The sequence below is a fragment of the Cupressus sempervirens genome, chromosome 7, assembly GCF_028749045.1.
Source record: "Cupressus sempervirens isolate cs-2001-9-10 chromosome 7, ASM2874904v1, whole genome shotgun sequence".
Lineage (NCBI taxonomy): Eukaryota > Viridiplantae > Streptophyta > Pinopsida > Cupressales > Cupressaceae > Cupressus > Cupressus sempervirens.
In genome coordinates, this window is record NC_143124.1 from 284,056,843 (window position 1) to 284,128,931 (window position 72,089).

Consider the following 72,089-nt stretch of genomic DNA (forward strand, 5'->3'; position numbering starts at 1 on the left):
ACTTTGTGTGTGGATTTCCTAGATTAGATAACATTTTGTTTGGTGCTTAAAAAGAACCTTTTTCTTTTCTGCCTGGCATGTCTATGGTTTTAGATCCCTAGGAGTTGCATTGGACGTATCCTCTCCCCTCGCCATTCGTGGATCTTGGCTGTAAGAGAAATCTGTGTAACTTCTATAGGAGGCTTGCCTTGGACCAAGATACTCGATATTGGGTATGCTAGGGGATGACCTCAGAGCGGTAACGGGCCAAAGCCAGGTCAACATTCCAGTCACTATATAAAACTCAATTACAGTGAAAGCTGTGTCAGCGGTATTGCTGTGTGATAGCTCTCCTCCAATACCCTTGTGGTGCATCAAACCCTAATTCTCGGGGCTGGGAGACCTTCTGCGAAAGTTTATCATTAACTTGCCAAATGGAATGTCCTTACTAAAAACCATGTTTTAGTGGCCAAAATCCTTTCTATCCACTAGCTCAAGGGGTCACCCATGCCCGTAAAGACATCCTACATTCTCGTGGTCCTTAGTAGATGCAACAGTCCCTTGGGAAGTCATGCCCCTTGGGAAGCGGATCTTGGTAGCCCTAAGAAGTGAGTGCGCTGTAAGGGGGAGCCTATGGTGCCAAGATCCTAGGTTGTCCACTTTGGATAACCATGGCTAAACTTTGGTTCAAGTAGGAATTCAGTGGATACGGTCTTAAAAGCCTAGGTTGTGGTGTGTTTGTTAACTTTTACAACAACTATTCTTGTCTTAATGTGTCTTGCATGTGTGTAAAACATAATCAAGATAAAAGAAAAAATTTTAAATTTACACCTTGTATATCATTTGAACTTGTCTAAACATCACACATTGCCAAAACATTTCAACCTTTATCAAACTTTGCAAACTTTGGTTCAACACACTCGAACCTTGGAAAACATGGTGACTTGTGCTCTTAAATGTGCTTGGCAAAACGTAGATCTCACACTTGCATAGATTTCACTTGCATTCACCCTACTTTAGGCTTCATTCTTGCATCATATAGACTTCATATTGCACCTTTTAGTCCTCATTTAGTATCTATTACTTTTCTTATTGCATCCATTTAGGTTCAGTTTTATTTTCCTTAGTTTTTGCATTCCCATCTCAGAATCAACACTTTGCATTCACCGCCTTGCATCTTTGCATACCTATTCATCATCTTGACCACTTTATCCATCATTTCAAGTTTCCTAATCATCATTTTGAGCATCCAAACTGGCCCTAACACTGTCCTCTACCATTTACCTCTCTGTGACATCAATCCTAAAACCATAGCTTCCAGAATTGCCTCAATTTTAGCTCAGCTTACCAACTATGCCTAGAAACTACCAACTACACCCAACTGGGGCCCAACTACATCATTGACATAGTTTTCACTATTTGGGTGCACTTGGTGGTCCTGAGATCTAGTTTTGGGTTCCAGATAACATTTTGGGGCTTCAACAGTGTCCTTAGGTACCTGGTTAGCTCCCCTTGCACTAGCCTGCCCAGATCTACATCCTACAGCACCTAATCATCATCATCTTCAATTAAGACATCATTCTATACATCATAATCTTCATTTTTCATCTCCCAACCCATCCTAACATCAACCCCAGCATCCTGGCTTCTTGGCATGTCAGTTTGGTAACATACCCCTTAGAATCAGCAAACATTCTTCCTAGCTTACCAACTGTGCCTAGAAACAACCAACTGCACCCAAACTGGCTCCAAGTGTGTTAATGAAATAGTTGGTACTATTAGGGCACACTTGGAAATTTTAGGGTGCACTTGGGTACCTGCATGACCATTTTTGGCCTCTGAACTGCACTTTAGGACCCCAAAACTGCATCTAGGAGCCTCTAGACCTACCCATTCTGCACTTGACCCAAAATCATATTCTGCACCCAAAATCCCCTTTTGCATCATAGGAATTGTCCATATCAAATATCTATTCAGCATCACCATCATTTTGAGTCCTCAAAATGTCATTTTGAACCCCCAAAACCTTTGAATTTAGTCAAAAATCTAGACAAAGTATAAGTCTTAGAGTATCTCCTAGTGTTGACGGATAATGGATCTTGACTAGTCTTTTTACCTCTTTTCTTATCATTTTCTTTGGTCAAAATCTATCTATGTCTTGATATATTTGACCTTTTCATCTTTTATCAATTTGATCTTTTCGTCTTTTATTAGTTTTGTGTCAAGATCTAAAGTCCTTTATCACAAGGTTAAACTCTTAGGAAAAATACTTTCAAAAGGTTTTATCTAAGTTCAAAAATTTCCATATACCCTTGTCATAACATAATCATATCCCTAGCATCCCCAAATGTCATTTTGACTTACCCTAGTGGTAGATCCCCTTCATATTGCATTGATCAAAATCCTTGGCATCATTTTCATTACCAAACCCTATCAAATTGTCCATCAACCAAATTACCTTCTTGAGCATTTACCCTCATTTTGCATGTCCCAAATGTCATTACGAACCCCAGAACATCATCCTTTGCATAGTCTACCTTTCACACACCAACCTTTAGCATCCCTATAACTTCCAAAACATAACCCTAATTGTCATTTTGCATACCTTAGAGTCATTTTCATCCCCTCTAGTCAAACTTCAAAGCATCACATTGCATTTGCATTTGCATAACATCCCTAGGACATTTGCACTTTGCACATCAAAACCATAATTCATCTAGCATTTCTTCACATTGCATAACATTCCTAAACAATTAAAAATCCCAAAAACACTCATATCTTCCATATCCACCACTCTAAAATCACCCAAAACACTTAAAAACTCTATTGCATTTGCACTCTTAGGTATCATGCGTGCACTTACTAGGAGAAAATCAGCTTAGAGACCCAAGGAACTCTATCAACCTTTGTTTTTTGAGGCACAAGCACAACCAAAACCTCATCCAATACAAAGAAAGAGCAAGAAAATCCAACAAACCTTTGATAAAGACCAAATAGCAGACCCCTTGAATATGTATCTGCAAGATCCTCATAATTAAGCTATGGCACAACAAACCTTTAACAATGCACCTACCATGATATTTCCTCCAAACACTTCCCCCACACATGGGATGGTTCAACGGAGTCCTAACTTTGAACCTATATTCGTGCCAATGCCACCAAGAGGAGGAAGTGTACCAACCTCACCTGAAGATGAACAATCACATTCCTTTGAATTCAGCCAACCTAACACATCAAACATACAAGGTATTGTACACCTAAGTGATGAATCTGACACTAATTATGGAATCACTAATGAAGAAATGGCTAGGGCATGTCAAGACAAAAATTTTCACAAGAACTTCAAATGTTTGGCAGCCCAAGAAATTGTCAAATTTAACCCAAACTTGGAAGGTCCTAGGTCCAAAAATCAAACCAACACAACAATTGAAAACATCCAACCCATGATAAATTTGGACTTAGACAAGGGAAAACAACCTTTAGAGTTTTCAAACACAATAATGGCACCTATAAGGTCCCATCAAGAACCAATAGTTCAAATCCTCCAAAGTATATTTGAACACATCAATGTCAACCCCTTGTTTGATGAAATACCACCAATGCCTAAACACCCCAAAAGAAAATTAAAAATTGATTTTAGTCACATGATCCAACAACAAGATGCACCTAAAGGGACCCATGCTCTACGGATGCCAGACATACCTTCTTTGGAGGCAAATCAACAAAGTACACCTTTTCTTCTAACTTTACCCCGTGCTATGGCATCAAACACTATGGAGCCTCTCATAAATACAAGATGTAAAACATCAAGTGCAACCATCCCTATGGACACACAAAGGAAAAGTCTTATTGACATTAAGCCCATTCCTAATAGGGACACATCTCATAGTCAAGTCAATATGATGTCGCAAGCAGGAACATCTAAAACACAAAGGTACCAAAACAACAATACAAACATGACGTTCAATTCTCAAGGACTTAGTCAACCTCCATGACAACAACAACCTACAATGGTACAAGGACTCAACACTTCCAAGGCACAACCAAGTCTACATCCACTTGACATACATCCCACATATCAACAACAACATCAAACACAATGACAACAACCACAAGTGGGGCAAACATCCAACATTCCTAACACGCAATCCCATATGGATCCACTTGACTTACACACAATTTATCAACAACAATTTCAGAAGCAATTCCAACAACAACAAATGATGTTTGCTAAACAACAAGAGAAACTCAAGCAATAGTTGGAATACCAAAAATGCCTTGAGCAACAAATTGCATACTAGCAACATTTGTTACAACAACAACATGTGCCACAACAACCTCAACAGATACCTCTAGAACAACAAGCACACACATGGTCTCACATACAACCAACATAGGTATCCCAACAACAACCACCACACACGGCACAACAACAAAACATGGTACAACAATCACAGTCAATCCCACAACAAGTGCCATGTCAAATTCCACAACAAGTTCCCCAACAACAGTGACCTTTCTGTCTTCAAGGTGCCAACATAACTCCACCACCTAGCAACACTTCATTAGACTCATCAAACACAAAAATGTCAGAACCAAGTAGACATAGTTCTCGCCATAGCAAATGGTCTACTCACAAACACAAAAGACTTAAAGGAAAGACCATCATCCAAAACCCCAATGAAGAAGTATTACAAAAATTCAAACAACTTTCCAAACAAGTCAAGGCATTAGGAGTCCAAAAGAAACAGTCTCTATATACAAAAAGGGACCTACGTCCTAATCCATTTGATAAAAGTCTATATATGCCTCCATTCCCAAGACACTTTGAAGCTCCTAGGTTTGAAAAATACCAAAGAAAAGGCAACCCTATTGACCACATCAGAGAATTTTGTGCTTCATGTACTGAACTCAGTGATGAACCCACTTACCTTATGAGATTGTTCCCTCGTTCTCTAGGGGGGCCCGCACTTGAATGGTACTCCAAACTTCCTGGTAATATCAAATCTTGGTCAGAGCTAGCAGACAAGTTTATCTCCCACTTTGCCTTTAATATTACAAATGAGGTAACACTTTCTGATTTGTGCTCAACTAAACAAAAGATGGGAGAATCATTCATCGTATTCTTACTACGTTGGAGAAGCTTAGTTAGTCAATGCTCACTAGACATTCTTGGGGAACAACAAGTAAACTTGTGCATTGAAAACTTAGTCCTGGACTTAATGTATGAACTCAAAATGAAGAGTCCAAACACCATTTCTAAACTAATGAAAAAAGGGGCTAGTATTGAAGATGCTCTTATCCGTAAGGGAATCCTCAAGATAAACAAAGAAAACACAAACACCAACTCGTCTAATGACAAGGCAAATTTTTTCTCCAAAAACAAGAATGTGACTAATGATGGTATTGTGGATGCTCGCACGATTAGCACAACACAACCTCAATTGACTTTGAAAGGTGTAAACCCTAAAAATTCACAAACCTCTAATCAAACATTAGCTCCACAATAGAAAACTGAGACTCCCACGCAAGATAAACCTCAAAGACATCCTAGAACCAAAGACAAGAAATTCACACCATTGGGAATACCACTTGAGACTACATTACAACAGTTACTGAGTAATAACTTCCTGCAATTACCCCCAATAAAAGATGAACCATTGACTAAAGCTGATTGGTGGGATGACAAAAAGTATTTTGATTACCATCGCACCAAAGGACACAAAACTTCATCATGCTTCCAACTGAAACATGCAATACAAGACCTTATTGATGATGGTGTCATCACATTTGATCCATCACTGTTAGCATCCAACTCTAATCACACTATTTTCAAAGATCCTTTGGGTAATCATGACAAAGAGAAACCCTCAAGTTAAAACTCAAACTCGCAAGGTAGTGTGAATTACACACGTACCGGCTATGACTACACCATCAATTGCTTTAATGAGTCTAACGTTCACATATCCACATTCATATTAAAGGCTGAAAACCCTCATTGTGCTGTCACTACACGCCATAGCAAGATCACCCTACCTGGAGCCCCAGCTAGACCTATTGCTTCTACTAGACCTGTACCCCCATCTAGACCTACTACTCCTACTTCAGTTGATTATAGCCTTGTTGAAAAACTTGGCAAAACCCCTGCACAAATATCCATTTTGGACCTACTGTGTGCATCCCCCCAACACCAAAAGATCATGGAGAAAGCCCTTAAAGAGTCAGTAGTCCCAGATAACATTGATGTTGCCCAATTCCAAGCCATGGTTGGGAACCTATCCACATCACAACATATCACTTTTTCACCCCGAGATATTCCTAAGGACAAACCTAACCATAATGATCCCCTTTATCTCGAAGTCTTCATCCATAATGCCAAAGTCAGACATGTCTTAATAGATGGAGGAGCAGGACTGAACATTTATACTCTTAAGGTTGTCAACAATTTGGGTTATTCTGAAGATGATGTATATCCCTCTCGAAGAATTGTAATAAAAGCTTATGATGATGGTGAATGCTTCTCTAGGGGCATCATCACATTACCTGTCAGAATTGGTCCAGCTACTAAAGAAACATTGTTCCATGTCCTCAACATCGAAATGAATTGCAACATGATACTAGGACACCCTTGGCTTCATGCTATGAAAGCAGTCCCTTCTACATATCATCAATGTCTGAAGTTTTCCTATCACAACATAGAGGTTACCATCCTCGGTGATCCATATCCTTTTCAATTTTTTGCTAATCTAAGATATGCTACTACATTCCAAATCCCAACAAACAATGAAGCACAACCCACAAATCCCTCTAAGTATGTGGATGCTGATATACTGCTCAGTAAAGCCAAGGAAAAGATGAAGATTGAAGACAATGGGTGTGGAGAGTACTTTATGTCTCAAGTCTCTCACATTAGGGAGTCACCACTTTCTTCCATCAGTACAAAGAATGATACTTCTATCAATGAGAATACATCCATATGTATTGAGAAAGCAAAAGTAGAATGAGAACCCACTTTGATATCTCCTAGCAAGTATGGACTTGGGTTTACCATCATGCAAAAATAAGGCTATGATGGCTATAGTGGTATTGGATCTCAAAAACAAGGAATCATTGAACCTATCAGTACAGAAGGACAACCTCCTAGTTTGGGGCTTGGATTTAAACCATTACAAATAGGTCCTCCTAGTACCACAGTACCTACATGCAAGACTATGGATGTTTCAAATGATGAAAAGGCATCTGAGGATATCCCACTTGAAACCAACAATCCCCTAGCTTCTGAGCATAACCCCAATGACCTAGTTGAATCAGTTATCTATATATCTACCTTCAACCAAAGCCTATTCAACACTGATGATGACATCTCCTCAAGTTATCCTGAACCTTTGGATTGGGACTAGTGCAGACCACCAATTTTTGATCGATTCGACAATGATGACACTCTTATAATAGAATTTGAAGGCATTATGAATGAAGATCATAAAGAAGAAGTTTCTCCTAAAGAGAATACATTGGCATATTTTGGTGAGTCCACTCCACCTTCTAGTTACAAAGCAAAAAGAGAAAGAAATAGCAAGCATAGGTCTCTTGGTGAAAATCAAAAGGTGCCATTAGACTATAAAAAATCAAAAGCTAAGCAGCTCCCATTGATACAAAATGAAAAAGATGATGCCATGAATATCAATTATCCAGTGTTCAACATGCCACAAAGTCTTTTGGAGCTCTCTCAATCAACATTCATATGGAAGGTCATTGATCTCAACCCTCCCTTGTATCCATTTGTTTATCCCCCAATCCAGCCACCTACTTAGTCCTTTATCCAACAAGCCTTTGCATATGTCATCATCAGTGACATCCCACATGATACATCTATTGACCCAATTATCCTCAAATGCCTTGATTTGCAAGAGATAGACATTGTCTTACATATGGTACACGATGGTATATCTCGAGGCCTTTCTAGTGGTTTGATTTTAGCTATAGACTTGGAACAAATCCTCCATGATTATGGTCAGTCATGGATCCAGATCTCATCAGCTAGTAGCACCAACAATAGATATCTTCTCAGCATTTGGCAGTGACATTCTTGATTTCATCTAAAAGTCCTGAAAAATAGTAAAAAGTCATGAAAAAAGAAAAGAAAAAAGTGAAAAAAGTCATGAAAAAATGGATGCTTTGATGAAAACCTGGCAAACAGGCATCTTGGCACAAAAATTTGAGTCAAGAGAAAAATTTCGTCCAAAAGTGAAAACTTGGCAAACAGGCACTTTGGACAAGTACCATGGTGAAAACCTGGCAAACAGGTGCCATGTGTAATCATTGTCGCTCCTCCATCTATCAGGATTCCATCTGGTCTTTTCCTCCTCTATCATTCCTTGATCATATCCTTCATATTGCAAGACATCCTTGGTCCCTTATCATGGCTCACAAACTGGTTAATGTCCTTTTTTACCTCACCTAAGCATCACTAGTCTGCACACACACTCTGTCATTGGCCTTTGTACATAGTTTGCATCTTGTCTAGGGGCATATTACCTACATGGTGCATGAGTTTGAATTTGAACTGGGGGCATATCCCTAAGTGCTTTTTATCCATTGGACCTATCGTATAACGGATTGGAGCTAACACTTGTTTATGCTTATATGACCCTAAAAAAATCCCTAAAAATCATAAAATGTCCTGAGAAAATCTATAAAAATCGCATAATGTCCTGAAAAAATCCTAAACATTCAAATACGATCTTGAAAAAATCACTAAAAATCATAACATGTCTTGAAAAAAGCACTAAAAATCATAAAATGTCCTGAAATAAACCCTAAAAATCGTAAAATGACCTGAAGAAATTAGTCACAAAAAAAAATCAAAAGTCCTCAAAAACCCTAAAAATCACAAAACCTATCAAACATTTGCAATAAACCTTGTACATATTCACTATGGATAACCACCCCTTTTGCATAAACACTTGCACTTTGCAAACTAAAAATCAAAGCGCTACGTTTCAATGCCAATCACAATATCTGTACAACATGAACCAACAATCAATCCAACCAGTCACTATGAACTTATCAAATAAATCCACAACCAGACCTATCACATTATCTACATGTTGAACACTATCTACACACCTAAAAAATTAACAAGAATGTAATAATGGACAAGAATAGTTGTTGGCTCATGCTGTTTAGTGAGTGATTTATTTTTGCTTTATTTTTTCTTTGATCATGTCCCTATGCTACTCGATGATATAAATTGATCTATGAGAGTGGCTAGGATGGTTCATGATCATCTTTTTCCATTTTTGTCTATTACAATGTACCTTTGAGAGTCTAGGGCATGTACATATGCCTTAGGAAGGACAAGGTCATTCTCTGTTTGCATTGTGCTTGTTTACGCAAAAGGTTTGCATTTGTGCTTTGGCCCTTTATGCCATGATGCATTGCATTCCATTTTCCATATCAAAATAAAGCTCCATTTGACATATAGTGCACTTTCTAGAAGAAAAAGTCTTTCCATCATACTAACATCTCCTCATCTCATCTTTCTTCGTCATCTCATTCTCCATCACCATGATCATGTCTTCTAATTCACCAAATCATCTTCATCTTGCATTCATGCATTCTTGCATCATCCTACGCTGCCAATCACCTCTCTGTGGCTTTCCACCTGGTTCAACCTCAGTCTGACATTTGTCTCATCATCTTCGACCAAATATGACCATTTTTTATGATTTCCCTCATGTTATGACATCTTTCCATCATTTTGGGCATGCACACACAATTTTGGGTCATTCTGTCAGTTGCTATTGTTTTGTCTTCTTGTTGTCGATAACTTGACTTATCATATGCTTATCTTAGTCAATTTATCAAGGGGGCAGCCATATATATCATCCCTACTGGGGCATGTTGTGGCTTTCTCATTAGTTATTCTTTGATACAACACTCTAAATCACTTTGTATCAAAGAGGGGCAAAATGTAGATGCTAAAAAATGGTTCACATCTACAACCTCATCACTTCTTCATACTAAATTTTCCCATTTTCTCATTCTACTAACTTTGATCTTTTGGCCAGATTGACCATATTTTGTCATTTGTATCCCCTTTCGCATCAATTTCATATCAACTTAGAATCATATCAAATCAACTCAGAATCACCCCAAATCAACCTGAAATCACTCAAAATCATTCCTAATCAACCTGAAACATATCAAAAGTCCCAAATCAATCAACATTTATCCACTCCTAGGCATTTTTGTGGCTTTTAGTGTCTTGGAAACCTATCAACTTATCAATCTTATCAATTTGACTTTAGTATTGTCGTGGCTCTCAGTGCTAGATCAAGCTATCATTCATGTCATTCAATCTTTGACATTATTGAGGCTTTCAATGTCAAATCATGGAATCATCGACCATTTTAATAACATTGACAATGTTTGTTAATGTTATTATGATCAAACCTTATCAATCAATTTCAATCCTGTAGCATTTACAATATCGGTTAAATGTTACATATCAACCAATTCATGTCATGTGTCCTTGGCATTTTATCAACTTCAATCAATCAATCTGATCATGGCTTTGATCTATTGGTCATCATCTTATTCGATCTATATCATCATCACATTTTCATCAAAGGGTACAGTCACATTCATTCAATCAATTTGGCCAATCATCTGCTAATTTTCTCTATAGGATTAAATAACCCATAATTTAATTCTATTATTCTCACTAATTATTCTTCCTGATTATCATCCTCAATTAATTAATTGATTCATTATCTGCAAACCATGGAAATTTACAATTTCCTAAGTTCTATTTTCCATCATTAATTCCATTTTCTACTAATTCTTATTTTGTGGAATAAAAGGATTTTTAATTCAAATATTCCATAAAATATTTCATCATCATGACACTTGGATGTGACACCTCATGGATTCTCCTTTGACACTTGGCTGAGATTTGTCATAATCAAATATTATTACCTCTTACGTATGTCCCTATTTGGCTTATTCATCATAGATTCTTTGCTTTAAGTGGGTTGAGGAATCTTATGATGCGTCATAGATTCTCTTCCAAATTTGACTCTCGTGTGTCATAGAATCTTACTTTTGGCATATTCTGTCATATGTGTTATAGGAATCATTATTACCTCTTACACATGTCCCTGTTTGGCTTATTCGTCATAGATTCTTGGCTTTAAGTGGGTTGAGGTGTCTTGTGACGTGTCATAGATTCTCTTCCACATTTAGCCAATTTTGACTCTCATGTGTCATAGAATATCACAATTGGCATATTCTATCATATGCGTCATAGGAATCTCGTGCCACATCGCACATCTATGGGTGACAAATCCAATGCCCTCACTTTGAGTGAAAATTATAAAATGGACACTCTTTCTCTCATTTTGGGTCCTTGAGTCCTTGGATCTGGATGCTTAAGTTTTGAAAGTCCAAATGTTTGAATCTTTGAGTCTCTACTTCTTTGCATGTTGCATTCTCTCTCTCACATAAAATCACACTTCAAGTATTCTCATGGCTTTATCCATATCATAGGCTTTTGCTTCAATTTTGTGTGCACTATAGGCAACTTTGGAGCTACAATCATTTGGAGAAGAAAGAAGAACATGGGAGCTACAAACGAAAAAGGGGGTTTCTATTGCTTTCTTAATTAGTTTGGCTTTCATGGTAGACTAGTGGGTGCTAACGTATGATTATTGAGTTTTGTGATTTTCTCATAGTATGTTATGCATTTTAACCCATTTTTCTGGTCCTACAATAATATCCTTGTTAAAAATAAGTTTGGTTTCCTTGATTATTATAATTACCAATAGCTATGAAATAGGGAATATTTTAATATTGTTATTTCCTAATCTTAAAACTATCTCTGAGAGTAATTGTAATATCATCACCTTATAGGATTTAATAATAAATAATCATTATATAATAATTTAGTAATATTAAAAGTATAAAGAATATGTATGCAAATTTACATAAATACTAATATGAATAATAAATTTTTATATATTATAATAATATATATATCATCATACCATTATAGATACATTCCTCTTAATTAGATATGGTAATAAAAAATATTGAATATTAATATAAAAGTTTTAATGCGTCAATAATTAAGACTATAATATGTTATTAATTTAAAAAGTAAATAATAATTACATTGAGAAGATTACTGATAATATCATCTGATTGATTAATAATTAGTATTAATAAAGACTAACAATAACATTAATAATATTGTTATAATACTAATATTACTATATTTTGATATACCTTAAGAAATGGTAATCAATATATAAATATATGCTTAAAACACTATTAAAAATATAAGGTATTATATGTTCTTAAATTAAACATCACCGCTATGAAGAGTTGTGACATTTTCAAGGTGTCTTCTTCCATACAAAAAGGATAAATAAGATATGAATTTGTGCACTCAAATGAATTATAAAAGTAAATTAGTTATGTTTTTAGAAGGTGATATTGGATCTAGAAGGGTACATTATAGTAATTTACCTCATAATCACATAGCAGGCCATATCCTAAGGCTTTGGAAGTTCTAGACAAGAAAATATACTATGAACACATTCAAGAGCCTTGTCAGCTCTAAATAATTTCTTCAAACTCACTTCATCTACAACCCTCACCTGTTTTCTACATCTTTTTACTTCTACGAAAAGCCCAATGGCATTTCAAATGAATTCCTCACTTGATTTCAAATGAAATACCACTCATTATAGTTACTAATCAATCCTTCCAAGAATCAACCAACTACATAAAGACTATCTCATCATGAACCTCAATGCAATCCATAAAAGGGATCAAACCCCATTCTCACAGATACGTTCACACAATTGTATCCTTTTTGATAACTTCCTCAATTCTTGGTGGCTCAATGTGAGAATTGTTATTCTCCATGGTTTTGTCATCTCCAATTTTAATTACTCAATCTTCCAAAAAAAATGTCATGTCCTCAACTAAGAAACTATAAAACCAAGTGAAATGCACAAAGAACCAAGAAGAACACCTTTTCTCAAATTCTAACAAATCACACTGATATTAAGGACCTTAACAATATGGAAACACTTGGGTTTATCACAAGTAAAAATTGAATAAATAATATTCCCCACTCACCACCTCATCACCTATTTGTATTCATGTAATAAATAGTGTATAAAAGGCCATCAAAATATGGGAAGTCCCATCCCTTGGGATTGTAAAATATCACCTGATAACTTAGCTTGGGTTGCAGACCCACTCATACCATAAATGATTATAATTAATGTACTCATAGAAAAGATAACCTAGTTTTAAATCATCATAATAGCACCATCCACCTTGTAAGGAGCCAAATTAATCTTTTCACCCACAATCCACTTTTTTGAACTGGCCATCATTAAATTAAATGTTTCAAGTCCTTTTGCACAAGTGATAGAATTACCATTGGAAAATCATACTCAATTTTCCAAAACTGTTGGTTTGTGATCTCATGCATGTACACTATTTGATTGTTATCCACTTGGTTACCCTCATGGTATACATGCTAGATAGTGGAATCACTAAATTTATTTACTAACATCTGAGAATCTCTAATTATTTTTGTGGCATGTCATCTCATCTTTTGTTCTCCTTTAATTTCTTTTGTGACAAGAGCCTTAGTGTTATCCATTTTCTTGATTAAATGAGATATACTCTAAATATTTTCCCATTTCTTGTCCATTCTTGGGGGATGGGGGGAGTTTTTATTTCTAGTTAGGAGTACACTCCCTAATAAGAGCCATAATAATGTTGAAACCACATCAAGAGTAATATTGTGAATTCATAGTGTCCGTATCGGGTGTGTGATGTAGTGCAAGGTAGGAGAATCCCAAAAAGAGATGTCTTAGCCCCCAAGAAAAAACTATACGACAGAAACACAAAACAAGATTTGATACCATTAAATCAACTCTTTATTCATAAAATAATTTATTGCATGAAATGTGTTAGGCTATAAGGCCTTCCCGGTTATGACCAAATTCAAATCAAGTAATTATTCTACAAGATCCCTCAAGATCCAGTCCCAAATCCTAGCTAGTCCATATCTATAACATTAGAACTCTCTTGTAGAAACCTCTACCAAGATCTAAACTTGTACTCACAAGCCACCAAGCAATATCCTCATTTCTCAAGCCTTGACTACTAGCTCTACTGATGAATTCGCTCCTCTCAAGTACTCCATGCTAAACTAATTATGAATCAAGACTCCACTAAACTCCTATGTATACCCAACTAAGACACAAGTCAGCCTAGCAAGTTAAAAATTACAAAACCCTTATATTAAATACCTATTTAAGCCATAAGTCATCCTACATCAGATATTAAATACCAAATTCCATAGAAGGGTCACAACACTCATTAAATACACCTAGGAAAAATAACTATGACCAAAATAGGTCCACAAAGAATCTCATGATCACTCGATGTCATGATCTCATGTTGAATGCATTAAATTCTCCAATATTATTGATTAAATCCACAAGAACTTTTTTTGGAAAGCCCAAGCTATCGAGTGTCAGTAACTACCAACCAAGCACTATCGAGCTCCTACCAGCATTGTTTGGGAACATAGTATACATTGAGCAATAGTATATACCATGAAACTATATCTATCAAGATCCTCTGGTGACTAAGGACCTCCAACAACTAAGAAATGCTTCTTCTATAATTGAGAACTAAGCCTCCCCCCTAAGCTCATTCAATCAAGCCTCCAACTGAGAAGCACCACAGAGATGACCAAGCATCTTTAGTCTTCCATAGAAAATTGTAAAATCTTTAGGAGCCTTATATACCCCTACATCAGACTCCTTGGATACAAAGAAAAATGTTCCCCACGCTTTTTTCTTTTATAAAAACTAAACTTCCACTTCATCTTCAACAAAAGCTTCAAATCCATCAAGGATGGGAGAACAATCCACAAATCACCCACACCTCTAACATCCATCCAAGCACCAGAATAATCCATATCATTACTAACCAATCTACATGCAACTTAGCACCATAACCCATCATAGTGACAAGAACAACAAACTCTACATCCACAACACCAATAGGTAGATCCACACCAAAAATAATATGAAATCCATCACTAATGCATGCTAGAATCTCAACACCAAGATGCTCTGCAACATACAAATCATCACGCACAACAACTTGATCATCCAAGAAAAAGTGCTCTACAATTTCTATGTCAGACTCAACCAATTGATCATGAAAAAAAATATCCATCCTAGCATCAACAAGGTTAGGAACCTCTTTAGCAACAACCATAAGTTTCTCTATAGGTTTTACGTTAGACTCCACAAAGTGATAAAAAATATAAACCTCTACCTTAACCTTATCATGCCCTCTTCATTCTTGAATAAGTCTCCTAATTGGTCAGGCAACTCTCTTCAAAATTGGTAACTTCAACTCCATAAATCTCTGCAAAACTTGACTATCCCTTCCTTCAGTTGATCGATCAAACTAGCTTCCAATCAAGAAAATGTCTCTGAAATCTTCTTCTCCCCAAAGGCATCTTCCAAGATCTTTGCAAACCCTTTGTAACAAATCCCAACCAAGAACCTTCTGAAAAACTTGAATTATTTACAAGTCAGATTGCAACCTACTACCCCACATGAACAACTAGGAACAAATCATGAGTGTAGGAACATGGGTTTGTAATACAAATCATACAAAATTTATTTGATTTTGCTCCAACAAAATCAACCTTCCATCTTCATAACCATCACTTCATGTCAAGATCCATCTACAATTTCTAAGTAATTGTAACTCAAAACCATGATCTTCCACCTCACAACTAATATATCTATGACTCTAGAAAAATAATATTTACCACAAGTTCTAACTCTACTCTAATAAACTTCACCCAACCCAAGGTCATGGTGCAAACTACCTCAACTTCGGTGATCTGTCTACATGCTCATGAAAACTTAAGATTTGATACCATCTAATCCAATGCAAGGCTAGAGAATCCCCAAAGGAGATGTCCTAGCCACTGAAAAATAACCATACAGTAGAAACAAAATAAAAGACATAAGATCTGATACCAAACTCAACTCTCTAGTCATAAAAAAATGATTGCATGCAATGTGCCATGCTGTAAGGCCTTCCCAATTATACCCAAATAGACAACAAGTAATAGTCCAAAAAGATCCCTTAATATTTGATCCCAAACCCTAGCTAGTGTAGATCTATAATATAAAAATAGTCTGGTAGAAATTTCCAATGAGATCTAAACTTGTACTTGTAAGTCACCAAGAAATCTCCTTGTTTTCCAAACCATATCTACTAGCTTTTTTCACAACTTCACTCATCTTAGCTACTTCATATTGAGCTAATTATGACTCAAGATCCCTTTAAATGCCCTAATTATACCAAATGAAGACATGAGTCATTCTAGAAACTTAAAAATTAAATAAAACCTTATATTAAAATACCTATTTAAGCCACAAGCTAAACTACAATAGATATTCAATACCAAATGCCTTAGAAGGATTACAACACTCATTAAATACACCTTGGATAAATAACTAGGACCCAAATAGCTTCACATAAACTCCCACAATTTCTCCAAATCATGATCTCACACAACATCCATTAAATTATCAAAAATGATATACTAAATCCGCAAGAATTACATTTGGCAAGCTCAAACTACTGAGTGTTAGCAACCACTAGCTAGGCATTGTCGAGCTCCTACAAGTATTGTCTGGCAACATAGTATATGTTGAGATCCTTGAACAAATAAGAACCTCCAATAACTAAGAAATGCTTCTCCATATACTAAGTACCCAACCTCTCGACTGATCCCATTTAGTGAATCCTCCACCCGATAAGCACTACAAAGATGACTGAGCATCTCTAGTCATCCAAAGAAAATACCCAAAAATTTAGGAACCTCAAATGGCCCTACATTATTTTCTAACATTTTTTGATAGATATATAGTTCATATATATTCTAATTTGATGTTATCCTAATTTCAAATAGATCTTAGAAACAAAAAGATTAGTCCCTTTCATCTAGTCAAAAAATCACTGATTCTAGGTAATGGATATGGAATCTTAATGGTGACCTTGTTACTATTTCTATAATGAATGCATAATCTTAGTGACATATCATTATTTTTAACAAATATTACTAGCAATCCTTGAGGGGATACATTGGGCCTAACAAAGCCCTTTTCTCAAAAAGTTCCTCTAGTGGAAGCCTTATTTCACTCAATTCTTGAGTGATCATCCAATAGGGTGCTTTAGAGATATGTTTTTCCCCTACTAATAAATCAATGTGACGATCAATGTCCCTTTTTTGTGGCAATCTTGGAATCTCATTTGGGAAAGCATTTGCAAATTATTCTAGTAAAGGATGATTAGGTAACCTTTTTAAAATTAATTTCTCATCATTGTCACTCATAGATACTCCAAAAAAATTGCATCCTTTCTCATGTTTCACTTTAACTGCATAGTTGATATCATTCTTAGGGGATAATAAATACTTGAATCATGTATACTCAAACACATCATACCAAAAATTATGTCATAAGAGCCTAAGGGAATAACTTTAAGGTTAATCTTTGTTAAGAAAGGCCCTAGGTTTATCTCACATCCTTCTACAACAAGGCTTGTGGAATTTATTACTGCTAAAGCTAATTCTACTTGCAACTTATCACCATCCCCCTTTGTCTCAAGCCCACAAAAATCTATTAAGGTAGGAGAAATAAAATAATTTATTTCTCATGAATCAAATAAAATAGAAATTTTTTTATTCTTTAATAGGCATGAGGTTTCAATAATTGTTCCTTGGAAATATTGATGGCACTACTCTATACCGATAAATATATGGTGTTTAGCCAAAGAAAGGGATCAAAATCCTATAGCAATGGATTGCTTAATTCAAGATTGGACATCTCAATTAATTCTAACCCAACTCATTTGGACTCATTTAATCTATCAACTAGGGATATAAACTTGAAATGGTGTCTGCAAAGTATATGCTTCAAACTTCCTTTGACTTACAAACTACTCTATCAGAATTCAAATGCTTATGCTATAGGAAATCTATGCTAAAGCTAAGAATGAAATCTTATTTTAACAAAGCATGAAAATACAACTAAGAACTACTTTAATTTCCTATTCTATAGAAACAATACACAAATTCTACTATTAATGGCTGCAGGAACAACAAGGTCTATACTAGTTCTACAAACTAAAGATAAATTATATACTAACTAATTAGTTCACTCTCTATGTGGGCCCCCATAGAGAAGTGAAGTAAAATGACTCAAAGATGGAAACCTAAAATTATCTTCTTATTCATAATAATAGTAACATATATACATACTGATAAATAGTAAATTATATTCGATACTCAAAAACATAGAAACTTCTTTTCTAAAACAACTAATTAACTAACTACCTAGATCACAAACTTCTATACACAAACTAGAAACATAATTCCTAGATTTAGGACTCCATCAATTACTAAAACAAGTGACAACATTGAATATTACAATAGAATTAACTCTAGCATTAAATAAAATTGGAACTTAGGAGCTCACAACCCCCAATTTTCCTACACTTAAGGCTTTCAATAAACACAAGCAACCACTTTGACTCCTACTTCCTAAAAATAGATACCTATTGTTATGGATGAAACAGTTAACAATGTGGAAGATTATTAATGATTTTAGCCACTGTTTGTGTGGGCTTCTAAATCCTCTTAGCTGAGTTGACTTCACCTTAAGTCTACAAAATATTAGTACCTCCAAAGTAATAACATACATCAAGACTTATTCAAAATATGACATCTAAATTAGTTTATCCCATGTCACATTGCTATAGGAGAACTACCCAACTTAGCTAAAGAAGAAAAACATCATTCTTACTATTTTGTAATCAAATGACATTTCATTTCATAACATATTCATTTTAGTCCTAGAAATTAATTATGCACACATCTATTTGAGATTATGATAAACATGATGTTCTTAAACATCAAAGTCTTTAGAAAGTTTGCAAATTCAACTAATAATGAAATGAAAAAATAGACCATATTCTAATTTCATCATTCCCCCCAACTAAATTTTGATTTGTCCTCAAGGAAACATGAAAGTTTTCACCCTTGCAGCCATCCTAAAATTTGACGAAATACTCTATCCTTTTCCTCTTGTAGCAATGTTCCAATAAAAACATTTACTCTCTCTATACCTTTCCCATCTACAAAGCTCTTCTGACATATCAAATTTTGCTAAATCTTGCCTATTAGCAAGCAATGGAGATAGTAGCAGTAGAGGCTAAAAATTTAAAGGAATCCAATCATTCTTTCTTTCTTCCCCTAGTTTAAAATACCAAGGTGCACATCGAGTAGACATGATGAAATTTAGTGGAGAATGAGGTTCTTTCTTCATTAGGTCTTCACTCAATCCTATTCAATGCCACTGATTCCCCTACTTTGCTACAAGAAGATTTGTTTCTGCCATAATTGTATATTCTTGATAGACTGCCTCCCTTAAAGGAGGAATAAACTAGCTTCTAGGTTTTGAGTTAGCAATTTTCAACCAATCATAATAGAGATTTTTAACTCTCATACTCTAACTCTCTATAATGATGAGCCTAGTTTCTTCTGCTAACTGCATTCTAGACCCAAGACATCAATGCCCTTAGTTGAATATCACCCACATAAGGCAAAGGGTTCCAATCTCTATTGTCAAGGATTAATAAATTGTGTAGAAAGAGTTCATAGGGAAAGTTTTTAATGACTATAGAGGCAGTGTGAATAGCTTGGAAGAATTTCTTAGGATTATTCACTGTTAAACTTTTACCTTACATTACACATGTCATCTAATAATTGACAAATTGTTCTTTCAAAAAGAGAGCATAAACAGGAGAAGGAAAGTGACAAGACATCAATTGAGTTGATAAATATCCTACGTGTAAAAATACTAGGATCTAAACCCTTCATGTTAGTATAATCTCATGCAAAGGCTTGCTGACTATGTTACAAGAGTTTAGTTAGACTTGTCATCAGAGATGCAATAAGGTCATTATTGATATTCAGCTATTTTCCTATAGCAATCTCATCTCTCTTTACCTTGTCCATCATTAACACCTCTACTATTGTTGGAGACTTAATTTCATGGGGTAATAATGTGTAAAGTTAATTAGGTGCTATAGAAGATTGAGGTGCATCATGTTTAGGCAATACAGTTTGCAAGGATCCAGTAGGATTTCTAGAAGTGGGTTCCATAGAATCATACTGATTAGTAAGGATTGCTGCCAGTATATCATCTTTGTTGGTGTAAATACATATTTACTATTTACACATACTTAATTTTACTTAGGTTAATGCATTATTTTATTATTTAATTTTGTGAGACACTTAGGAGTTTGCACACCTTTTTGAGTTTGTTAGTGTAGTTTTTTATTTTTCCTATTTTGATAGGTTTTTCATACACTTTTAATAATGTCGCTTAGGTTAATAAAGCATGTCTTATTAGGTGAATGGTTGTGAGGTGTCACCTTCCTACATGTGAGCATCCATTAGCTATCTTGGGAAGATACTTTGCTATCTTTAGTCTGATAGATGGTTGCTCCTCATTGGTTGGTGTTGCCACCTCCTCCCTCTTCCTAGCCTATATGAGCATGAGCTACCTGGCTTGTATTTGTATCTCTTATTTTTGCATCCTCTTAATGCTATTTTGCTTCCAGCATTTGCATTACTCTCTTGGAGAGTAACTCTATGATGCTATTTTGATTTTGTATCATTTGCATTCATAGTTTAGATATTTACTCTTTGCACTAGTTTTCTGGGTTATTAATCTTATCAGATTCTAACAGAGTTGTCATGTTGACAACACAAAAGTACGCAACCCTATTTTAGCGCATGGTGTCTACAACATTGATTTGTGTACTACACCCTTGTAAGCTTATCCTCTCATCACCACACTTACTTTCGTGCTTAATGAAGGATAACCCATATACAGTGGACATGTGCCTGGTTGTAAGACCTATTATGTAGCTGATTATGAGGCATTCTAGATGCATCTCAGAGGCCTTTATATATAAGAACTCCTAGTGTACTTGAACAAGGTATATTGAATGAATATATCATCATTCTACTCATACTCTCTCTTTCTGGTCCGCAATTGTGCTTGTGTTTGAGTTCTTAGTTCCTAGGTGAATTTTCCCTAAGGAAAATTCTTACATGGTATTAGAGCTTGGAGATTTTCTCATCACATAGTCATTCGAGACCATTGTTGCTTTAGCACCTCAGCCCAAATTTGGAGTACTACAAAAATTGGGAGTGTCTAGAACTAGATTTTACCTCAAAATTGTGTCCAAAATGTTGATTTGGTGAAGATTGACTATAAATTCAGCTACCTTAGCCCAAAGTCGACCATGAGGCAATTTTTTTTTTTCAAATCAAAACCCATTGGCCTAATTTGTAGCTTGGGTATGGTCATCTGCAGATCTATTTAAATTATCTTTGGAACTATAATTTATTTTTTTCTCTATATCATTTTTAGAATTTTTTCAAAAAATTTTATTAGGCCAAGCAGCCTTGCAAAGAAATTTTTTTTGGTACAAGAACTGGGCTATTAGATCCAAGCTCTGCACCTTGCATAGACAAATACTTCATTCAGCAGCATATATTATAGCTCATACCATACTACATAACCCAACCATCATTTTAATCAATGGCAAGTTAATCATAGTCCGCACCATGGCCTTGCCACAATTGGTTGATCCTCATTCCACCAGCAAGTGGACAACAAAACCCTAATGACTCATTTATTTTACCACCATGTATTGTTCTTTTTAAATACATTGTTGTTACCCACATAGCACATGTGGGATATATATCCCACATCATCGATGACTTGAGACATTTCCAGTCCCTCACATTTGTTTCCTGATGATCACCAAACAAAACTCTATAGTCCACACTGAAGATTCCAACAACTCTACAACATATTTTGATGATTCTTAGTAGATTCTACAAATAGCAAAGACTTTTCTATCATGCACATTAAATCCTTCCTACCTACAGACATTCTTCTACCACACAATACTATTTAAGGAGGCCACATCTGCCAACAAACTTGCAATATACAACTAGTTTCTACTGCTAGTAGAGCACCACATGTATGCCTTATAGGAGTACAAAAAGACACACAATGGCCTCATAGATGCCCACATAGAACTTTTGTATTTGCAACATACATAGTCAGTAGATACACAGTCAACCCACATAGATGAACAAGCATAGGCCATGTGGAAAAAAGGCACATCAGCTACCAATGAAGCAACCAGCTTGACCTACCACACCATTGACTATAGGCAGCATAGTCAGCTTTTCCATGTGGATATTCATACACCATGTCAGCAAGACCATACGTTGACATGTGTCATAGCCACATCACCATCTATATTGTACAGATAACAAGTCACCTACCATGTCACCTGGGCATAGATTTTTTGCTAATGTTAGCAAAACACTTTGTTAAATTTGACAGTCATCTGACCATCAAAATAAGAGCTTTTTCAATGACTATAATGGCCATTTGTCCATCAAATTTATGCACACAGTTTTCCTACCAGACCCCTCTCTAGATTTCTTTTTGATTTGGCAACCTAACTTTGCGAGGCCATAACTTGGACATCCAGACCATGATTTAGGTGCAATTTTTTAAAAAATTGGGTAGAATTTCCTAAAATTTCTAGTGGTAAGTTTTGGTGCAATAATTGTATAGAAATTGAATTTTTTGGTGACTATACCTACAAAATCCTACATTTTGCAACTTCAAACACTCCATACGAGCTCATCTAGTCACCTTTTCAGGTTCCATTTTTTTTAAAAGTGCATTTTTTTTGTCTACTTTCTAGATATGTAGTTAGATTCTAGGGTTGTGTGGACAAAATTCTCACTTTTAGAACTAGCTTTTCCTGTATTGTAAAGCTTTTATTACTTTTTAGAATTGTTGTACATCTGAGCTATAGTGCTTAGTGATAGATTTGGGCCTCAAAAGGTAGCTATAAAAGCAAAATTAGAAATTCCACTTTGTTCACTTTGGCAAGTGGCCCATTGTACATGCACTACTTGTAAAGTGGCAAAAACATATTTTTTGGGGGGCTCTTTTGATTGAGTTAAAAGGGGGGGGGAGGGGTGTGTACTATGTTTTTGTGTCTCTCTTTTGTGCTCTTTTCATTTTTTGCATCATGGGTTCATTTAAATGTCCACCTCTAACTTCATGCAATTATTCTACATGGAAAGATATTGCATGGAGTAGATTAATAGAAAATGGTTTTAGTCTTTATGTTGATGGTACAATTACCAAATCTACTGATGCTAAAGAATTCATTGAATGGAAAAAAATAAGACCATTAGGCTTTAGGAATTATTAGGAGTTGTGTGCATAGGGATCTCTTCTTTCACATTGCTAGTTGTACAAAATCCAAACTAGCTTGGGAAAAACTTGAATCCTTGTATGGTAAGGTGGATGAAGAAAAGGGATTTAAAATTTAGGATGATCTACTTCTCTTGGATCCAAAGAACTTTGACACAATTCAAGATTACATCAACAAAGCCAATGAGTATAGGGCACTTCTTAAACATTGTGGAAATCCCATGAAGGATGAAAAGTTGATTCATCACATCTTGAATAGGCTATCTTTAGAGTATGCTTTATTTTTTTCAAGTGTTAATACTCATAGGTTGACCATGGGATCTACTTACCAGAAGCCTACATTTGATGCATTTGAAAAAATGTTGATTATTGAACAATCTCACTTGATGGATTTAGGACTTCTCAAGTCATCAAATACCAAAGCATTGGTGGCTAGTGATGAGCATAAATCAATTCAAGGAGGAAGAATTTCTAACAACAAGAAGAAGAAGCAATGGAAGCAGAAATCATAGTCTAAGACACAACAATCCTCCTCATAGCAAGGCAGTTCTTCTTCCAACAAGAAGGGAAGTAAAGAAAAGAAGGATAAACTTTTTTGTGCATATTGCAAAAAGACAAATCATGACAAGCATCATTGCAAGACTAAAAGAATTGATGAGTTGGAAAACCTACTTAGGAAGAACAAGATTCAAGTGCCAAGTACTTCCAAGGATTCAACTTCAACCTCTTCAAAGGGAAAAGGTAAAGCACTTATGGAAAATTAAAGATCTTCTTTAGAATGGATACTTGACTTTGGTGCCTCCTATCAGATGGGTTCTTCAAAGGGAGACTTCTCTTCATTGAAGCAGTCAAAGGTACCACACATCTTTATGGGAGATGATACCAAAATGGAAGTTGAAGGAGAAGGACATGTGGAAATGGACAATAGGGAATTCAAAGATGTTTTCTATGTTCCAAACCTTATCTCCAATCTCCTATTATTTTACCAAATCACTCACCTTGGAGATGGTCATAAAGTTAAGTTCCTTCCAGATTCAATGATGGTACATAGTCTTACTAATGATTCATTGGTTGTAGTGGTGAAATTCAATCATGACAAGAGGCTTTATTCCTTCTCCCACTTTGTGCCTAAGTCTTCTTCTCAAACCTTGTTAACTCACTCTACTTCACACATCAAGTTATGGCATGAGAAGTTTTGTCATCTTGCCTTTCGTTCAAAACACATGGTCAAAGGTCTACCTAACATCAACTTTTCTAAGGGAGAGTGTTCATCATGTTTAGTGGATATGCATCTTGAGAAGAAGTATGATAAAGGGAAGTCTTTAAGAGCACCAGTAGTTCTCTAGATACTTCACATGGTTTTAGCAAGACCTTTTGTAGTGACATCAGTCAGCCAAGGATGCTACATCCTCACATTTGTTGACAACTTTTCAAGATTCACATGGGTCTACTTCCTTCATCATAAGAGTGAAGTAGTTCATAAGCCTCAAGTATTCAAGACTCATGTTGTACACAAATCAAGGAAAGACATCAAGGTACTATGGGTGGACAATGAGAACAGATATGTGGATAGAAGACGTAGAGACTTTTGCAAGCTTGAGGGACTTGATCTTTAGAATCCACCAACATTCAGTGTACCTAAGATAGGTTTTTCAACACTGAGGATTAGAAATCTCAAATCCATGGAAATTTGCATGATAAAAGCCAAGTCTCTAGATCCTACACTTGAATTTGAAGCCATTAGCAGTGCCACTCACATACTTAATAGGTCTCCTCATAATACCTTAGATAGTAAGAATCCTATTGAGGCATGGTGTGGTAGAAAACTAGTTGTGAGTCACTTCAAAGTCTTTGGTTGTCTAGCATGGGCAAACCTATCTTCCAGGGGATGCAAGGCACCAACACCTAGGCCTTGTACTTTCATCAGATATGAAGACAATGTTAAGGTTTATTTACTTATGGATCTAAAGACTCATGAGATCTTTGTGGAGAAGGATGTTCACTTTGAGGAAAGTTCACCTAGCTTAACCTCTAATCCCCTCCATACTTCATACATAGTGGAAATTGATAGTGACACCAATTATAGTGCTTCAATAGATTCAGACACGTGGGGTTCTATTGATAGTTATAGTGAGAGGTCACATCATCATTCCAATCCACATGCTTATATTGCCAAAATAAAAGGTCCTGCATAGCAAGGTGCACATGATCTTCCACCTCTAGCTTTAGTTGATGACTACATCACAAACATTTTAGGTTTATTCATGGAATCACACACCACAAGCTTGGGAGGTAGCCTTGAGGACTTACATCTTCTCATTGATGATGATGATCGTTCTACAGTTGTTGTGAGGGCTCACTCTGATCCTCATGTCCATTCTCTACATGATCAATCTTTGTAGGTTGGTGTGATTATGGATCCTTATGAACAACAATTGGAGGAGGCCTCTTTATCAGTTGAGGAGATAGATGTTTCATTGGGACAAGTTCAACAAACATCCTTGCTAGATCTACATTTTTTCTTTTTAGCATAGTTGGAAGGGGTGAGCATCAGAATCAATACATGGATACTTGAGTAGGTTTCAGGGTCACCATACATCTTTAGGATTGTATCTTTTCCATTGTTTCTTCCAAAGGGGAGGAACTTTACCCAGCACTCTTGGACTAGCTTCTTCCTTGGAGTAGCTTTCACTGACAAACATTCTTCCTTTAGGGTTGGTGGGGGGGCAGGACTACCTTGTCTTTCTTCCTCTTCTTTCTTATGGGGGGGCCTTTTTCCTCTTATGAGGTTCTTTTTCTTCTCATTCTTCACTTATGTATATATTAGATGTATATTGTAATGAGGGGGTCTTGATTGCTCCATCCATCCATGCATCCCTATTTATCTGTCTTTTTGGGGGAGGATTTTTTCTGTGAGGGTTTCCCTCTTTCTCCACTTGATGAGAGATTACATTTCATTATGTACATGGGTACCTAACATGGCCCAGTAGTCGAGACCCATCTTGTATTTCATCCTAGTTTTCATAAGCTTAAGGGCATTCCCCTAAGTTGCACTTACTGGGGGATGTTGGTGTAAATACATATTTACTATTTACACTTACTTAAGTTTACTTAGGTTAATGAACTATTTTATTATTTTTCATTTTTTTTAATTTTTTTTTCTGAGACACTTATGAGTTTGTGCACCTTTTTGAGTTGTCATGTTGACAAGATAGAAGTACGTAACTGTATTTTAGCACATGGTGTCTACAATATTGATTTGCATGTTACACCCTTGTAGGCTTATCCTCTCATCATTGTACTTACTTCTATGCTTAATGGAGGATAACCCATATCTAGTGGACATGTGCTTGGTTGTAAGACCTATCATATAGCTGATTATGAGGCATTCTAGATGTGTCTTAGAGGCCTTTATTACAGGTACTCCTAGCGTACTTGAACAACATATATTGAATGAATATATTGTGATTTTGATCATACTCTCTCTTTCTAGTCTACAATTGTGCTTGTGTTTGAGTTCTTAGTTCTTGGGTGAATTTTTCCTTAAGATAAATTCATACAATCTTCTTCTCACGATACAAAAAATGGGTTTCTCTGAAGCATCATGAGCTTTTGAACATAATTAACTTCTAAAGGACCATCACCTAGGTCTAGCCAAGAAACTTGGTGAAGATCTAGTTGGGGTTGTGCAAGGGAGCACATAGTTAAATTTTTAGTTTTTGTACCATTTGATATGGTCATTTTCCTTATTTGGCATGCAATGCATGCATCTATAGTAGCCAACCAAGGTCTTCCAAAAATTACTGGATATCATCCAAGGGTACCTCTAGGTGATAGCACAACAAAGTTTGAAGGGAAATCTATAGAATCCAAGGTCACAATTATATCTTCTATCATCAGGCTTGATAGTTGAGTTATCTGCTAACTAAAGTATTGTAGTAGTGTCTCTTAATCCAATAATGCTAAGTCTTAACAAGGCTTCTATAGTCATTACATTAATTGATGCTCCCAAATCAATTAGAACATTTTGAGTTTGGATGCCATTTATATGTATGGTAACTACATGACTTCTAGGGTTAAAATACTTAGGTGTTAGGGCTTTGCTCAACATTAAATTAGAAAGCTATTTGAGCACATGGATACTAGGAGGATCCTTTTTCTTTCTACTAGATTGTTTGATGTGGGGTTCCTTTATATTTTTACTATAAAGAGGAATCTCCTTAAGTGCATTCAATAAGGGAATCTAGATAGTCATTTTCTTAAGTTGGTCTAAGAGATTAGTTGCTACAAGATCTGATTTGGGTGGAGCCATAGGGACTAATCTTTGTGGATATGGAGGAGTAGATGTTTGTATCGATGGGGGAATTGGAGCATCAGCTAGTTGACTTGTTGGAATATTTTTAGAATGAACTACCTTAATTATTATAGGTCCTTTAGGTGTAGGAAACTTGGTTCTAGACCTTAGATTAATATTATTTACTTGTAAAGAATAAGTCTGCTACTTGTTATTTAGATTTGATTCTAGCTAAGTAGGAAGTTGTGGTTGCTTTTGTGGGCTAGCTATGGCTACATGAGGCAGAGGCATTAGGGCTTGCTACTGAGGTCGAGGTATCAAGGATTGTTGCTGAGGTTGTTGGTTAGGCCCCTACTGTGGTGGTTGCTGCCAATTTCCCTGGTACAAAGGTTGTTAGTTAGGGCCCCACTGAGGATACTAGTTATTTTATTTAGGCCATTGATTATTTTTCTAGGGATACTGAAGGGGTTGCTGATAGGTTTCGTTATATTGTGGCTATTGGTTCGGCCAATTATTGTTCCAATTCTATCCTTGAGGACCATAATTTGGGGGAATATTCCCTTGCCACTGATTATTATTATAACCAAAATTACTCGGAGGGTCTTGAGGTATACCTTGTCTTTGAGCCCATGTTCATCTTTGATCAACATAGATCACTTCTCCTATATCCTCATCAATTACTTTGAACTCCATAGGCATTGGCTATACATTCATGGCTACAATGGTCTTACATGTGCAATTCTTCTTCCTTTCTCTGTAATGATGGTAGAATTCAATTAGCATAGCATCAACTTCATCATTTTTTACTTCATCTTTTTTCCTTTGAACTTGCATAGTATCCAATTGAGTAGTGACATCATTAATGATACCTTGGTTGAAGTCAGATAGTAGGTTAGATAATTCCATCTTAGATACTCCTAACCCACCATTGGTCTTATGTGGAAGGCTCCTTAGTCCTCTACCTTTTGTCATAGTAGCTCTTGAATAATTTTGACATATCTCCTTGATTTCATTCCAAGCTTTTTGTGTAACATCTCCACCTTCCATTAGGTCTATGGATTCCATGATTTCTTCATGCACACCTCTCAAAAAAAGATGCTTCTTAGATTCTTCATTTAAGTTATGTTGTGTATTCTACTGCACCTTGAACAAGAATCTAGAAACATAGTCTTCCAAGGTTTCACCCTCCTTTTGTGACATTTTAAAAATGGCATCCCCCTTCATATCTTAACCTCTACAATTTTCTTTATATTTTTGAAGAAACAAATTGCTCATGTCAGTCTAGTTTGCAAGAACATTTGCACCCAACCTTATGAACCACCTTAGAGCATCCTCCTTTAGAGTAGAAAGAAAAAACTTCAACTTATGAGCATCAGTTGTATAATCATAGCTCCTATAGAGAATTTCAAACTCAAAGAGAACTATTTTAGGGTCTTTTGTAATAAGGCCAAAGAATTTTGATTCCCTTGCTGAGGTGGAATAGGAAAAGGAAAGGTAGGCATAGCCATTCTTGGAGGAAGAGCTGCTATTTGATAGATAACAATGGCTAGTGGATTATCTTGATAATTAGGCTTAGTAAAAGGGTTGTTTAAGTGGAGATATTCTTCTGAAGATGAATGAGGTATTTTAGCTTGATTGTCAACAAATGGATTTCCAAAAGGTTCATCTTTGTCATTTTCTCCTTGGGGTTCATCTAGATTAGGTTGAAAATCATTGAATTTTTCTTCTTGATTATGTTGAAGAAGGAATCTCCTAAGGTGGTCTCTTCTTCTATGCATAACATGCTTCTTTAACACTACACTCTATTCTACAAATAAAAATGCAACTACAAAGATTGGTTTGAATTAACACCATCCCTGGCAATATCACCAAAAATGTTCAGCCAAAAGAAGGGATCAAAATCCCATAGCAATAGACTATTTAACTCAGGATTGGACATCTCAAGTGATTCTAACCCAACTCATTTGGACTCATTTAATCTATCAATCAGGGATGTAAACTCGAAATGGTGTCTGCAAAGTATATGCTTCAAACTTCTCTTGACTTACAAACTACTCTATAAGAATTCAAATGCTTATGCTATAGGAAATCTATGCTAAAGCTAAGAATCAAATCTTATTTTAACAAAGCATGAAAATATAGCTAAGAACTACTTCAACTACCTATGTTGTAGGAATAGTTTACCAATTCTGCTATTAATGGATGTAGGAATAGTAGAGTCTATACTAGTTCTAAAAATTGAAGATAAATTCTATAATAACTAATTAGTTCACTCTCTATGTGGGCCCCCATAAAGATGTGAAGTAAAATGACTCAAAGATGGAAACCTAAAATGATCTTCTTATTCATAACAATATTAACGTACATACATACTGATAAATAGTAAATTATATTTGGTACCCAAAAACTTAGAAACTTCTTTTCTAAAACAACTGACTAACTAACTACTTGGATCACAAACTTCCAATTATTTATACACAAACTAGGAACAAAATTCCTAGATTTAAGACTCCATCAATTACCAAAACAAATGATTGCATTGAATAATACAATAGAATTAATTCTAGTGTTAAATAAAATAGGAACTTAGAAGCTCACGACCCCTAGATTTCCTCTGCTAAAGGCTGCCAATAAACATGAGCAACCACTTTGACTCTTGCTTCCTAAAAATAGGTATCGACTGTTATCGATCAAGTGGTTAGTAATGTTGAAGATTATTAATTATTTCTACCACCATTTTCTTGGGCTGCCAAATCATGTTAGTTGAGTTGACTTCACCTTAAGTATGCAAAATATTAGTACCTCCAAAGTAATAACATACATCAAGACTTATTCAAAACATTTCATCTAAATTAGTTTATCCTCTATCACATTGCTACAGGAGAACTACCTAACTTAGCTAAAGCAGAAAAAAATCATTCCCATTATTTTGTAATCAAATGACATATCATTTCATAACATATTCATTTTAGTCCTGGAAAGTAATTATGCACACATCTATCTGACATTTTCATATATCCAAGATTTTCATAAACATCATGTTCTTAAACATCAATGGCTTTAGAAAGTTTGCAAATTCAACTGATAATGAAATGAAAAAATAGACCATATTATAATCTCATCATATGGCATGAGCAACTCACATCTCCTACAATGGGTTCAAAGGCTTAATGTTTCTATGTGTAGGTATCTTTTAACCTTTGTGAACAACATGTTGCATAGTTTCCTTGTTGTCCACAAGAAAAGCATGTAGTATTTATACCATAGTTTCCAGAAGGTTGAGAGCACATTATTGTTTAACACTCCCTCTTTTGTCATTCTAAGAGTTTTTCCATCAATTTTATTTAATATTTGTCTTTTTAGTAGAATTCTTCTCTTTGTTGTTATGGTACTTTTACCCTTTTAGAAAGCATTTTCCTCCTTTAAAGGATGATTTTTCTTGAGAATCTATAACCCCTTGATTGTTTATGTTATTGTTAAGATATTATTGAATACCTACATGGCTATACATTTCTGTTACCACATTATTCTCAATTAGGAAGACATTAAAAACTACATCATTTAGAGTCCTTGATTAAGAAATTACTACACCTATTGATATCCAATCACAGAGGTCCCTAACTAAATGTTGTACTCTTATTGGTGTAGTATCCACCCTAGTGATTCAACTTATTATGCACTAGATTTACTTTATATGTTAAATTTTTGATATGTGATGTTACTTTACATTTGAGATACTTTCTTATATGCATACATGTAGATAGGATTTACTTAATGTAATATTGGTTTATAGATCCCAACCCTACTAAAACTTATATTATTGTTGATATTTTTTTATATGCATGTTGTTTTGATTGGTGGTGCACACATGTGCGGGAATAGCTACAATAAGCCTATATACTCTCTATTGATTTGGAGATGGAGCCATGATCCATATAGGTTTCTTGAACCTAGAAGTCCAAGTAGGAGAATCTGCTACCCATTTGGGCACTTGGAGATTTTCATTCTCATCTGGTTTAATGATTTTTTACTTATACCTTTATTATAATTTTAGCCATACACACACACACACACACACACACACACACACACACACACACACACACACACACACATATATATAGGTTTAACCAATTATATATGGGTGCACACACATATTCCTTATTAAATAAACACACACATAGATATATACATGTGTATGTGTGGAGATATGTATATGCATATATGATTATTGTTTGGATATACTTTCTTGCATAATTATAGTACAACTCCTTAATAACAAAAAAATGTGGAGTACAAATAAGAAGATAAATAAAAAGGAATTAAAATACTTAATATATTCAAACTTTGAACTAACCATCTATTGATTTCTTCATCCACCAACTTATCCATGTAACTCTTCATGAAATATTAAACACAAAATGGAGTGTAACCTTTATCATATTAAAAATATAGATACTGCAAAAGGTTGTACGAATTGAACCATTCACCTCTTGAGGGAAGATTGTAAAGACATAACCATTGTGCCATATGAGTCCTTTTAGTAAGGATCTTGTTACAACATAGATAACCTATTAGTTAATCTAAATGTTTAAAAATTATTATTATTATTAATTGAAAGTAGTTTTATTTAATCAAACCTTTGAGAGGGTGTCAGATACAATCAACATAACCCTTCAGAAATGACATTTTCTCCCTATAAACAAGGAGAAAAATCAAAAGATAACAAAAATATATATTATTGGAAAAACTATAGTCAAATAGAAATATTGAAGATCATCACCTGTACAAAACTAGAGGATATCAAGACTAAGTTTTGGGAAGGAAACAAACACCAAGTCTTGGCTAGAGGGAGGAATCTTTCATCTTTCACAAACTCAAGCCCAACTTCATACCGACACACGAAAACAAGTAGGCCTTAATAGCCCATTTTATTTAACATGATGTAACTTAGCATAAAAAAATAAAAATTAATGTCTTGCCTTAGATAGGGAAAATATACAGATATGCATGCCTCTTCTTGTTATGTCTAAATGAAATGTGTTTGTATTTCTTTGGTCATCTTTGATGGAGTCTTCAGTATGGGAGTCTTGTCACAAGAATGCTAAGAGTTGAATCCTTTGATCAAAAATGGATGTGGGGGTTTTATCTCAATATCTTGATCCACATAGTACTAGAAAATTCTCCTCCACCTTATCTAGTCTTGGTATTCAATTCATATCCTTTATATTTTTGTGTTCTCCAGAATAAATGCATAGATAGACTGCACATATGTGCACTTATACTAAACTATTGTGTAACCCTATATTTAACCCCTTCTATCCACACATCAGTACACATGAACCTCTACCTGATAAATGTGTAGTTATGTTAAACAAATGCATACTTATATTGGACAAATGTACAATTATTTTTAACATAAACAAATGTATGTCAACATTGAACAAATGTGTGTCAAAATTGAATGAATGTGCATCAATATTGAATGAATACATGTCAACATTGAATGAATACTCATCAACATTGAATGAATGCACATGAATATTCAATTAATGTACATAAACATTGAATGAATACATGTCAACATTGAAAAAATGTGTCAACATTGAATGAGTGTATGTTAGCATTAAAAAAATGTATAGTTATAAGAAATAGATGCACAAATTTACTATTGTGTTCTAAAACATTCACACGCTTCTATGAGCCATTATATCCAAGATTTCTCAAGAATGAGATCTTAAATGGTGACTCGTAGCTCTCTATTCATGGATTGCAAAGGCTTTTCATGGAGGCCCTTATTTTGACCTAGTTTGTGCCCATGCAAGTACACTATAAAATGAGAGATTCAAAAAGGAAAAAAAAGAGTGCTAGTCTCCATGATCATCAAAGATGCATGCAAATGAAGATGTAAGCTATTTTTAATGATAAAAATGCAAATAAATGCTAGAAAGGAAATAATAAATAATAGATTAATTAAATGAATTAATTAACTAGGGGATGATGATTAATTAATTAAATAAAAAATATTTAATTAGTAATGTCCTAGGAGATGACTAAATACAATTATCTATTTGTGTGATTAAATTTAGGTGTCTACATTTTGCCCCTCTTTGACATAGTGTTGGGACAACTCTATTTCAAAGAAGTTCAAATATAAAAGACATGAAGAAGACTTTTTAAAGGAGCATGGTTTCCCCAATTTTGAGTAGAAAAGAGAATTGACTGTGTGATGCCCCCTCAAGTAGGTGGTGAGGACAGAAGGTGATGCTCGACAACTTCTTTAAAAGTACAATAATCTAGGATGAGTAGGAGGACCAAGAGTGGCTAAAGGAAGGGGCTTAAGGAAGCTCACACTATCACTATGGGAGAATGATACAAAGGAAAACCTTGTGCACAAGGATTACCAATGGTTTAAGAAAACTAGTTATAGGGTGAGGGAGGGGGGCTAATTGGATTTTTCTAAATTGAACCTAGGGAAGTGATTTGGAAGATGGTAGGGTTGGGGAGATTATGATTCTAGGATTATGATTGGAAATGACTAAGATTATGATTGATGCATGAGCTATGATTATTGTGTATGCAAGAGCTATGATTATGATTGATACATGATTGGATAGTAGGGGACTGATGCAAGAGATATGATTATGAGATGGATAAAACTATTAGATCATGATTGTAGGATTGATTGGATGGGATGCATGGATAGGATGGGATGCTTGGATATGATGTGATTCTTTTGATAGGATGGGATGCTTGGATAGGATGGGGTGTTGTGATAGGATGGGATGCTTGGATATGATGGGGTGTTGTGATAGGATGGGATGCTTGGATACTATGGGATGCTTTGATAGGATGGGATGTTCTGATAGGATGGGAGTGTGAAGTAATCCATTGAAGCTTGAGCATGGGGGTGTTCCAAATGGGACCACCACCTTGTAGTTGAGCACTTATTTTGATATACGAATATTGGGGATATGCCAAGGTTACTAAGAACATCAAGGCCTTTGCACCAATATTACATAGGACTAACTTGAAACAAACACACAAGGATTGCCACACATCACACATGAATCCTAGAGGAATCAGAGTGGAAATGATGCTAGGTTACCCACAAGAAAATGATATTTCCCACGTGCACCATGTAACCACAAGTGATCACATGTTTGGACTATGCAAGGGTCATATCTGACTAACTGACAAGCAGAAAAGAAGAAGAAAAAGACTGGATCAAAATGTTGCACTTGAATTTCCCCATTTGCAAAAAACCATGATATAAAAGATCATGGTGACCTTGAGGAGGGAATTACCAAAAGCACTTGGAAATGACCTATGTAAACAAAAATACATAAAAGAAAACCAACACCAGAAGAAAGAATAAATCCATGATAAAGTAACCTTTTTTCCAAATAGATCGAGATAATTGGATATTGATAGGCCAACATTAAGGACAAGGAAGGATGCATCCTGTAAGGACCTAGCAATAGTATGTTTGTGATGAGGAAAAAATTAGCAACAATACCTATCTATAGACAATAGACTAGTGACACGAGGTGTCACTATAAGATTCAAAAAAATGTACAAGGGCTATACAATGGGTGGATAACTTAGGAATTTATGATAGAATATAGTAGTGGGTATGTGTATGATGGGGAAAAGCTTAGGATATTAAGATCGTGTTGATGCATGATGTTTATTGTTACATGGGTATGATACACAAAGTCTGTTATTGTTACAAAGGTATGGTACATAGAATACTACTATTGTTACAAGGATGTGATACATGGACATGGTACAAAGGATAAAATACACCTAATATGATACATGTTGTAGGGTAAAAGGATGAGATAGACATGTGAACTATGGTAGAATACATGATCTAGGTAGGTTTATTAAGCAAATGGATGCTAAAAAGAAATGTGCAGGGTGCAAAAATGGAACTTTTGGAACACCTTGAAAAATGGAAAGATGGGTGATGAGGTGTGAAGGGGTGATGGAGGAGATGTAGGTCATTTGATAGATAATAAAAGGCTAAGCACACCTTATGCCTAATTGATAGGTTTTCACTAGGGTACCTATCCAAGGTGCTTGAATTGCCAAGTTTTCACCATTGGACACTTATTTCTCTTTACTATTTTGTTCTCTATTTTTGTTTTTTTTGTTTTCTTATTTCTTCTATTTTTTCCCCTTTAGGGAGCAAGATACACTAAGGAGTTTTTAGACATAGAATTTCTTGAGCTGAATGATGTTTGTGGGATCATTTAGGACTTCACCCTCAAGTGTGGATAGCTAATATGCCCCTAAACCAAAAGATGTTGTGGCTGCATAAGGACCAAGCCATGTAGGCTTAAACTTGCCTTTCTTTTCTCGATCAACTTGGACCTGCATGTTTTCTTTGAGGACCATGTCTCCTTCTTCAAATTAGCATGGATGGACCTCCTTGTTGAAGTTGTTCTTGAGGTGATTTTGGTAGACCATGAGGTGGTCATAGGCCTATTTCCTTTTTTCATCACGTAAATCTAGTTGGGTAAGTCTAGCCACTTGGTAATCCTCATCTGATATTTGGCCCCACAAAGAAATGTGCAAGGATGGGAGTTCAACCTTAATAGGTAATACTACTTCAATAACATAGACTAGGGAGTATGGGGCTGTGCTTGTGGATGTATGAAATGAGGTGTGGTAGGCCCATAGGGTGGGGTTGATTTGTAAATGCCTATCACAGCCGAAATCATTGATAAAGTTCTTTAGGATTTTGAGTAGGGTTTTGTTAGTTACCTTAGCCTAACCATTATCTTGTGGGAAATATGGGTTAGAAAAATGGTGATGTATATGAAGGGAAGTGCATAACTCCTCCATATTGAGATTTTCAAAATTACCTCCATGATTAGTAAAAATGGTAGCCGAGATGGCAAAGCAACATATGATATGATAGAGAAAAAACTTGGATACTTGAATGCCTATGGCAGTGACAAGGGGGACTTCTTGTACCCATTTAGTGAAATATTTGATGGTAGTGTTTATCTACTTGTGTCCCTCTAATGAGAGAGGTGCTATGACACCAACAAGATCAAACCCCAACATGCAAATGGCCATGGTGGTGCAATAGGTTGAATATCTTGAGCTAGAACTCAGATTAGATTAGCATGTTGTTGACAAGTTAGACACCTTTTGACAAAGTTTCATGCATCATGATCTAGAGTAGGCAAATAATATCTAGCCCAAAAAAATTTCTTAGCTAGAACTATTCCACTTGTGTGAGCACAATAGAGTCTGGCGTGTACTCCCTTAAGAGCCATCACAGTCTCATTTTGGTCTAAACATCAAGAGAGAGTATCATGATAGCCGTGATCATATAGGGTTTGAGCTATGATAGTATAATGGGAGGCTCTGTGAATAAGGTTTTTGCATTGGGTTCATGTGAGATGGGGAGATATGATACAATTTAGTAGGTAAGGGTGAATTTCATGGTAACATGGGATTGGGGATAAACCAAGACACATACCCATGTTGATTCATCATTCTCATATACAGGATTGTGTAGTTGCTCAACTAAGAATTCATATTGTGTAGCCTCCCGAGGGATCTCTAAAAGTTAACCAATAGTGGCCATGGCATCTACTACCTTGTTTTGCAATCAAGGTATTTATATGAACTAAATCTGAGTAAAATTTTCCTTCAACTAGTCAACCAACTCCTTATATGGTTGCAACTTGTCATCTTTGGTCTAATATTCATCCAAAACATGCTTGATTATAAGTTGTGAATCTTTTAAAATCTATAGCTCTATGATGTTCCACTCAACTACTATTTTGATTCCTATAATAAGGGCCTCATACTCTAAGATGTTGTTGGTACACTAGAACTATAGTTTAAAATATTTAGGAATGTAATATCCCTGAGGTGTGACCAAGAGTATGCTAGCTTTGGAGCCATGGGATGTGTAAGATCCATCAAATTATAACATTTTGGATGTTTGTTCTTCTATTAAGTAGAGGTGTTCATCTAGGAATTCCATAATGAGAGGGTGATCCATAAGCAAAGGTGCATCTGCCAAGTGATCTGCTAAAGCTTGGCCTTTGATGGCCTTTCTGTCAACATATTGGATGTAAAATTTTCTAAGAATCATAACCGATTTAGCCAAATGCCCTATTAGCACTATGCATGACAACATAGACTTTAATGTATCAATTTTGGATATTAGTTGCACAGTGTGGCTTAACATATAATGACACAACTTTTGAGTGGAAAATACCATAGCTAAGAAAGCTTTTTCCATTAGTGTATAATTGAGCTCATATCCAACTAGAGTAAAACTAATGTAGCAAATAGACCTTTCCTTGCCTACATCATCAAGTTGCATCAGAAGAGCACCTAGTGTTGTTGGGGTAGTTGTGATGTATAGTATGAGCAAATGAATTGCAATTGGAGGAACCAATATACATGGATTAGCCAAGTACTTCTTGATTAGTTCAAAGTTACGTTGGAAAATGGGATCCCACCTAAAATTTTGATCCTTTTTGAATAAATGTGAATGGTTGGCACTTGTTAATGAGCTGGGAGATGAATTGTCTAATTGATTATGGCTTCCCCTGAAGAGAGCAAAGTGACTTGAGTATTTTAGGAGGAGCCATATCCATCATGGCCTTGACCCTTTTAGGATCAATCTCAATACCACATTGTGATACAATGAATCCCAGGAGCTTTCCTAAAGTAATGTTAAAGAAGCACTTCTTAGGGTTGAGCATGAGATGATATTTAGCCAATTGATCAAACACTTCCTTGAGATGAGATAATTGATCAAGGGCATTAAGAGATTTGACTAGAATATCATCCAAGTAATCCTCCAGAGTCTTGTGGATTAGGTCATGGAAGATGACTATCATGGTGTGCTAATATGTTGTCCCAATATTCTTTAACCAAAATGGCATCATGTTGTAACAGAATGTCACCCAAGGGGTGGTAAATCTTGTCTTATGTTGGTCTACCTCTACTATCTAAATCTAATTGTATCCAAAGAAACCATCCATGAGTGATAAGAGCTCATGGTTGGTAGTGAGATTAATAATCATATCTATGTTTGGTAATGGGAAATCATCCTTTGGGAAAGCCTTGTTGAGATCTTTGAAGTCTATGCAAATACTAATATCACCAAAAGGCTTTGTGATGGGTACCATGTTGGAGATCCCTTCATAATAGTTAATCAAAAGAATGATCATTGCCTCTACCAATTTTTCTAACTCCACTTTCACCAATAAAGAAAATTTGGGGTGCATTTTTTGAAGCTTTTTCTTGATAGGATTAGCCTTTGGATCCATGGTTAAATGGTGTACTACTAGCATAGGGTCCAACCCTAGCATGTCTTGATAGGACCATGCAAAGAGACCAACATTTTCATAGAGGACTTCGATGAGAAGTTCTACCTATTTGAGTGGCAGAGATGCTGCAATGTATGTGATCTTTGGTATTTTAGTCAGACTAATATTGATTAGTCGAGTCTCTTCTATCAAGATAGATGAAATGGTGGGCCTATGATCCTATGAGGGGAGGATGAAATCTCCATCCTCAAGTGCCTCTAGGAGGTTTTCACTGTCAGATGCATCCTTTATTTTCTTTTCATTTTTTGAATCATTCAAAGGTGCTCCAGAGGAGTTTTCACTAGAGGATGGTTTTTCTTTGCTTTTTTTCCTTTCTTGTTTCACTTTTTAGTTCAATTTTGTGACTAGAGATTTTCTCCTCCCCAAAGTAACCTATTGAATCTAGTTTTTAGACTTAGGCTAATGGTGGTGGTAGCCATTTATGTGGTGTTTCTGCCCCCATAAATCAAAGGAGTGCATGCTCTATAGATAATTTGTCAACATGGAAAACACTTGGTTGGTCCCAATTAGTGAGTTAAGGGTGAGTGATTGGTAGGTCTATGTGATTTAGGGATAATTGGCAAAGCACAGAAACTCCTAGGATAATTTCATCAAGGAAGATTTCGTCATAGGCTTTCTTTTCTACTTCCTCAGGGATGTCTTTGACCTTGACAAGACTATTTTGGATGTTTGTGAAGGCATAGACTTCATTCATGGTGCCCCCAACTATAGGGAGTCCATAGTCTAAGCCTTTCTTTTTCTTTTCTTTGTATGCTTCCATAGGCTACTTAATTCCTAAATCCAAATCGCTTAGACCACCTCCTTGATAATCCCATTGTTCAGTAGCAAGGCAATGTGACAATGGGTACTTTTTCTTGAAGTGATCAAGAAGTTTTTTGCTTTTTGGAGGTGGCTCTCTATATAGCCATGTACTAATCTCAAGGGTTGTTTCCTCTCCATTGAGGATACCTTTGGTAACAAATGTGATAAGTCCTAGTTGTTTGATCTGAAGGGTCATATTTGATCTTGGTACTTGATATGTCAGACACCCTTGAGTATGTGGATCAAGTGGTAAAGTGTTAGCAACAAAAGCATCTATGAGACTATACTCTTTGCAACCTTGGTAGTTGATGTTAACCAAGGAAAGGGTGGAGGCTAAGATGGCATCTAGATCTTAGCAGGTGCCAAAGGAACTAGCCATTGTGTGGCCAATTTTGATTCCAAGATAATGACTGGTGTATGAAGCTTTGACCATATTGAAATAAGCAAAGGGTTCAAGATCTGCATGGATGGTTACCCCAGTACCATTATGTGAAAACTTGATGCATTGAAGATATGTGAATGGAATGGCTTTCATGGCATGAATCCATGGTCAACCAAGGAGGATGTTGTATGGAAGGTTAAGATCAACTACATGACAAACTATTTCTTGAGTGGCTAGGCTGACTCTGAGAGGTAGCAAGATGGTTCCTTTTGTGGTGTACTCCAAATTGTCATATTCTTTGATGGTAATGAATTAAGGATATCTACCTCAATTTATCCTAATTTTTTGATTAATTTTAAAGTACATAGATTTAGAGCCAATCCATTATCTATCCTGACCTATTTGACCAGAAATTTAGAAACTATCATAGCGATGCAAAGTGGAAGTATATGATTAGGTTTAACTATTGGGATCTTAGAGGCTTTGAAATATAGAGCACATGATGTAGAAAGGTGGATTACCAAGTAGTGGAACTCAGTAGCATTTATGTTAGTAGGGATGCATGACTCATGGAGAGTATCATCAAGGATCTCTTGATAAAGTGGGCTTTTATGTAAGAGATCTTGAATGGAAATTTGGGCTAGCATATTTCCAGTGTGTTCCAAGATATTATATTGTGGTCCTAATGGGGATGATCCTGATGAAGGTGCTCTCGATGGAGGTGGCCTTGATGGTGTAGATATAGATGGGACAACTATATTGAGTCAAGCTCATCGAATAGTAATTGCACATTGGCATCTAGGCCTTTGATATTTATAAAGTTGATAGAAGGCTCAACTTGTGATATGCATCTGGTAAGGTTCCCATAGTCTAAGTATGTTGAGGTGTAATTTTGAGACTTGTCTTAGTTATTTCCTTGTTTTTTCTTAGCATTATTGGGTTTTTTGATACGACTGTTTGTAGGTGCTTTACTTGTGGTTGTGTTATGGGGAGGAAAAGCATTTAGGTACATTAGTAATCCTACATTTGGTGAGGCTAGTGCCCCTACTATGATCTCTTTCTGATCAATAAGGTCTTGGACATAGTCCTTGAGTTGCATGAATTTGAGGGTGGTATTTCCTTAGAAATAATGGAATTTGGAAAACTCATTATCCTTATACTAGGATGGCCTAGACTAATTTGGTTCCAAGGGTTGTGTTTGTGGATGTCGAATAAGATTATCCTTGGCTAGTTTTTCAAATATTGCATCAAGGGGCTCCCCTAATGGTATGTATACCCAATTTTGTCTCTAAATACATGGTTTAAGTCCAACTAAAAGTGTGATAGCATTAGTCTAATTTTGAAGGCTAGGTATTTGGACATTGCATTGATTGTTCTACATAGGTTGCTGATGATAGAATGGTGGTTGTTTTTGATAAGGTTGTTGTTGAAAAAATATGGTAGGAATGTTAGCTATTGCCTTGATGACATGAACATGTTGAGTTTCGGTGACACCATCAGTAACTATGTTCTTATTTTTATTCCAATCCCATAGTTTGTCATTTCTTGGACCTCACTCTTGTGTGTTTTCTTTGTAAATTTTGATGACACCACCCTTGATGAACCTTTTCTTGAGTCTCATCCCCTTCTCCTTGATGTCTTTATATGTTTGTAAATAGTTCATAACCATGTGATGTGCAAGACTAGGATGTGCATTATTAATGAACATTTTGACATGGTGACATTTGGGGATAGTACATGAGATCGTAGTTGTGAGAGTTTGACAACATTGTAAGTATTCTACAAGGATTTCTCCTCCCTTTTTTTTAGTATGAACTAGGTCTACTAAAAATAACTCAATTTCAACTAGATGAGCATATTGAGCTACACAGGCTTTAGAAATATTAGCAAAGGTTTTAATGGTTCCCTAGGGTATACGACAGAACCATTTGAGGGTAAGACCCCCTAAGCTTTTGGAAAATATCCACATGAAGAATACATCATTATAGGCCACTTCTTGCTAGTGCATATAAAATTCCTTGACATGTGTAACTAGGTCACTTTTCCCTCTAAATTTATCAAACTTGGGGATCTTAAAATGTTTAGGAAAAGGTGTCATCATGATAGTTTTGTCAAAGGAATATGGACAATCATTCTTGAATTTGAAATTTTTTGAGTTTGTCCCATCTTTGAGGGCTTTGAGAGAATTTTTCATCTCTTCCCATTTAGAGGTTACAGGCAGGGAAATCGGTTCCCCCAGTCTAGGTGCCCCTGGTGTAGGATATGTAGCAGATGTTGAAGGTTGGTATGGAAAAGCTTGACTGCCATAGGGTGGTGGTTGAAATACAAATTGTGCTACTAGTGGGATGGATACTATGAGTTGTTAGAGTGGGGTTTGGGCATATTTTTCCATATGCTAGATAGATTGTTGATGGGGGAGTTGTGGTAGGGAGACATATGTATGGGGTTGTTGCTTGACTAGATAATTATTTAGGGGTGCCTAGGCATACTGCTGGTGAGATGATTGCAACTATAAAGGTGGTAGCATGGATAATAAATGGGTCATGCTTTGAGACTGTACACCTTGCCCCATATATGTGGGTTGTGCTCCTACTTGGGAAGGCAAATGAGTACTAACAAGTGCTAGATAATTGATGTGAGGAAGGGTGTTCATAATCGGGTGTTGTGCCTGAGGGATGACTTGGCAATTGCCTAATTATGGCTTAGAAAAGTATTTGGTAATGGGTGGTAATGAATAGATTTGAGGAGGAAGGGATGAATGTATCTAAGGTATAGACATGGGTACAGTGTTAAAGAGGATATTAGTGGCAGGCCTTTGTATCATACTGAAACTCCAAGGTCCTAAAGTAAATGAAGCCAAAGTACTTTGGCTAGTGACAAGTAGATTGGTTGTGATGTTTGGTGGGATGGAAGATGAAGTAGTCAACCCTAATGGTTGTTAGAGTGGGGTTTGGGCATATTTTTCCATCTGCTAGATAGATTGTTGATGGGGGAGTTGTGGTAGGGAGACATATGTATGGGGTTGTTGCTTGACTAGATAATTATTTATGGGTGTCTGGGCATACTATTGGTGAGTTGATTGCAGCTATAAAGGTGATAGCATGGATAATACATGGGTCATGCTCTGAGATTGTATACCTTGCCCCATATATGTGGGTTGTGCTCCTGCTTAGGAAGGAAACTGAGTACTAACAAGTGCTAGATAATTGATGTGAGGAAGGGTGTTCACAACCGAGTGTTGTGACTGAGGGATGAATTGGCAATTGCCTAATTATGGCATAGAAAAATATTTGCTAATGGGTGGTAATGAATAGATTTGAGGAGGAAGGGATGAATGTATCTGAGGTATAGACATGGGTGCAGTGTTAAAGAGGATATTAGTGGCAAGCCCTTGTGTCATACTAAAACTCCAAGGTCTTAAAGCAAATGAAGCCAAAGTACCTTGGCTAGTGACAAGTAGATTGGTAGTGATGTTTGGTGGGCTGGAAGATGAAGTAGTTGACCCTAATGGAGGCATTCATGTAGTGTACTAGGATGTGGGTTGGATATTTAGGGTACTAGTGAATGGATTAAATGTGTTTTGAGATGGAAGGGAAAATGTTGTGCTACTAAGTGGAAAAAGGGTATATTGCAAAGTAGAGATATAGGTGGTGGTAGTAGATGCAGATGATATACTTGTGTTTGATTGAGATGTGGTATGAACTAAGGATTGAGTGAGGATGGCTTGACCATTTTGTGGAATGGGAGTAGTGACCTGAGTTGAAGGGATATTTGGGTCTATTGGTTTTGTTTTTGTTGGTTGATACCCACTGTTTGGTGAAAGAAAATGATCATGAGGGACAGATGATCCTGTGGATGGTGGTTTCCATCCAAAAAAAGGGTGTGTAGGATCTGTAATGTTGGTAGGTGGTGGTCTTCCAAAATCAAAGGGATGAACATTGTCTCATAAGAAGTTTGTCATGATGGTCTCTCTATTTTGATCTATGATGGCATTAACAATGGTTGTGTGTCCAAGTTTGTTCATGACAACAACAATATCTATTGAAGAACCTATTTCTTCATGAGTTTTTGGTGGTAGGTCTAGTGGTGTCATGGAAACTATGGGGTATGGTTGAGCCCTAGCTATGCTACTACTAAGACTAGGATCCATGTCCTTCTCTTTCCATTTATTCTTACCGAAATGTGTGGTAGGTGGCATGAAATGCTGACTTTTCTAAGGATGGAATGCAAAAAGATGGTGATAAGTGTATGTGAAAATATGATTTATCTAGGTGCGACTAGGGTGGAAGGATTTCCTAAGATGCAAAGGAGGATGTGTGAAAAATATCTTTAGTGATATCTAGGAAGCCTAAATGATATGGTACTAAGTGAAGGAGATTGTGTTTCCCTTAAGTGTGAACTTGAGAATGTGGTGGTGATATCAAACCTTGAGGTAGCCTTCTAACCTTTTGGAAGATAAATGGGACACAAATGATAGTTTATCCTAAACAATGCTTAGTTTAAGAAAAACTATGATGGTGAGATGGATGGATATTTCTTTAGGGAAATAAAGCTTAATGAGGTGATGCTAAAATGTTTCTAAGTGTGGAGCAACTAATAGAGGATTCTAGGGTTTAACAGTGCTTCATTTGGAGGAATTCTGAAAACCTAAAGATTGATGACAAAAAAAGGAGGAGATGATTCTACCAAATGCTTAAATGGTATGGTGGAACTATGTGAAAGACTAAGCCTTTGAAGAGGTACGTGTATAAGTGTGTGTGGAAAAGGACCTAATCAGAGTAAGTAATACTAGAGTTATTGATAATGCTATGGTTGACACCTCGTCAAAGAGTTAGGTTTTGAATTTTGTAATCCCACTCAATTTGTAGTGCAACGTTCACACTATCTATCTCAACTTGGTCTAGTTTAGTGATCCTTGGGTTGGGGGTTTACTTCTTGTTTTCTTCTTCTATTTCTTTGTAAACTAGTATTTGTGGAAGTTTAGACTTTTTGAACTTGGTCTTGGTTTAGCATAACATGAGATAACTCTATGAAATTTGATTACAACTGTGGGTTTTATAGGCAGTGACTATGCTAACTATACCTTTTAACCTTGGTTTGGAAACATGAATTAGTTGAGTAATAGCTAAGTTTCTAAAAATGATGAAGTGGTAAAGTAGTGCAAACTAGGTTTAGGAGTTGTTGCGAATAAACTTGCTAACAATCCTTTTGAACAAAGGTAAGGAGGAACTATTTTGAAGAAAAAATGTGTGGTTTTTGGTCAAGTAGGATAGGTAAAAAGGATATTTTAATTGAGAAAAAATTAGAGCAAGGAGAAAAAGATTGGTTTGTAACTAGATTTTGCTAATAGTTTCTTTCGAGATAACAAGGATAGTTTTGAAAAAGGTAAAGTTGAACCAATAAGACAATCAGTTGTTGTGAATGGACTTGCTACCAACTATTTTTTGAAATAACAAGGATAGGATTTTTTTTTTGATGTGATGAATTACAAGAAAACAATCTCTCAAAGGATGAAGCAACTTTGAGAGAGACAAATAAGTGATCTCTTTAGGAAGAGGATTTGATAGTAACCATAGAAACTATGTATGTTTTTAAAAATGTTTTTCATGGGTCTTGAGCACAAGTAAGATAATTCAAACACACTCTTTATCCCTAAGGTCAAATTTTGGTTGCAATATGTTATTCAACAACCCACAACTTGACATCTCCTGATTCTAGTGCAATATGTCCCTCTAATCAAAGAGATGAGTCGATACAAGAGTCAATCGAAAAATGATACACATCAAAAAATCTTCAAGGCATGGCAAATAGAAGTTCCCCTTCTATAGGAACAACGACCCTTGGAAATGAAACCCAAGTAGCCTTATGTCTCTACTAGGGGAGCACGATGGTGAGTAATCTTGAGGGATGTTGTCTCCCTTGCACCACAAATAACATACCAAGGATAAAAGGGTAGCTACTAAGTTGGTTCATAATTAGCTCTGTGGAGTCTTGCCAAATGATTTTTATGTATGTGATCCACTTAAGGATCTATTCAAAACATGTTGAAATCATGAGAAATTTTTTCCACCTTAGAGGTTACCTCCAAAAACACACTGCCCAAACTTGGGTGATAGAACGAGAAATTTTAACTTTTCCCCCATTTATATACCAACCAGGTTATTTACCAGTTTGAGCTTCTCACCAAATGGGACACGTTTCTTAGAGGTGGATGAACTCGCTAGAAGCACTCCTAGGTTTTTGAAAATGGTCTTGCTAATGACTTTGGTACATGTGTCACATATTTAAATGGTTCTACTCTACAAGAAATAGATAATTCAAACATGTGCTAAAAGGCACAATCTCAATACATGCAAGGCACTTGATTCATTCTATTTTTGAAGCTTTTAGATTCACTATTTTATGACTTGAAGACATGTGTGATTAGCATTCAAAGGTTCTTTCCAACTTGACAACATCACCAACAAAAGTAAATCAAGTTACCAAAAATAAATCATGCATGAAAGCTTTGAAAAGGAGGGAATAAGAATGATTTCACTTTAGAGAACTTGAGATTGAATGAAGTTCATTTTAAGCACCAAAGTTGAAGTGTGTTGATTTTAAATGTTCTTTAAGACCCAAAATCAAATGTTTATCACATTTATTCTTTTTAACCTTTAGCATTCAAGAGTGTGTTTATCATGCATTCCAATGAAAACATTAGATTTTAATCAATGGCATTCAAGATTGATTTTAGCAACACGCATTCAAAGACAAATTTTAAAACATTCAAGTTCATTCTAAGAAAACCTACAAAAAACATGTTTTGGTTTTCAAGACACTCCAATCTGCAATGCTACAAAAAATTGATTTAATTAGTCACCCAAAAAGCTCCAAAATGGAAGCTTAACTATGGGGGAAAAAATTAACTTTTTTCCTTCTTTATTTTAGGTGTAAAAATGCCTAGAAAAACCCCAATTCCATAGAATCACCAAAAGTCAATATTTAATTTATACTTTTTTTTTTTAAATTAAAAAAAATGCAAACAATAGTTAACAGGCATAGATGCCAAAAATTAGAATCATAAAAAGTGCAAGGATTACCAAATTGCAAAGATGACAATTAAGTGGAGATGAAAATATCGATGCCAGATACAGCAGCCCACAATAGAGACGCTAGTTCTTAGGTGGAAGTGATAGAACAAATTTAGAGCCAACAAATCATAGGCACAAATGCTAGAACATAGAGATGATAGTCTAGAGATTAAAAAATAGTGAACATGCCGATTCGAAGACCCCAATATGTAGAGACAACAGATTGGAGATGCCAAAATGTGGAGACGACAATTCAGAGATGATGAAACAATGAAAATGATGGTGCATCTGCACAAATGACACTGTGCATAAAAAAAATTGATAGTCACGAGTTTTTCTAGAAATTTTTGATTTTTCAGTATTTGAGTATATGTTTTCTTCCCAAATGTGTCCTTCAACCTACACAAAAAACCAAACCTCTATGCCACACAGTTAAACAACAAAAAACATTAGATCATTAGTATGTAAGAAAAAAAGAGAGATTGACATAGATGAATGAATGACAAGTAGTGGGGTCGCACCGAGCATGCCAAAATGTATCACCTAATTTAGTAGTGTAAAATGAATACTAAGTACTATTGATAAAAGCCTTCACAAAACTAAATAAGTTAACATTTGTGATAGGATGAGGTTATCACCAAAAGGAAGGCAAACCAAGAATGGTAAGCTCCTTAGGTATAACCTACGATGATGTAGATATGTCCCTAATAGATGAGGAGATGTATGGTTATGGTGTGCTCAAGCTTCCAATGGATGGGTGTTCTTACCAAGTGTGTAGTTGAGTGAGGGTTTCAATAATGGAGGTGTGGATGGATTTCAGCATTATGATGGTATTTTGGTAGTTCTTAGGCTCTCAATATAGTATTATAAGATTGAATGAAAAGTGGATGATTTTTGTGAAGGGAAAGGGTCTCATTTATAGGCTAAGGGGTAGAGGGATGAATGGCCAAGATGCAAGGATTGGGAAAAGCTTATGGAGGGTAGGATGTGCTAAAAGAAAGCACATGGATTGTGCTAGTTTGGAGCCAATTAGCAGGTGACACATGTCATCGGGTGATTGGATGGAGGGAAGGGCAAGGTTAAAAATCAATAAAGGAGGCTCAAGAGATAAAGGCTTCATAAATGTTCATAAATGCTTTGTAAGAGCTTTTTAATGCTTGTGTAAGAGCCATAAATTCTTGAGAGTGAGTGTGAGGTTGAGATTGTTTACTTTGGCTTGGGTTAGCAAGTCTTAACCCATTCTTAAAATTGTGCACATTTTTAGGAGGGGGATTAGGATTAGCTTAGAAAGGGGGCTAGGTGGCAAGTGGCTTATATTTGATGGGATGGGTTATTTAGGAGGCTAAGTGAAGTAGGTATGGGTGAATGGGTCGGATTAGGGTAAAGGTAGGGTTTAGGAATTTTTAGGGGTTTGGATAATTTATTAAATGATTTATTTAATAAAATGGGGGATGTGAGATTAAATTAAATAGATTTGAGGATTTATTTAATTTAATAGAGGAATAGGGTTTTAATTGATAAGTTGATTTTGGGTCATCATTTGATTTTATCAACTAGACTATAGTTAATTAAATTAATTAATTAAATTAACTAGGGGATGATGATTAATTAATTAAATAATAAATATTTAATTAGTAATGTCCTAGAATATTACTAAATACGATTACCTATTTATGTAACCAGATTTAGATGTCTACAGATGGAAGACATGGATGCATGAGAGAAGAAGACAAGAAGAAAGAAGTTGTAATGAAGCTCCAATGCCCAAACACTAAGGCTCAAAACCTAATGCTCAAACTCCTTCTCCAAAATCGTTCTCCTAACCTATAGTATAACAATCCTATAGGAACTAACTTCTATCCAAATGAGAAGGAGAGGGCTCCTTACAAAGGAAAGTGTGGAGGTGGAAGGCTTCTCACAAGAGCAATGTGGGATAAATCCCTAAAAAGACAAGTAAGAGGAAAAAACCCACCACTTAGAGATATGTGTAGAAAAAGGGAATCTTCATAAGATTTTTTTATGATTTATTTCCTTTTTTCATCAAAAAGAGAGCTTCAAGTGGGGATTTACGTATTCAGTTAATAGAGGGATTTTCTTTTAATTAAATAAGATAAGATTATTTAATTAAAAGGGAGATTTTAATTCAATATGATAAGATTATTTAATTAAAAGAGAGATTTTAATTAAATGAGATAAACTATTCAATTAAAAGAGACATTTTCTTTTAATTAAATAAGATAAGATTATTTAATAAAAAGAGAGATTTTAATTAAATAAGATAAAATTATTTAATTTAAAGAGAGATTTTGTTTTGATTAAATAAGATAAGATTATTAAATAAAAAGAGTGATTTTAATTGAATAAGATTAAATTATTTAATTTAAAGAGAGATTTTTTTAATTAAATAATATTATTTTATTTATTTAAAAGGAATGTTTTCTTTTAATTAAATAAGATTATTGATGAAATGATCAAGCCTCAAGAAATATTGAAATAATTAAATTGATTGCAATTTGATCAAGGAAAATGATTTGAATTGATTTAATGAAATATTGTGGTGCATTGATTTAGGAAATTGATAAATTGAAGAATTGGGGCCCATAGTCTAGTTGACCATTTTAAAGTGTATACGTTTGCCCCTCTTTGACTAATGTGAGATCATTTGAAGAAAAAATGTAGTCAAAGAATGTAGTTGAAGTGTGAGGTTGATTTGTGATCACAAAACAACATAGATGTGTGGTCAACTTAGGAACACATTAGGACAAAGAATAATTTTTTTTATAACAATTTTGGCTTAAAAAAGAAAATGATGTCCTAGGTGGAACAAATATTGATAAAATTGAATAAAAGATTGAAGTTTGATAGGTGCTTGCTCATGATCAAAATCAAAATTAAATAGAGGAGAAACAACAAATCGATACATTTGATCAAATCAAACTAAAGATAAGGTTCTTGATGTAAGATGAAAGATTTAAGGATCATAGAACCAAGGTAGATTGTCAAGCATGAAAGATTATGCCCTAGAGTTGAATTAAAAGAAAAGAAGTGGGATGAAAGAAAATGGAAGATAGAAGTTTGGAAGAGGTAGAAAGAAATGGAAAGAATAAAAAGAGTTTTCCTCAAGAAAGAGAATGCCTCAAAATCAATCAACTATTTAAGATAGAAAATTACAATTGAGATCATGAAAAAAGATAAGGAAATGAAGATCAAGACACAACCACATTTGTTTAAAAGTCCACAAGAAAGATGAAGTAAAACCTTCTCAAACTCATAATGCAAGCTACATGAAAATGGAAAGGTGTACTTGCAATAGAACAATTGTAACATAGGATTTTGTGTTCATCATTCATTAGAGAATGTTACAAAACTTATTTTCATCATTGGGCCATTATTAATAGATATCAAAAAATCACACAATCGCCAATAGTCACAAGCACAACTATGAATATATGAATGTGATTTATATCGGATTGGAATGTGGAAAAATTCTAACATAAGCATCAAATACATAAAGCTCAAGATAACTCTGATGTTAGCATATCCAATTTAATGTAGCAAAACCATGCTCACATCAAGGCATTGATATTGAGATCACCATTAGAATAGTTGTGAAAAATTTGTCAAGGAGCATGCCTCAAATCTCCTAATTGTTTCAAGGATACAACAAGAGACACTCTAGAGTTTTAAAACCACACCCACAAGTAGAAAGAAAATAAAAAGAATGCCCCATGTCCCAAGTCCTCTAGCTGTGCATACTAGAGATACTTATTAGACAACACTAAAAAACAATCAATAACAATCAGCACATAAAGAAAATATCATGACATAGCTCAAGCATTAAGTGTTTGGGTTTAAAAATCTAAGTATGTTAACTAATACTACATGTCGAGGATAAGGATCAAATTATTGCAAGTAGGTAAGATCACATGACAAAACTGGGTAAGACCAAACCAATAAGTGTTGATAAACACTTGATTTTAGGGGTTGTATTGAAAAATAAAGTTGGGGTGGTTTTGAAAAACATTGTTTACAATTTGTCCTAAAGACTAACACATCCAAGAGACCAAAGCTAACACAATTACACCCCCTAGACAAAGACAAAGACCAATTCCAAACCAAGGCAACAAGGACAAGGCATGATGGAGAAAGGCTAAGTGTTCAGGACACACACTAAGAAACAAGGTTGTAAAGGCCTCAAGTATTTCCCATTTCTAGGTTTTCACCCCTTCGATTTTATTGCTATTTTTTTCATCATTTTTTCTTTTCTTTTTTTTTCAATATATATATATATATATATATATATATATATATATATATATATATATATATTGGAGATACATCAAAGTGCCTATTTCTAGGTTTTCACTAAGATGGTCATTTTTCAAGACATTTTTCAATTTTTAGAATTTTAGACAATGTCATTTTTTTTGAATTTTTGAAATATATGAATTTGTTTGGATTTTTTTAGTATCAATAAATATATACAAAGGATGCCCTCAAGCACCATGGATAGAACTTCTTCAAGTGCAATACATTCATAGTATCAGGGAGTTGCTCTCCCTCTTCTATAGATAGTAAATAAGAAATGGCCCCAAAAGTTGTTATAATGATGTAAGGTCCAAGCTAATTAGGTTCAAATTTCCCCTTTTGATCTCTCTATTGTTGATTCTTATGATTTTCACATAGGACAAGATCTCCCACCTAGAATTCTCTAGGGTAAACCTTTTTATTGAAGGCTTTGGACATGCACTTTTGATAAACCCTCACATGGTCAAATAATGTGTTACATTTCTCATCTAGAAGTTTGAACTTCTAAAGTCTCATGGCACAGTAGTCTTCATCTATAACTAAGCCTTCAAGAGAAAATCTAAGTGAAGGAATCTCAACCTCTAAAGATAACACTACTCCAATGCCATATGTGAGGGCAAAAGGAGTAGCCCTAGTAGGAGCATGAATACTCATTCTATAGGCCGAAAATGCCAAATTTATCTATATGCCAATCTCTATCATTCTTATGAACTATCCTATGTAGGATCTTTAGGATGGCCTTATTTGATGGTTTTTCTTGACCATTTCCTTGCAGAAAGTAAATGGAGGACCAATGTTGTTTAATCTTGAATCTCTTGCAGAGTTATTTAAGGTCATTATTTTTTAACTAGCCTCCATTGTTGGTAATAAAATTAAGAAGTCACTCCATATACATAGATGATATGATTCAGAATGAATAGAGAGACTATTTTTCCTAAGGGAATAGAAAGTGGTATAGCTTCCACCCAATTAGTAAAGTAATCACTAGTAGTGATAATAAATGTGTGTCCACCTAATGAGTTGGGATTAATCTACCCAAAAAGATCAAAGGCCCATTGCTGAAATGGCCAATGAGAAATAGAAGGAATGAGCTCCCTACCTAAAGCATGTATTAGGTTATCATATTTTTGACATTTTTCACATGACTTTTCAAAGCTATTGCATCAATCTACATCATGGGCTAATAATATCCTACCATAAGCAACCTTTGAGCCATGGAAAGACCATCAAAATTGTTTAGATTTAACCATAGATAGAAATAAAAATTACATGCAAATATAAACAATACCTAAAAATAATAGATCACATAGAGGAGAACACAAGATACCAAGATTTAACATGGTTCACCCAAACCCTAGGCTACATCCACCAAATAGCAAGTCCAATATTATTACGATCCAATGATTACATCCTAATTACAATTTGTAATCCCTTATAGCTTAATACTACTCAACTATGAATCCTCATAAATGTGTAACTCTATTATTCTCCATTCTATGGCTATCTTAAGTCCATTTTGTTGGAATAATCAAATGGGATTAGTACTTCTAAGCAGGGGGTTGAATCAGAAGTACCAGACTTTAACCTTTTCAAATCCTTTAAAACAAATAACTAAAAGTAAACTACATGCATGTAAACATATTAAATAAACATAAAATAAACACATGCATCAACACACATAATACCATAATTTTGGTAACCTAGAAACCTTCCAGGAATAAGAAGGTAAAATTGGGATGGGGATGGTACCTGTAATCACCTAAAAATGGTCATCTAGACTATTAGCCCCCTTTTCAACATTTTGGCTAATTTAATTTAATCACTTACCTAGACCAAATTGCTAATAATCAATTTATTTGATTATAACCTATAGTTTGACTATGCTATCCTAAGTTCATTATTTGATTAAAAGAACATGTCCCCTTTTAATTAAATAAAAGACCCCATTCTTCTAACCCACTTAAAGTGCACACATAAAGTCTTTTTTCTATTTTGCAATTAAAAGAAAAGGCTTTGTGACTTTTGTCCTATATGACAAGTCAACTTATATTCTATTGGTTGATTTGTGTGTGCACATGGATCACTCCTATTTTTGAATTCCACCGTTGATCATCTACCATCTTCATCTTGATCTCTACCGTCCATACATCTTTAAAAGGGAGAGAGCTTTCCCCCTCAATGAATCCATCCTTATTTTGAATATTGTTATGCTGCAGGTTTTCTAACAGGTTTCTTTGGAGCTTTGTGGAGAACTTCTATTTCTTGTCTACATTCTCTCATACCATAGCATTTTAGCTTAGATTCATGTTGCATGTAGCTTAATCCTCATTTGCATTGCATTCTTGAGTAACTCCTTGGGACATTTTCATTCTTGCATCTTGTCTTTGGAACCTCCCATTGCATGGTTTACTAGCAAGAAGAGTATCTCTAAGGCTCATCTGAGAGCTCTTGAACTTGAAATACACTCTCTTGCACTCCGTGGATAGGGAGCTCTAAGCTGGCATCCAAGCATTCCAAACTCATGGAATCGTTTGGATAGAAGGGTTTAGAGTGTGACACAAATCAAGTGTACAGTACCCACAAAATCACTACAGCAATAATTGTTTGACCACTTCGGATGGTCTGCCCTATTAAAGGCTTTACACTATCTCAATAGTGACTTGGTTAAATGATTTAAAACACTTTACATGAAGTGTCACCCTATTAAAGGATTTAATCACCTCTTCAAAAGATCTACAAAATAATTTCTAAGCTAACCTATCATCATAGGATTTTCACTATCTAATACAATTTCTAAAGAGTATTAGAAATCTTTGACCTGATTGCTTACAATATTCAATTGCTTATTTTAGGCACTTGATCTACTCATTATGATGTGATCCTTTCTTGATCTGATATATGTTCATATCCCTTGTTCTATTATGATCAACTAGATATGCAATTGCCACTCTGTTCACTAAGTCTTTGATACCCCTACTATTTTCCCTATTTTGAAATTTTTCTATCTTCTTAGAAACTTCCTTAACTTCTATTTAGCAACTTAAAATTGTGGGGTCTAAACCTTCTTATAAAGGCTTCATAGAATTAAGGTTAGGTATGGATCTATGATCCATATTGAATCTTGAATTCTTACTCATTCCTTGCATTTTTCTCATTGGTTGCATGCCTTCTCCATTTTTCTTATTGGCTTCATGTTGATTGCATAGGAAATAGAAAAGATTCATTCTTATCCTTATTATCCTTTGATATTCTTCTATGTCGACTCAAAAAATGGTTTACATCTGAGTTTGTGAATGCAAAAACTCATATGTTGATTTCTGTGTTACTCGGCACATACTACATTACTGGTGCTCGACGCATGTTTGATCCTAGTTTTCTTGGCACCTATTACATTTTGTCTTTCTCGACACATGTATGACTTTGCTTCACTCGACACATGAAGCATTCTGACTTACTCGGCATCAACTATGACTTGACACCTATATATCACTCAGCAGCTATATAATGCTTGGCACCTAAAGTCACTTAGCACCTATTGGAACTTTGGCTCGACATATGTAGTGTACTCGGCTTCTATGTAGAAAGTGGTTAAGTGTGTTGACACTCAAATGTCAAAACCATTCTAAGACCAAAAATCTCCCCCTTTGAGATGAGTGTCAAAAACACTTAACTAAACATTATTGATTTGACCTTATGAGTATATTAATCATTCTACTCTACATAAGTACAAAATTCCAAAATTGGTTCAAACTTTTGTGAGGAACAATATTCATTAAAATTATTATAACTCCCCTTGAGCTAATTGTGCCATTTCATTCCTATAACCAAAATTATGTGCTTGATGTAATTAATACTCTTTGCCTTTACTCTATTTCTATAATCTATACCTGTGTGCTAAGTTTTTATGTCTCTTGGCTATCTAAAATCTACAATCTTTCCCCCTTTATTCTTCAAAAGAATGAATGAAAGAATGTAATCAAAATGCTTAGTATTCTCCCCCTTAGTTATATCTTCCTTATTATTTCTCCCCCAAAACTATATATCTATATATATATATATATATATATATATATATATATATATATATATATATATATATATATATATATATATATATATATATATATAATCTCCCTTATTTTATTTCTACCCCTTTTTGACACTTATGTCAAAAGGTTCTAAGGAGTAATACCATATTTAGCCAAAAATGTAATGTTTACCTCCATTATCATTTTTGAAGCTGTGTCCCAATTTTTCAATGCAATTTCAAGTGACTTATGTTGAATGGAAATCTCTATAGCAAGATGTACAAGCCTATCAAGTGTAGAAAGATTAGGATCTTTCTTTAGAACATTCTCTACATAGGCTTGCTCTTTATGGAGGACCTCCAGATTTGAGGTCATGGAGGATTGAATTTGCATTAATTTGGCCTTAATATTGGCCTCTTCACTTGCTAGTGTGACTAATTCTCTTTTAGTGTGAAGTGATTGAGCAAAATGCTTCTCACTTTGAGTTGAATCGGTAGGTAATTCCATGCTAGAAATCTTAAGATTTCTCTCCAAGCTCAATATCCTTTGGCCTATCTCTTGTGTGAAATTGGAAAAATCGCACAACTTTTTGTACAATGAGAAGATATTCTCAAGTATAGTTTTGACCTTTTCAATTTTCTTGGCCAATTCTATCTATGCAAGTGCTATACCACTGGATATTTTCTCATTTATCTTTCCTTGAAATTTCCTTTCAGACCACTCCATAAGTTTGACATCGGTATCCTAGTCTTCACTTGTCACCTGGTTAACTATATCTAATAATTGTCCCATTATATGCTTTGACTCATATGGTGACTGCAAGCTAAAGACATCCATAAAGATGTCCTTTATCTCAAGTAGTGCTTGCTTGTGCTTATACTCCTTTCTAAGTATTTCTCATCTTCTCCTTCTATATAATGCATCCTACATCTCTATAATCTACTCAATGCTAATAGTCTTTGAGTCATAGGTAGGTATTACTATCTCTTCATCTAGCTCAGGGTCTCCATAGTGAAGTACCCCAGTCACCTTGGTTGAGCTTGAGCCTGGTGTTGATATTTGCAAAGGTATTGCATCAGTGCTCGACTTCTAAAGATTTTTTATAGGAGTGCCTATTTTTGGTAACTCTACCAGTGTTTGTATTGTGGGCTACTCCTCTTCTTTTGATTTATATTCCTTTTCTTCATCAAACATCCCTTGATTAATGACAATTACTTGGGGTGTACCTTGGAGTTGTACTATAGGATCAGATGTATTAATCTATCCTATTTGCTCTATGTTTTTCTCTACTTCTACTCTCAACTTCTAAATGGTGTCACCTATTATAGATGTATCAACTATTGCAATCTATGATGGTGGTGGAAGCATTAGAATTTGAGTGCTAGTAGCTATAAATATGGAAGGTGGTTCTTGTGGTTTCACCTTGTCTTTTATTGGTCCTACTACTACCTTCTATAGCTCATCTACACTCACCAATATTGGATTTGTGCATAATTGTGCCTGTAAAGTTGATTGGTGAAGAATCTTGGAGAGATCCTCTATAGTTAGGGGATTGATGTTCTGAGAAAAAGTGTCAGGAACATCCTTTATAGTAATAGTTTCTGTAGGTGTGATGGTTGCATGACGAGGGCTAGGAGGTGGCAATTGTGTGTCTTGCACACTCTATTCCTCTTGCTACTACTGCTTAGTTGTTGCCATGTCTTCTCCCTTTTGTGTTTCCTCCTCTCCTTTTTCATTATCTTCTTCCTCCTTCTTCTCTTCTTATCCTTTCTTCTCTTCTTCTTCTTTTTCTATTGTCTCCTCTTCTTCTTTCTCTTCTAGTTTCTTTTCCTCCTCCACTACTTTGGCTTCCTTTTCCCTCTCACTGGCTTTAGCCTTATTTGATTCTTCATCCTTATCATCAATCAATTTGTATATTGACTTCCACAATTGTGTGGACTTATTCACTACATCTTAAATTTTATTTTGTAGGATGTTGAAGGCTCTATATTTAGGTGTGAATTTGCCACCATGTTTCTTATTAGCCTTACTTATTTGACCTCTGGTCAGGTCAGGTAGCACTTGTGCTAAGGTAGATTCTTTGATCTCCTTCTCCATTTTGAGACAATAATGACATTTTTTTTCAATTGTCTCATATAATTCCCTAGGCATGGTATTGTCTAGCTCTAGAGGTGTGTTCTTAAATTCAGCCATCATGGCATATACAAATTCCTCTATTTTGTTTTGTTCTTCTCTACTTGTTAAATTCAAGGCTTTTGAAATCAATCAAATTTGCATTCTTAATATTTTCACAAATTTTATCTATGGCAGATTTGGGAGGATGGCTTACCACTCTGAATTGGTTGATATCCTTTAATTATATTCTCTTCTTGTCATTAGAATTTGGTTGTGCAACATACTTTCTTCTTTTCTTTTGCACTTCACCAATCTATTTAGTGGCCTTCTTCTTCTCTTTTGCTTGCTCCTTTGCCATTTGAGTAGAGGCCCTTGTGGTAGCTCTTGTTACTAGTGTTGGCTTAGCTTGAGTTGTTTTTGTAGCGTTCTTTTTCTCTTTTGACTACACTAGAGGCTGAGTTTTAGCCTTTCTCTACTTTAAATCAGCTTTTGTAGGTGGTTTATCGGCTTCTTCTTCCTCAACACCTTCCTCCTTATCTTCTCCTAATCCTTGGGTCAATTCTATTGGGCCTTTCCCTTGTTCTTCTTCTTCCTCTTCAGCACCTACCACCCCTTCAATATCTGCTCCAAATTTCTTCTTTATTTTCTTCACTAGTTTATCCTTCTTCTTCAAGGTGGAGGTTGTTTTTAGCTCCATATCTACCTTGGAACACACAACATCATATGTTCCAAAGTGAGAAGCCTCCTTATCAATCTCTTCTACAAGAAATGCAGTGATTGTTGCTAATGCTTCATCAACATCTAGTTCATATGCCAATGGCCTCAGCCACCTCACTCTTGGAATTTTTGCTTGGATATAAGTGTAGTCAATGTCTACTAGGAAGCATATGTCATTGATATATTTTTCCACCAGAAAACTGGTATCCTAATCCTTTGCTTTATGGATTTCTTAAAATCCTCAAAATAGATTATCATTTGTGCTTCAAAGTTGTCACCCATTTGTTCAATGTACTCATTAATTTGAGTGATTATAGTTTTTTTTGGATTCTAGTTCACCTTTCCAATTGAAGGAAACTCTTCCATGGCATAGAAAAATATGTAGATAAGAACTAAACCAAACTTACATTGAGTACCTTTTGACCTTCTTACTACTCCTAGGTTCTCATTTATTTGTTGCAACATTAGTTCTACTAGATCATATGTATGCTCTTTCTTTACAAGCTTATAGGCTACATCAATAGCAATACATGGTACACTATTTAATCTGCTGGATTGGTAAAATTTGTGAGAAATGATTCTCACTAGAAAATCTAGAAGGAGATCTATTATAGTATCAATTTTCATACCCCTCTTATTGCACTTAGCTCATGTATTCCTTTCAATGACCTCTATTGAATTACTACAGAAGGTCTTGGGCTGATCTAGGGCTAGAAAACTCGTAACCCTATGTACCATCCTCTTGGTAATCTTAATTGGTCATGTTTCTAGCCACAAATAGCCATTGTGTATTCTGCTCAAGACAATCCATATCCACTTTGTTTTGAAACCTATGGGATAAACTAGGGCATTTGTTAAACCCTTCTTCTCAACTATCTGAAACTCATCCTTTAGAATCCTATTGTCACATAGCTTGTCATAAGCTTGGAATATAACAAGGCTACCTATAGCCCCTATCTTGCAGTAGTAACACTTCCTTACATCATGTACCATGACAACCTTGGGTGAAATTATGGACAACATGCCAACAAGGTCATTCTTGTAGGCTACCTCAAGAATGGGTCTAAACTCAGGTTGTTTTACTTCATTACTAACTAGTTGGACCTCATGAATTTCCTTTCCCTTGGGTTTCTTAGAGCTAGAAGCCATTATACCAATCTAGGGTTTCAATATATTAAAACTTTAATACTACGTAACTCAGCACTTGATAAATACCTTTAGATTGATAAAATTTATGCTAAATAATTGTTGAAATTAGTGCAAAAGGCTTCAAAGTTGCTCTTTGATTGCTTCTGCACTCTTCTCATCTTTTCTCTACATTCAAATAGTGTAAAAATGATCAAAATTCAACCTTATACCTTTCAAAACCTAGCATTAAATGCTTAGTGCATATAGTTGTAAACTTGGCACTTGAAGGTTTCAACATGACTCGACTTCCATTGGATTTCATTCACTCGGCTTCCATTGACATTTCTCAACTTGACATCAACCATCAACTCGGTCACTACTAACAACTCGACATCCATTGGAGCTTTAATCAACATCTAAGGATAGCTCGGCAATTCTTGCAAAAATTTCAAGTTTTGACTTGGCATCTCTATTCATGCTGATTTCTTCTTTGTAGTTCTTGTATGACTTGGGATTGATGTATGATATAGCTTTGTATGTCAATCCCAAACACCTATTCATGCTTAGTTGGATGAGGTTTGATAACTTGACCTCTTGGATGAAATGATCCCTCCATTTGATGTGTTACACTCATCTTTCTTCCTCCAAGTCTTGTTCATTTGTCCTCTAATATGTTCAACATATACTTTCTCTTTTCCTTTGTTGACTTCTAATTTGGGTGCCTTGGAGCTTGTTGGGCAATACTTATTGATATGACTAGTCTTCAAGAAATTGAAACATGTGGTTTGACTCAACCATCTATTGTAATTCTCTCTAATATGTGTTCTTATGCAATTCTCAGGAATGTGTCCATATTCTTGACATTAGCGACAACTATACTTGGTGTTATAGTCTCAATTGTAGTGATGACCTTGGTTACCTTTTCTTGTTGATTGATTTAATGTCCACATAGGCTTTGATCTACATTCAAAATCTCTATGTCCATACTTCCTGTAGTTGTAGCAGTGACCCTCAAATCTTGATGTTGTGATAGTCCTAGTCATGCATTCTTGTGCTTGATGTCCCTTCTTCTTGTACTTATGAGAGTAGCTTGCATTCTTAGACTTATCATGCTAATTGTTCTTCTTACTCCTGTATACATTAGCAGTGTGTCCCTTTTTACCACAGAAATGACAAGTCTAGTGTTCTTACCTTTGTTACTCCTTTCTTCTACAGTCGTGGATGATTCTCCTTGTTCAGTGCTAGTGTAACCAAGTCCTAAAGTATCATTACTGGCCCTTGGTGATTTCAATAATTACTCAAACTGCTTGATGGCTTCACTTGATTTGTTGAAGCTTTCTACTATCTCCTTCTCTCTCCTTAATTCAATCTACAATTGTTCATTTTGCATTTTCAAGGTGGAGATCTCAATGTCCTTCATATTTAGCTCATGATGAGCATTCATCATTTGGCTAAGGGTATCTAACTACATGTTTGAGATTCTTTCAAACTTGATTGTCTTTTCCTCCAATCTATTAGTAAGATTTCTCTTGTCATCTTCTATCATAGCCTTGTCTTCAATGGCTTTCTTCTTCTATTCAGTTACTTCACAAAGCATTATGGTTTGTGATTCTTTTTCAAGCTCGAGTATTCTAATTTCTTCTACTTGAGCTTTGTTCTTCTCCATCAATTCTGCTATTTCTACATAAAACTCCTTGGAATGTCCATTGGAAAACACTTTTGTGGTGTAAATCTCCTTGCAATGTGTGTCATTTTCAGCTATGGCTATATCCTTCCTTCTTTTCAAGGACTTTCTCAATTCTTCTTTGGCTTCCTCCAATTTGTGTAGAGAAACGTGCACATCAATCATCTAATTGTCTATGATCTTCCCAAGTTTGAAGACTTCCATCTTTAGATCTTTTCTCTAAGCTATTAGGCTTTTCCTTCTGAGTACCTTGCTCTGATACCAATTGTTGGAATAATCAAAAGGGAAGAGTGCTTCTGAGAGAGGGGGTGAATCAAAAGTACCACACTTTAACATTTTCAAATCCTTTAAAACAAATAACTAAAAGTAAACTGCATGCATGTAAACATATTAAATAAACATAAAGTAAACACATGCATCAACACACATAACACCATAATTTTGGTAACCCAAAAACCCTCCAGAAATAAGAAGGTAAAATTAGGGTGGGGATGATACCCACAAAATCACAACAGCAATAATTGTTTGACCACTTTTGATAGTCTACCTTATTAAAGGCTTTACACTGTGTCAATAGTGACCTGGTTAAAGGATTTAAAACACTTTACATGAAGTGCCACCTTGTTAAAGGATTTAATCACTTCTTCAAAGGATCTACAAAATAGCTATTAAGCTAACCTATCATCATAGGAATTTCACTATCTAATACAATTTCTAGAGAGTATTATAAATCTTTCACTTGATTGCTTACACTCTTCATTTTCTGATTTTAGGTACTTGATCTACTCATTCTAATGTGATCCTTTCTTGATCTGATATCTATTTGTATCCCTTGTTCTATTCTAATCAACTAGATATGCAATTGCTTCTCTATTCACTACGTCTTTAATACCCCAATTTTTTTCCCTGTTCTACAAATTTTCTATCTGTTTAGCAACTTCCTTAAATTTTCTTCAGCAACTTAAAATGGTGAGGTCTAAACATTCTTATAAAGGCTTCATAGACTTAGGGTTATGTATGGATCTATGATCCATATTGAATCTTGAATTCCTACTAATTCCTTGCACTTTTCTCATTGGTTGCATGCCTTCTCCATTTCTCTTATTGGTTGCATGCTGATTGCATAGGAAATATAAAAGATTCATTCTTATCCTTATTATCCTTCGAGATTCTTCTATGTCAGCCCAAAAAATGGTTTACATTTGAGTTTTTGAAGGCACAAACTCATATGTTGATTTCCATGTTACTCAGCACATACTGTATTACAGGTGCTCGACACATGTTTGATCCTAGTTTTCTTAGCACCTATTACCTTATTTCTTGCTTATCATAATTATGACTCTTTCTTACTTGACACATGAAGCATTCTAACTTTCTCGACATCAACTATGACTTAGCACATATATATCACTCAGCACCTATATAATGCTCAGCACCTAAAGTCACTTGGCACCTGTTGGAACTCTAGCTCAACACATGTAGTGTACTCGGCTTCTATGTAGAAAGTGGTTAGGTTTTTTGACACTCAAATGTCAAAACCATTCTCAAATGTCAAAACCATTCTAAGACCAAAACATTTGTTAAAGCTTCATACTCAACAATTTTGTTTGTACATAGGAACAATAACTTGTAAGATTTAGGAATCGTGTACCCATGAGGAGAAACAAACAACACACTAGCACCCAAGCCATGTTCCATAAAGGATTCATCAAAGAACATCTTCCATGGTCTTTCAATCATATACATGAGGTGCTCATCTATATAATCAACTTGAATAGGTGCATTATCTTGTATTGGGAAATCAACCAATTGATCTATTATGGCTTGTCCTTTGATCACTTTACACTTAATGTAGTCTATATCAAACTTTGAAAGGATCATCATCCATTTATAAAGTCTACCTATGAGGGTAGCCTTACCTAGTAAATACTTGAATGGATCTATTTTTTCTATGAGGTGTATAGTGTGTGCAAGTGTGTAATGTCATAACTTTTGGGAAGTAAATACAACTGCCAGGCAAGATTTCTCAATATTGGTTTAGTTAACCTCATATGAAACAAGAGTACAACTAATATAGTATATTTCTCTTTCTTTCCCATGTTCATCAAGTTTAGCTAGTAATGCCCCTAAGAAAGATTATATTGCTGTAATATATAGAATAAGTGATTTCCCTAGGATAGGATGCATTAAAATTGGAGGATTTGCCAAGTACTCCTTGGTTTGATCTATGTTCTTTTGACAATCCTCATTCCATACACATTTGAATCCTTTATCTAAGCTCTTGTTAAAAGGTTGATCTCTATCTACCAACTATGAAATAAATCTCCTTATGGATTCAAGGCGTCCTTGGAGACTCCTCATTTGACTAATATTTCTAAGAGGTAGCATATCCATGATTGCTTGGACTTTTTTTAGGATCTACCTTTATTCCTTTTGTTGAAATAATGAATCCTAGTAGTTTTCCAGAGGTAACTCCAAATGCACACTTCTTAGGATTTAACCTTAGTTGAAATTATTCTGTGTGATCTAGAATGACTTCTAAGTCATCTAAGTGTGTATCTCTCTTCTTAGACTTGGCCAAGGTGTCATCCATATAATCTTTCTTGTTTTTATGCATAATATTATGAAAAATAGTGTTCATAGATTATTGGTTGGTGGCTCTTCTATTCTTTAATCCAAAAGGTATATTTTTCCAACAATAGGTACCCCATGCACAAGTGAATGTAGTTTTCTCTTAATCTTTAGCAGTTATCTTAATCTAATTATATCTGGAAGAAAACATCCATCAAGGAATAAATCTCATAACCCATGATCATATCCACTATCATGTCTATATTGGGAAGTGAAAATTCATCCTTTGGGCATGCTCGATTGACATCTCTAAAATCTATGCAAACACAAATGGTTTTGTCATGCTTGGAAACTGGTACAATGTTTGATATCCACTCAACATACTCAATAGTCCTTATGCATTTTTCACCAAGTAGTCTCTCTAATATTGTTTTCATTGGGAGGGCTATGTGAGGATGCATCTTTCTCAATTTAAGCTTAACTAGTTTGACAACTGGAGCTATGGATAAGTTATCCATGATAAGTTTAGTGTCCAACCCTAGCATATCTAAATAATTTGAGGAAAATTTTATCTTTTTATTTGTGAGAACTTAGTGTAAGATTATTTTTCTTGTGGTGAAAAGGACTAAGTGTTGGGTGATGCGACGCGCTCCCCTGCCCACAGGTGGTTAATTATGTGGTGTTCCATGTTCACTAACAGTCATGGCTTTTGGTGTAATGGAAAATGGGCTCAACAATTGGTATCAGAGCCTGGTTTTGGCCTGGTCATGGGTTCAAATCTCCCCGGTGCCTTCTCGACCCGCGTAAGCACCAGGTATGCGCGTCAAGGGGGAGATTGTTGGGTGATGCGATGCGCTCCCCTGCCCACAGGTGGTTAATTATGTGGTGTTCCATGTTCACTAACATTCATGGCTTTTGGTGTAACGGAAAATGGGCCCAACACTAAGCCAAATGTACCATCTGTAGAGTCTCATCCATACCCAAATTGACTACATGTGTTGGTTCAATAAGTACTAAAGATCTATCTTGAAAATAGATAGGGAGATGATCAAATACCTCATCCTTAGGTACCTCAAAGACGTTTTCACCCTTGGATGTGTCCTCTCCTTTTATTTTTTTGGTTCTGACACCACCACACGATGGTTTTCACCATCATAACCCTTATTATTTTTCTTATTCTTTTCTTTTTATTTTGTGACTAAGGTACTTGATGTCTATCTCTATCATGTTGGTAGTTGGTTCACTAGTGGAGGAGACTACAAGTTTAATGGCATTCAATTAATAGGCTACCTTATAGTCATTTTCAAATGCTAAGAGCTTAGGTTCTTGATAGTGTTGGGAAAAATCAATAAGGTCGGGATGAACAAGGGGTAATTCAATGACTAGTTCAAGGTTGCAAATGTGAATGATTTCATCTCTGATGACTGAAATGTTACAGTCCATCAAGTAACTTCCTAAGCTACCCAAATCAAAAAATTTCCTAAAAAGCAAAGAATTATCCACTAGGGAAACATGTGATTTTAAATCCTCTAATCCTATATGTGACTCGTCAACCACCTCAGGTTGAGAACTATATGAATGGATGACATCCACATCCATGTCAACTTTGGAAGGCTTTGAGAAGGAATCCCATTCATACTCATGCGAACGAATTTTTGAAATTCTACTAGGGTGCATACACCATGAAGGTTTGGGATGCCTTGATGTGGAAACTTGAATATCATTAAGGGTAACACCTTCTCTTTCCATTAAACTATCTAAACTTGATTCATTTTGTTCCACAATTGCAACTCTCTCATGAGTGACTTCACCATTTGAATTTTCCCAAAGGAGATTATTAGAAGGAACCCAATCTTCACACATATCTTTCTAATTTTCCAAATTAGGTAGATATTCTGGTTCATCTTCACTATTAGACTTCTCAAGAATAGGAGTATCTTTCTTATTATGTTTTGCAATTCCTAGGCCAACTATCTCCTTAGACTTGCATCCAAAAAGAAAAAGATCAAAGGGTTCAGCTCTAGCATCCAATCTATAACTTAGAGGACCATTTCTAGGATAGCCCATATGTTTGACAAAAGTATACCCTCTTCCATAGGCCTTAGTAGAGGGAGAGAAGTTCTTATTATGCATATATTTCTCTTCTTTGTAAATCAAATCTTTAACAACTACATCCTCCCTCTCATCTTGAATTGATACTAATGACTATACAATGTGTCAAATAATGTCATAGCTAAAGAGGAAGGTCTCATTTCTTGTGAAGGTTTTCCATAAGACCTAGGATAAATTAGCAATGTTTTCCATAAGCCAAGGTCTATTGATTTGAACTTGTCTCTACATTCAACTAAAGCAGCATCAAAATAATTTTCTTCTCTATTGAGAGGAACATTAGTACTCATTGGAATTCATTTAATAAGTAAAGTATTATCCCTAGGTATAAAAATCTCTATTCCATTATAAGGGAAATTAACACACTAATGATAGGTAGATGGGACTGCTTGCATATCATGAATCCATAGTCTACCATGTAATATATTGTATACATGGGGACCAACATCAACTATTTGAAATAAAATATTTTTCTCAATAGGTCCAATCCTAACAAGAAAGATGGCAAACCCCTTTGAACTTCTTTTTGCCTCATCATAGGCTTTGATAGTGATCTTTCTTCTAGTATCTATGACTTGTCCAAAATAACCCAACATCTTTAAAAGACTCAAAGAACAAATATTAAGCCTAACACCCCCATTTATCAACACATGCCTAACATCAGTTTTGTGAATCATGACTTCAATGTGGAGAGAAAGATTATGTGGGTGGCTAAAAGATTTATCATCTTCCTCTAAAAAGGTGAGGTAATGAGGGACAGCAATATGATTAACCATGTTCTATAATTGATCAACATCAAAATTATTGAGAACATTCTCTTTGTGAAAAGCATCCTCAAGGAATTTCTTATGTCTTGGAGACAACTCTAAGTGCTCAAAGATTGAAATCAGAGTTGGGGTTCTTTGCAACTGATCAACAAGACTATAGTTTGACTTAGGATTGACCACTGGTATTGAGATAACATTATTAGATGTTACTTGCTTTGTCTTAGTTGGTTGACTTGAATTGGGTCCTCTAATGACAAGGGGACCTTGACTTCATGTGACAATATTGAGACTTTGAGATAACACTCTAGAGTGAGGACCCCTTAGCACCAAGATGGGGTTTTCATCAAAGATAGGAGGAGAGTCCATATCTAGGTTATAACCATAAGGATCTTTTTTTCTCATCATGTTGACATTATCTTCTACTACTTCAAGCATGTTGGTAATATTCTCTACATTCCCATAGGTGTAATTGATCTCAACTTTTCCATTCTTTTTTTCAGAGGTTGCCCACTTCTCATACTTGGGAAAAGGATCTTTGAAGGCTATGTGATCAAAATTAGTGTTCATTCCATCCACTTGAAGCTTTTCTTTCTCAATAAGATCCTAAATTATATGCTTGAGTTTCCCAAAGTTTTCAACATTATGTCCAATGTCATTGTGAAACTCTCAATAGGCATTCACATCCCACCATCATGGCTTAACCTCATGTATACAGAACTTCGTGGCATAAAAAGGTTGCACCCAGTTGCAAGTTTGTCTACATCATACTTGTAGGGAACTTTAGCACCCTTATCAACTATATTCTTTAGGAATTCATCTTTGTTTTGATATACACCCACACACACACACTTCTCCACACACTCTTGTAAAGAAGAATTTTATTGCATTCTCATGAAATCTTGAGAGTCATGGTCAAAATTTGAACTACCTCCTCCATACTATAAACCATGGTGAATATATTGTGAAGGTTGTCTTGAAACCCTATGAGGTGTTGGTCTCCTATAATGATCATGTCTTGAAGCCCCTCTTCCTCTAGGACTAGGAGATCATTAAGGTGTTCTTGAATGTCTTCCACTTCATGGATTCTTAGGAGGGTTGGATGGAGGAGAGTTGTTCCCACCACCAACATGCATGTTGTTAAATTTATCATTAAGTTGTTGAGCGAAGACTCTATTGCGCTCTTCTTAGAAGGTTTTCATTTCTATCTCCAACAAGGCTTGTCTCTCCAACTTTAGGAGTCTAAATTTATCTAGGAAGCCTTTCTTTTTGTGTTCAGTTCTCTTATGCATTTCACTTATGTATGTTGAAGGTGTCTTGAGTAGTGAACTTGGTCATGAATGTCTAAAAAAGTTATTGGTATATGTTGCATTCACATGAGTGACACTAGGTTCATTATCTTGGTTTTTGTGTTTTGATTATTCTTCTTGATAGCCTTGCCTCTTATCTCTTTCACCCATTTGATGTGTATCCAGATATCTAGTCTCAATAAGGGGTGAGAGTGGTTGATTTTCATGAGAGGAATTGCCAAACAAATTGGTATCTCAATGTTTTTCCAATATGTCATCAAGGTGTTCATCCATTTCTTCCATCTCTAATCAATTCATCATGTAACTCTTATCCATATCTGAGTGAGAAGGTGCTAAGGGTGTACTCATCTAATTAAGGTTACTCTTGGGATCAAACCAAACTTCTAAACTGTTCCTAGGTGATTGATCAAATATGGGTTATTTTCCCTTACATCTTTGGCAAGTTTGAACTAAGGATAATTGGTTAAAGACTACTTGAGGTCACTTTCCTTGATCTACTTGATATCTTTTTGTAACCAACATGAAAGAGAAGGTACTAGTTGATAGGACGCCCCTAGGAAATTTTAGTACCAAACTAGGATAGTAAAATCAGTCACTTGTCCAAAAGAGGCATGATAAGATAGAATTTTTGCAATAGGCATATACCAACACTCCCATGGAGGTGCCCCCTAATTTGGGTCAATATCTTAGCACATATGGATTAGGAGGATGATTTACCCAAATTCTAATTAATTAAATTTGGATTTGAATGGAAGTGAATGTATAAGAGATTACTAAGACTCTCCAAGCATGTTATCAAAGAATCCAAAGGTTTATCTTCTCAATAAGGAAGGTTTCTAACTCACCAACTCCAAGCAAGGTCACTTATAAAATGAAAGATTACTAATTTTAGAAGTCAAAACACAACAATCCAAGTTGCAAACAAGCTTCCAATAGCGGGGTAAGTGACCTTATCTAACCCAAATCAACCAAGGAGGACTGGAAATTACAAAATAAAAAATCGAGAAAGGTTTGAACTTAGGAACTAATTATTCTTGTTTTTTTTAATTGACCAAATAGATGTATCAATAGATTTTTATTATAAATCTAGTACACAAGATAGTAATCATGGATTTCAAGAAAACATCTATGAGCAATGACAAAGAAACCTTGTGCATAACTAAGAATATTGTCTTATTATGAATCTAATACCTCAAACTACTACTGTGTATATTCTCAAAATATTTTCCAATCATGCACATAGTCCTAGAAAAGAAAAAATTGGGTTGCACTATGGTTCTTACTAATTGTCAACTCTACAACTCTTGCAATCTCAAGTAGGAAAAATGTAATCCTAGCACACAAGGTTTTTAACACATTCCAAGAATTTAATCAATTGAAGATGTTGAGGAAATTTGATAGCCCAACAAAAAACTACACCTATGGAAATTCTTTCGAAAAGACATTTTATAGTAGGTGTTGCTACCATGATGAAAGTGGCTACTACCACTTGAGGTTTTGTCCACATAGATTACCCAATAAAGGGAGTGTCCACTATGGTTAACCCTCTCTAATAAAGGAAGACTCATAAAATTGGACCACATGGGGACTTAGTGCGGATTCAAGGGTTCCAAGTTTTTGATGTGTCCAAATGGGAACACCGCATACTCCTCTAGCCTCTTCACCTCACCCAAACATAGAAAATAGATTCATTGACACACTAATTTAAAATCACTTCACTAAGGTTTGGAAAGCCAATAACAATCACCACCAATATCAAGAGAGAAAGCACTAGAAAATGTTGAAGACAAACCAAAAGAGATAATGAAATAATATCAAATCCTTCTCTACCTACAAGGGGATCTATCATCAAGAAGAGCTTCATGTGTAAGGTAAGAGAATGAAGCCCTCTCTCTCAAGACCACCGCAAATAGTGTGCATAGGTCCTAATTACTATGTGAAACATGTATGCAAGAAAGTAAATCTTGGTCCAATTTTAGAGCACTAATTGAAATGTGTATCACGAAAGTATGTAAAACACTCAAGAAAAACACATGAGAGGTTCAATTTTAATTTCAAATTTTAAATTTTATAGAGATGTATAAAAATACCTTAGATGCAAAGCAACACATGCATATTACTCCACTAATCTGACAAACTATGCAAGCACTTAAAGTAAACAACAAGAAAACCAATACAAGATAGATATGTCTTATGCAAACCCTAGGGTTAGATCTCAAAATTTGATTCATAGGAGTAATAATAACCAAAAAATAACCCAAATTAAAATTCACATCATGCATTGAACCATGTAAAAATTAAATTCAAGTTTATCATTAAATGCCCTTTTAAAATTTTTATTTTTGACCTAGTTAACAAGATTGGACATATATGCCATTAATTTGCACCCAAAACCCTAAATATAGAAAAGAGACCCCTATTAAAAAACCATAACCTTTCCAAAAATGTTATAATTTCATAAAAATGTGTTCATTTGTGTTCTAGGGACCCATTTTGTCAAAATAGACCATTTTTTGTAAATCAAGCGTTTGAGCTCTATTATGAGCTCTAAACTAAAAACACAAAGAAACAACCCTATTTAGAATTTTGAGATCTTTCCGGAAATGTAGACTTTTCTAAAAAAATTGCTAATTTTCTCCCAAAATAAATTTCTTATGAAAAATAAATAAAAGTTTATAGAAATTATGAATTACCTTAGAAAAATATGAATTTTTAACCAAAGCTTATATGATATTTTGCCAATCGGAAAAAATAAAAATAAAAGTAAAAATTTAGACCAAAATACAAAGCCATTTGGGAGATATGATTAGATCTTTAAGATCTAGGGTTTTTTTATCTCCAAACAAATCCACACAAGGGGGTTAGCTCTAACAATAGCCAAAACTAGCATGTAAAGTTGGATTGCCCCATGATGGGTGCCAAAAATGTCTGCTAAAACATTGACACACTTCTAGGAGTCATTATATCCAAGATTGCTCAAGAATCAGATCTCAAATGGTGACTTGTAGCTCTCTATTCATGGAGTGCTAGGGTTTCTAATAGAGGCTCTTAGTTTGACCTAGTTTGTGTGCACGCAAGTACACCATAAAATGAGATATTCAAAGAGGAAAAGCAAGAGTACCCAGTAGTTTCTATGATCATCAAATACTCATGCAAATAAAGATGTAAGATAATCTAATTGATAACAATGCAAAGCAATTCAAGGAAGGAAATCTAATCTATGAAAGGAAATAACAATACAAGATTAATCTATGAAATCAAATATGATTCTAAGCTAATATAAAAATGCAAGGATAAAACATGATGATGGAAGTCATGGATGCATGAAAGAAGAAGATAAGAAGAGAGAAGTTGCAATGAAGCTCCAATCTCCAAATCCTAAGGCTCAAACCTTAATGCTCAAACTCCTCCAAAATCGCTCTCCAAACCTACAACATAACAATATTATAGAAACTAACACCTATCCAATGAGAAGGAGAGGGCTCTATATAAAGGAAAGTGTGGAGGTGGGAGGCTTCTCACAAGAGAAATGTGGGATAAATCCCTAAAAGGGAAAGTAAGAGGAAAAAGCACACCACTTAGAGATATGAGCAAAAAAGTATAAATCTTTATAAGATTTTATTTGATTTATTTCCTTTTTTCATCATAAAGAGAGTTTTAAGTGGGGATTTATTTATTTAATTAAAAGGGGGATTTTCTCTTAATTAAATATGATAAGATTATTTAATTAAAAGAAAGATTTTAATTAAATGAGATAAAACTATTTAATTAAAAGAGAGATTTTCTTTGAATTAAATAAAATATGATTATTTAACGAAAAGAGAGATTTTAATTAAATAAGATAAAATTATTTAATTAAAAGAGAGATTTTCTTTTAATTAAATAAGATTATTGATGAAATTATCAAACCTTAGGAAATATTGAAATAATTAAATTAATTGCAATTTGGTCAAGGAAAATGATTTTAATTGATTCAATAAAATTTTGTGATGCGTTGA